Below are 60,948 nucleotides of genomic sequence, written 5' to 3' on the forward strand. Positions count from 1 at the left end.
GCATTCCACATTTATTGTCCCCCGAGGAGTATGCATCTAGAGGAGAATCCAGGTAAGAAGATAACTTTGGAAGCATCACACTAGAAAATTCCTGCACCTAGACTTTCATGACCTCTCCTGCAGGCAAACTTGACCTCCATGTACATGGAGAATCTTTATTGCTCATCAGTCTAAGACCACCAAGTGCAAACCTGCAAGTGGCTCAAAATCAGGTTTACTGACCCACTGCAATGAAGTAACTGCAGGCGGTAAGACCGTGGGGCAATTTCAAGAACACAGGAAAAGGCAGAGTTTATGGGGTTTAGGGGAAAGGGGTCAAGGTGAAACTCTAATGAAGCAGTGTTCCCACAGGCTCAGAGCAATGCAGGGCTGCGTGCAAGGTGGGCCCAGGCACAATTTCTTTGGGAACTCCCGTGTTAAGCAGGTGTGGGTAGCTGTGTCCAGGAACCCCTTAAGTGAGGCATACAACTAGGTGGAGTGGAGGAGGCGGCGTCTCTGTCACAATGACCCGGATCCTCGGCTAGAGTGGGGTGTTTCCTTCTTCCTGACGGTATTTAAAGGGCAAAGTGAGGGCCTGTGATTTAGGGAATAAAATTTCTCTGAGTAAGCAGCGGTGGTCCCTCAGAGGGGTCATTGTAACCCTTCAGGGCTGCAGTGCCCCTGGGGAATGCTGTCATCTCAGTCGGAGGGTCGCAAGAAGGCTGGCACTTTCTCAGTATAAACAAAGTTTTACATTCTTAGCTGGTGTTTTCAGAGCCACTTCGCCCCCGGTTCAGGAGACTGAGCCCACCAGGCGTTGTTGACTGCATTTCTAGCATGTACCCGGTTTTCCTTCCCGTTTGCCAGGCCTTGGCCGCACCCCAACACCCAGGGAACTCCGGGCTGTGGTATCCGGTAACTCTGACTGGGCGAGGGACGCCGGGCCCAGAAATCTGCAAAGCTGCGATGGCAGAGACCCCCTCATGACCCTGGGGGGCAGAGAGAGGCAAGCAGGACAGAGGTTCCGACTCCCGAGTCCTCCTGCTCCTTCACTCGCGTCCCCCCAGGCTGGGCTTGGCTATCTTGGGGACAGACCCCCGCTATTGGTTGGCCTGGGCAGGTCACTTCATCTTCCACACCTACAAAAAGGCACGCCCCTGCCAACGTCCAAGGACTTAAATCCTTTGCCTGCTGCCCTGCCCTACCTCTCCGGAGGCCCCGTCCCCGGAGACCGTCCCCCGTCTCTCGGAGGCCCCGCCCCCGAAGACCGGCCCTTCCCCCCCGCGGCCCCGCCCCTCCTCTCAGGAGTTCCCGCCCCGACGCAACGCGCAGGCGCGGCCCGTGCCAGCCGTGCGGCGCCGCAGTGACGGGCGCCAGAGCCGCCGCAGCATCCTCGGTGTTGGCGTTGTCTTCCCTGCTCTGCCTCTCGTCTTCCTCCTCCTCTGACCGCGCGATGGCGAAGCCGCTGACTGACAGCGAGAAGCGGAAGCAAATCAGTGTGCGCGGCATTGCGGGGCTGGGAGACGTGGCCGAGGTGCGGAAGAGCTTCAATCGGCACCTGCACTTCACACTGGTCAAGGACCGCAATGTGGCCACGCCCCGCGACTACTTCTTCGCGCTGGCTCACACGGTGCGCGACCACCTGGTGGGCCGCTGGATCCGCACGCAGCAGCACTACTACGAGCGCGACCCCAAGGTGAGGCGGCCCGAGGGAGGCCGGGGTCGCCTGCCCAGGGTCACTGCGCTCGTCCTGCCGTGCCTGCTGCCCCACCCCGGAAAAGGGCAGCCCTTGTGCCGGGCCTCTCGAGACACGGGCCCCTGGGAAGAGACAGCAGAGCGATGCACCTCTCCCAGAAAGACGCACGTAGGGCCTGTGTTTGCGGAGTGTCTTTAAATTGAGCACGGCCACCCTCTGTGTGCACCCGCAGCCCATCGGTGGTCCACGCCGGTGAGAATAGCTTTGGCTGGGGTCACGTCTCCCCCACCGCCTTCCCCTGGGGCGGTCAGCCAGCTTTACACAGACCTGGCCCAGTACTTACCACCCTACCACCCCGGGCGCAAAGCGGATCCGGGCTGTCCTCTACGGCAGACAGTGTAGGGTATTGTCTACACTCGGGGCCCCGGGGCGCCTAGCCTCCTCTTCCTCTGTTTAGGCCCCAGTCCACAGTCCTTTTGCGCAAGGAGCTCGGTCTTGCAGGGGTCTCCTGTTCCCCGCCGTCTCCTGAGCCCTGGAGTCCTGGCGGAATTTTCCAGCCTGTTTCTAGCCGTGTGCTTCTGTGATGACTGCAGTCGGTGCTTCCTCCTCCCCTGACTCCGCCCCCCACCTTTTGGGGATTTTTTTTGCAGCAGAGTGTGAGAGAAAAGGAGACTGGAACCGGGCCTGGGCAGTTTTGTGTTGGAAGGGGGTGAGCTCAGTCATCTGCAGGGGATTGTGGGCTTTTTTTTTTGGCTAGGCATTGATCGGAAGAAAATCATTGAGGATGCCTGCTAAAGCAGGGGTCAGGAGCTCAGAAGAAGCCCTCAAAGAAGTCTCTGTCTTTGGGGTTTCCACACCTCTCTTGAAGAACATTGTTGGGTTAAAGTTCATGGAGATTAAGTAATCACGGAGGTTGTTACTTTTCATATTTTGCAGAAATCTATGCTTATGGCAGAAAAATACTAAATACACAAAAGAAAAGTCACTGATGTGACTCCATTACTCTCAACCATATTAAAATGAAGGTGTATGTCCTTTCAGATCATTTTCTATTCTTAAATATAGGTACACATTTTAAAAAGTATATTGCGTATACAACTTTGTGATTTTTCTGTTTCATTCATTGACATTTGTAACTTTTTCAACAGCTTTCCAAGTTAGTAAGTATCATTGGTAGTTGGATAGGCCTGTCATAGTCTTGGCCATCCACCTGCTGCCAGTTTGTTTGGGTGTTTTTACTTGCTCTTGACCACAGAGAATTTTGTCCTTTCTATACTAAGGTAGAATGACTCCTGAAGAAAGGATACACTTGCAGGCCTGAAGCCAGTTTGCAAAGATTTGTTTTGCAGTATCCATATAGGCACTGTATAGTTGCTTTGTTGATATTATTTTAGAGTATTTTCATGAGGCATTAAAAAATGTTTAATAGTTGTTAAGAGTGAGATCATTGCTTTTCCATACTTACTGTGGAGCACTCTTTTTTCTAAAATAGAGATGGTAACAAGGACAGAGTTGTTAGAATACCAGCGAGGCTGCTTCACATTTAGTATGCAAGACAACATAGAAGTGGCACCAAGTGGCTAAAACAGGTTTTTAGAACAAGGGCTTAGGATGTCTTTGCCAGGGAAATTGGCCAAGAGGCTGTGGCTCCCCCAGAATTCCCTGCTGATGGCAGAGCTCTGATTTGCAACATCAGTGTTGTTGTCAGTGTAAGTAGACGACAAGGGTACAGCTTTGCATGCACATTCAAGGACATTTCCCTGGACCAGAACACACCTCAACACCTTGGGATTCCTCTTAGAGTGTTTATGTATAATTAGATCCTGAAAAGGACAGTGATGGGCTCAGGGATTATGGAAATGACCTTTCCTGAACAGAATTAATACCTCTAACAAAACTGCTTTCCTGATCGTCATTGAGAGGTCTGAGTTTTGATTGCCTGCTGTGGTGGCTACAGGCGGAAAATTTTCTGTCTAGAGAAAATTTCTTTACAAACCACACAGCCTGTAAGTGGAAAGTTGTTTGCCTGTTCTGGGTAGGAAGGCCATTTTAAAATGGAAAATTGGAATTTAAGTGTTTCAGTCTGGCTAATTCGTGTTGAAAAATAAGCTTCTCTCCTTTTTCTGCAGAAGTGTTATTTTGCTTGTAATGGACCAGAAACAAGCCCCACAAGGGTCCGAGCCTGACAGGAGGTAGGCTCCCAATAAAAATCCTGCAGAGCTTCACCCCAGCTTGGGGATGACCTCAGGGATTTGTCCCACTGCATTCTGACTGGGGGAGCCAGATGATCTATATTTAATACATTAGCGTGCTTTTACTTAATTTTTTGTCTTTCAAACAATTATGGAAGTTCGTATGATTATTGGAAGAAAAATTGGAAAACAGAAAAGCCAGAAGGAAAAAATTAACTGTAATCACAACACCTAGTAAAAACATGATAAATGCTATAAACATTTGTATTCTACATCTTTTTTTCTACCTTGGTAGAAACGCTGTTTTTATTACAAAAATAGTATCATGCTGTACCTCTTGTTTCAGAACCCCTTTTGGCCTTCTGTTTTTGGTAATAGCAGAAACAAATGAAACTCAAATGCTCAGGGAAAGATTTTTCAGGCAACCGGCCTGGCAAATCAAGTAAAAAACAAAAAAAAAAAAACAAAAAAAACCCTAAAATTGAGAGGTTGGTGTTTGGCAGGAGGTAGCACTTAGTTCTAAAGATGGTTCAAGGATTCTCTGAAGTGATGGCAAGGTCAGGAGTCTGGGATAAAACTCCAGAGCTGGAACTCCACTCTGAATTCAGGAATAGAAAAGAGATGGATGGAAAGAAAAAAAAAAAAAGAGAGAAGAGATGGATAGTGAGGGATGGCTCATATGAGTCCAAGCTCCTTTTAGTCCTAGCTTTACTATGCAGTTTATAAGACCTTGGACTTGGCTGGATTTCTTAACCTTTCTTGGCCTCAGTATTTTCATCTTAAAAATGACAGGGGTGGAGGGAGGTAGTTCATTTCTGAGGTTCCTTGCCATTCTAAAAAGTTGTGGCTTTGTGTTTGCTTATAAAATGTTTCCATTTTATGCTGACATTCCATCTCTATCCAAAAAGAATTGAAGAATGCCTAAGCAAGGCATGACACAGAAGGTTCAGATTAATTGAAGACCTCAAAGAGAAAGTTGGGGCCAGGGAATAAGGGTAGGGAAACAGGTTGCATTCAAGGACGATGTCAGGACACAAAGTGCAGACATAAGTTCTGGCAACCAGAGCAAATGGCAGCTCATGTCTACTTATGGGAGTCATGGGATCTCTGTGATAACTTCTAGAATGGGCAGGTGTGAGATATCTTCTGTGGGACTTTAAAGTGGATAATACACAATGTGGACAGCTGGCCTACTGCATCCCTATAATGGATGGGATAGTCTGTTTACTATGGCTCTTTCCCGTAAACTCATGGCATAGCCACAATAGTAGATTAAGGAAAATAATAGTGCACCACTACCACCATGAGGCCCAAACTGCAGTCTTAAATATTTCAAATAAGATAATCATAATGAATACAATTAATCTTACTGTTTGGCTGGACCCTGGAGTTAAAGGAAGAAGATCTAGAGCAGTGTTTTTGCAGCCTTGTCTGCCCACAGCCCCGACTTACAAGATTTTGTTTTAATTAGTGGTGAGACCAGCCACCGGAGTCTTTTTAACACACCGAGTTTTGATATGTTTCCACTTGTGAAGTTGACCTTGTATCCCATGGGCAAACTTCCCTGACACCAGATAGCTCAATTATTTTCCCTGGCTAGAAGCTTGACAAGGGACAGATGTTTTGTGTTGCTGATTAACCTGACAGCTCCACGAGTGGAAGGTAAGGTTAAACCATCACTTTATGAGATTAAGGAGCCTCTCAGAGTGTGAGCCATGATTTTTCATAGTAGACAGTTTGGCCTCTCAAGGGCTGTGATGGTTTATTTACTGCATCAACTTGGCTGGGCCACAGTGCCCAGATATTTGATCAAATACTATTCTAGATGTTTCTGTGAAGGTGTTTTTTAGACGAGATTAACATTTAAATTAGTGGACTTTGAGTGAAGCAGATCACCCTCCACAATGTGGGTGGGCCTCCAGTCAGTTAAGACCTTAATAGAACAAAGACTGATTACCCCACCCCCCACATCATCCCTCCTCAGCGGGAAGGGATTATGCCAGCAGACTGCTTTGGGACTCCAAACGCAACTCTTCCTTGTATCTCCAGCTTGCCAGCCTGAAAATCATGAGATTTTAGTCTCAGACCTCCACAACTGTGTGAGCCAGTTCCTTAAAATAAATCTGTATATACATATCCTGTTGATTCTGTTTCTCTGGAGATCTCTAATACCCAGGTGCCATGGAGGCTGCAGGGACCCTTTGTATTTTTATGAAATAATCATAACTGACCTTGCATTTGAATCCTAGCCTTTTTTTTTTTTTTCTCCCAATGTTTATCTATTTTTGAGAGAGAGATAAAGTGTGAGTGGGTGAGGGGCAGAGAGAGAGGCTGACACAGAATCTGAAGCACAACCTCCAGGCTTCAAGCTATCAGTGCAGAGCCTGATGCAGGACTTGAACTCATGAACTGTGAGATCATGACCTGAGCTGAAGTCGTATGCTTAACTGACTCAACCTCCAGGTGCCCCCCAGCCCTTTTTAAATGAGTTTTTACAAAATTGTATTTTATATGACTTCAGACTTTTAAATGTTGCAGGAATAATACAATAAATTCCCATTCTTCATGCAGATTCCCCAAGCATTAAACATTTTAACACATTTGTCCCTTTCTATACATATTAATACATTTTTCTCTGAACCGTTTGAAAGTAAATTGCAGACTTGATGCTCCTTTACCCTTAAAAATTTGAGTGTGTACTTCCAAAAATCAGGGAGACTCTCTTAGACAAACACTGTGAACAATTAAACCCAGGACATGCACATTGACATGGTGCTGTCACCTGCAGATCTCATATAGCTCTGCCAGTTGCCCGACTAATAAGAAATACAGATAAGAAAATTTAGAGAACTTTATGTCTTTTCGGATTATACCTAATTTTTCATTAAACAGACCAGAGCTTTAAGCCATTTAGAAACCTGCACATTCTGAGACATGAAACAAGTAATCAACAGATAATAGCTGGCTTGTCTTCTACCTTATACAGAATGGTGTTCTTAGGACATGGTAAAGGGAAGAGGCATGAACACAAAGTTAGCAAGGTAATCAGACCACAGAAGAGTTTGGTTAACTCCTTTGACAGGATCTCTGGGATTAGGAATTATATGTGATTTCAGTTCTAGCTGAGTGTCTTCTTGGCCATGAAACATCATTTAAAATGAAAGGTGAAAGAAGCTCAGGGTGAAAATGCTTACTAGTGCCACACTAGTTATAAATATACTTTGACACAGTCCAGGTCACTTAACATAAATTGATTAGGCTCTGGCTTCTCTGGCAGTGTGATAAGACTTCTGTGATTGGCTCGGGGATGGGAGCGAGGAGACATTTTGTAGAGCTTAACAGCATGGAAGGCAGGAGGCAGAGGATTATAAAAAAAGTTATATCATGGAGTGCAAAATAAATTTGTTCCCTGCAGAGCTGACTGATCTCTGTGATCCCTATAAGTTCTCAAACTCTATTATTTTATTATATTTTACATTTTCCAAATTGACTTTGAGCAAACAGGCCTGTGTTCTAGTCCTAGGTACCAGTACCTAAAGTAAAAAAGGAAATCCGTGATCCATGGAATTTCTGCCAGTTACTCACCAGAAGCCAAATTTCCCTGTCACTTAATTCTAAAAGAACATGCTTGAGTGTGGCTCCATAGGTTGGGAGTATAAGAGATGTGGTAGAAAGTGTTCAGCATCCTTACGGCAAACATAGTAGTGGTTTCATAAAGCTGTTGTCGGTGCGACCCTCCAAAAAGCCCCTCAGACACAGCAGAATGGGTGTGAAGCAGGATGACCAGTGAAGACAAGGAGGAGCCTCAGCTGTCTAGCAGGTGAGAAGGCTGATGCCCCCTAGCAGTACCCTCACTAGGCTGGCAAGGGCAGGGCTGCCCTGGTGCCTTTGGCGAGGCTGGGGAGCTCACCAGAACTGGCCTTATGTTGGGCCAGTGGTCTCTGTTCCTGTGTCCTGTCCAGGCCAGCTCTGTCTGGCAGGGAGCTGGTAGTCTGTGGGCGTCACTGTGCCTGCTCAGTCACAGCGAGATGGCTGGCACGTTAAGACATAACACAGAATCTGATAGGGGGAGTGTTGCTGCCTTTTCCTGGGCACAGGATGACACGTCACTGGCCAGATCCACCTGTAGAAACAGGTTCTTCTCTTGATGAAAACAGTTGCATCAGTCTGTGTTTTGTTGCCCTGAGTGCTGGAGTTCTTTCTTTCCTTTTCCTGCAGAGTGTTCACTTTCTGTTAAACAAAGACTCTAAATAGCCTTTTTGGAGAGGGAAGAGAAATTGGAGGTTTCTGAAAGTCCAGTTCTGTTCATGAATCTCCATTGTATAAAGAGCAAAATGAGGCTCTACCTGTTGCTTTTAAGCTCCAGCTCCACAATTTGAGTTCCTTAACTCCTAAGATGTCTTAGGAGAAGACTACTATGTTGTGTATTTGCGTTGGTCATCTTTTCATCTCTTCATTTTGAGGAAGGGGCTTCTTTTGTGCTTTTCTGTGATGCTTTTGGTGTAGACTTTGCATGTAGTAAACCCAATTAAAAAAATTTAAGGCTGCCTCTAAGCCTCTTAACATGTGTAACAGTCATATTGCAAGAAGGGACCATACAAGAAAGGTCAGCAGCCCGGTTCACACCCCAGGCCACAGGCCCCCAGAACTGCTGTAGAGGGTTTAAGGGGTCCTTGTTGCTCTCATGCTGAAGGAGGGGAGTTCAGGTTCTTTGGCCAGAGTTCCTTGATTTGGGAGACCCTGTCCACAGTTGCACAGATGGTGGTGGGAGAGGCCGGGGGTGGGGTGAGAGGGATGGAAAGAGACTGGGCAAAGCCTGGGTTGGCCTTGGGCCTGCAGTAGCAGCAGAGTTTGGGGACACTGAGGAACTGGCCCTTTGCTGGTGAGCCCCCTGTGCTTTTTCTTGCACCAATCCTGTGCCCTCAGTTGGTTCAGTCCAGAATTGCCACCCTGTTAATTAGGTTCCATCACTCTCCCTGAAAATCTGGCCCAGCAAGGGGACCAACATTGCCTGAGTCCACAGCTAGCCCTGTGTTAAACCCCAAACTAGACATGGTATTTCTCAGAGAGGTGAAGGGATCCAGGCCACCCTGCTGGCCAGGCCAGGAACCAGGATTGGACCCCAGCGTGCATGGTTCAAAAGTGTGTGCATCTCCTTGGGCGGCCCCTCTGGCAAGCCTTCTTCAGTTTAGTTTTACTCTGAACCATCTTAAGGAAACTGAGGAAAACAAATTCAACACATTTGAGGAAACTATAAAAATTCTTGGAACAAATCACACAGATAGCAACAACAGACAAAGGCCAGAGTGCAGGGCTCTGGCTGGGTGGGTGTGCAGCAGTGCCTAACCTAGAGCCGGCCATGGCCAGTCTTTGGGTGGGTGCTGTCCAAGGGAGCCCTGATGCCGCCACTTCTGCTCCCCTCGTATGCAGAGGTGCATTGGGAGGCTGCCTGGAACTATTAGCAGAATTAAATAAGCTGCTGAGCCCTTGACATCTGTGCTCAACTTGGAAGGAAAATTAAAGACTGGAAGATCTTTTTTTTTTTTTTTTAAATATCATTTTGTAACTTATTTATTTATTTATTTATTTATTTATTTATTTATGAGAGACAGAGTGTGTGTGAGTGAGGGAGGGGCAGAGAGGGAGAGAGAGAGAATACCATGAGGGGCAGAGAGAGAGAGAGAGAGAGAGAGAGAGGAATGGAGAGTGCTGAACCCAAAGTGAGGTTTGCACTCACCCAATGCAGGACTCAAATTCATGAACTGTGAGATTGTGACCTGAGTCGAAGTCAGATGCTTAACCAGCTGAGCCACCCAGGTGCCCCAAGACTGAAAGATCTTAAGACAAGGTCCAACATTTTATGCCTTACACAAACAAAGATAGTCAAGCTCTTTTCATAGTGCTAGTTAAAAATTAGAAACTTTAGCAGAGATCAAACTACAGCTTTAAAAATACATAGTTCCAGTTAAAGGCAACATGAAAACATTGTGATCATATTCCTGAGTTTCCAACTTGTCATAAAACCTCTCCAGGGAGAACCCCAGAAGTAGGTATGTGGGGGAGAAGTGAGCCTTCTTGTGTACATAGGAAAAGGGCATGATTGTGCTTGGAACCTTCACTCACACTCTTCTCATACAGCTGGATTTTGTTGGGCTCAGTGTGTTCTCAGTGGTTACTAAGCCCTGTGTGGAGGGAGGGGCAGCATAGCGCTATGGAAACCCCATATGACAATAACTCAGTTCAAGTGCAGAGTAAATAGCGTCCGGGAAGAAGCAATGGGCCATGAGCAGTAGTGACAGCAGCTGTACTCAGAGTGGCTGTAGATTCACTCACTGCGCTGCCATGTTTGTGATTTAAAGGGCATTGGAATCTGGGCAGTAACTGAGAAGCCATACATTCAAATGATTGAAAAAGAAAAGTCTGTCAAAGTTTGAACTTGCCATGGATTTTATTAGTATGTATGTATGTTCTTTGTATGTATGTATGCATAGATTTATGTATAGAAAGTTTTATTCAGTTATATACTGAAAAACATGTTTTTATTTTTTTTAAGTTTATTTATTTTGAGAGAGAGAGAGAGAGAGTCCTCCAAGCAGTGTCCCAAGATGGGGGGCTCCAACTCACAAACTGTGAGATCATGACCAGACCTGAAGTCTGATGCTTAAATGACTGAGCCACTCAGGCACCCTAAAAATGTTTTTAATGTTTTATTCAGTTTCTTTTCTCAGGGACGCTAATTTTGCTGATGTTAGCTATTCTTTGTCTTCCATATGGATATTTTCCTCTCCAATCCTTTTCATGCTTTTCCCCCATTTTGTCTGCTTTTCCAGCCAGGTTTTTATTTCCATCTTTCCCTTTGTTTTGCATTCAGTGGTGCCTCCATTTCTGTAGTAGTTTTGTCTCTTTTTTATTTTACTTTCCTGTGCCTGGTGCGGTTCTTTTGTTACTTTATTGGTGTTTCTTGATGTCTCAGATTAGTCTGTATTAACAAATTGTATTTGCTCCATGGTAAATGCTAGTGTTCTTTACCCCTTTTGTTTCCTGTTCTTTTTTCCTGTTTTAGATTTCAGGATGTAGATCCTGAGTTCCATCTCCTTGAGTAGAAGGAATTCTTCCTGAACCAGCTGTTTGCAGCTGGATAATGGGGCAAGGGCCTGGTGTGTGCAGCCTGGAGTGAGCAGCTCTTCCTTGGGTCCCAGATTTATGAGTGTGTGCATGTGTCTGTGTGTGTACACACATGTGAGTGTGTGCATGTGAGTGCACATGTGCAAATTAATGAATTGTGTACAGGTGTGATTGCATGTGTGTGAGTGCATGTAAGCGCACACATGTATGGCTGTGCACACAAGTATGTGCATCTGTAGGTGTGCATGTGTGTGTGTGTGCATGCGTGCATATGAGTGTAAAGTACTTTATCCTTTCCTCGACTTCAGAAAAGCAGAGACCAGCAGTGAACAATCACCCTGTCCCCACCCTGCAGCTTGGTGGTGAAGATGTACAAGGGTCAGTTTTCCAATTTAGTTCTACCTGTCCTGACTTTCCATCAGTGAGTTTTCGGGAGAAGTGGGCAGAGGCATTTTTGTTCCACCATCTTTACAACTGCAAGTATTCTACTTAATGTACAACATTTATAAAATTTTGTGCATTATTTTTACTATTTTATATTTTTTGGTAACAGCTTTAAGATAAAATTCAAATAGTATGCAATTCACCCATTAGAAGTGCACAATTCATTGGCTTTGGTATAGTCAACAGAGTTGGGCCATGGTCACCACGGTCAATTTTAGAACATTTTCATTACTCCAGAAAGAAACACCACAGCTTTTAGCTGTCACCCACTGTAAACTTCCTATACCCCTCCCTACTTATTAGGGAACCATAAATCTACTCTCTGTTTCTTTAAGTTTGCCTATATTTTATAAATGGAATGATACAATATATGGTCCTTTGTGACTGGCTCCTTTCATCTAGTGTAACGCTTTGTAGGTTCTTGTTTGTTGTAGCATGTATTGGTACTTGATTCCTTTTTATGGCTGAATAATATTCCATGATATGAATATACCACATTTTCTTTATTCATTCACCAATTGATGAGCATTTGAGTAGTTTCTGTCCTCTGACATACAAGTTTTTGCATAGACATAGGTTTTGTTTCTTCTGGATACATGCCTTGGAGGAGAACTGCTGGACCACATGCTAATCCCTTTTAACTTTTTGAGGACCTACCAGACTGATTTCCAAAGCCACTGCACAATTTTACAGCCCACCCTTCATACCCCATGTATGAAGACTCTGATTTTTTTCAAATTTTTTCTAACATTTGTTTTCATCTGATAACTTTTTGATTATAGCCATCCTATAGTGGGTGGGAATTGATATTTCACTGTGGTTTTGATTTGCATTTCCCTGATGAGGGTGATGTTGGGCATCTTTTCATGTGCCTGTTGGCATTGTGTATTTTCTTTACCAAAATGTCTGTTCAGATCCTTTGCTCAACCACCTTGTCTTTTTTTTTTTTTTTAATGTTTATTTATTTTTGAGAGAGAGAAAGAGTGCAAGTGGGGGAGGAGCAGAGAGAGAGGGGACACAGAATTGCAAGCAGACTCCAGGCTCTGAGCTGTCAGCACAGAGCCCAATGTGGGGCTCCAACTCACAAACCATGAGATTGTGACCTGAGCTGAAGTTGGAAGCTTAACCGACTGAGCCACCCAGGCGCCCCCCCCCCCCCCCCGCCGCCCAACTTGTCTTTTTATTATTAAGTTGTACGTGTGTTCTACATACAGCTTCTCTCATCAATTATATGATTAGCAAATATTCTCTCCCATTCTATGGGTTATCTTTTAATTTTCTCCATCTTATCAAAAGTTTTTAACTTCAATGAAGTCTAATTTATGTTTTTTTCTTACTTGTGCTTTTGATGTCATACAAAAGAAACCATTGCCTAATCCAAGGTCATGAAGATTTACTTCTGTTTTCTTCTTAAAGTTGTATGGTTTTGACTCTTGCATTTAGATCTTTGATGTTCTTTGAATTAATGTTTGTATGTGGTGTGAGGTAGAGGTCCAGCTTTATTCTTTTGCATGTGGATATCCAGTTGTCCCAGCACCATTTGTTAAAGAGATTGTTCTTCTGACTAAATGATCTGGGCACGCTTGTTGAATACCAGTTGACCATAAATTTGAGGGTTGATTTTTGTACCCTATATTTCATTGCTCTGTGTGTCCATACTTCTGCCAGTACCACACAGTCTTGCTGACTATAGTTTTGTAATAAGGTTTGAGATTAGGAAGTGTGAGTCTTCCAACTTTGTCCTTCTTTTTCAAGATTGTTTTGACTCGTCCAGATCCCTCACATTTCCGTCTGATGGATCCACCTAATCCACCTAATGAATTAGTTTGTCAATCTGAAAGGAAGCAGCTGGAATTCTGACTGGGATTGTGTTGAATATGTTGATCCATTTTGGAAGTTTTGCCATCTTAACACTGTTAAGCCTTGCAATCCACTGACATGGGATGTCTCTCCATTATCTTAGTTCCTTTGCCTGTATATTTTGCAAATGTGGAACCCCTTTCTTCCTGGCTCATCCTCTATGGCTGTTTTATGGTCCTGAGGAGTAAAATGTGAAGTAATGGTATAAATGCAGCTATAAAAGCCCAGAGAGCAACACTGCTGAAACAGCAGGTGGATGGCCCATGGCCACAGAGTTTTTTCAAAAGGTTTCTAGTCAGCTGCTGGTCAGAAATCTAAAGGTAGTATAAAAAAGACACTTTAAGAGAGTCACTGCATGGAACGTGGGTCTCAAAGCCACTCAGGCAGGTCACCCTATGTGGGCATTCCAGTAAAGCCCTGACAAGCCCTCTCTGCAGTCTGTGGAAAGTGAATTCTCTCTCTGCATTCTGCAACGGTAGGGAAATTGATTTTTTTAATTGTATTTTGAACATTTTAACCTGCAGGAAAGATAAAACCATAGTACAGTCAGTACTTCTCCATGGACTCACATCTGAATCCAAGACACACATTCTCATCATTATGCATATGTACACACTCACGACACACCCTTTTTCAAGGCTTGGTTTTGTTTTTTTAACTTTTCCTTTAGGAGCAACATTAGATTTGCAGGGGGCTACAAACATAGTGTGGAGTACCATGTAGCCCTCCCTCAGTTTCCCCTAATATTAGTATCTTGCATGACCACAACACAGTTATCAAAGTAAGCTAGCACTGGCTCAGCACTTTCTTCACATTTTTGACCAGTTTTTCCTCTAATATTGTCTGTCCCTGGACCAAATCCAGGGCTCTCTAGTTATTATGTCTCCTTAATCTCCTCCCATTGGCGATGGTGGTTGGTCTTTCCTCATCTTTCACAACGTTGGATAATCTGATGAATACTGGCCAGGGAGTTCATAAAACAACCCTTAGTTGGTGCCCATCCAAGGTTTTCTCCAAATTAGTGTGGGTTATCGAGCTTAGAAAGAATACCTCAAGCCATGGAGCCCCCTTCTCATCACAGCGCATCATCACAACCCATCACTGGTGATGTTAACCTTGTCACCAGGGGAATGTGGTGTCAGCAGGTTCTTCCCCTGTGAAGTTACAGGTTCCCTCCCAGACTCACCTCAGCCAACTCACCCTCAAGGGGGAGGGGATTTAGCACCACCTGCTGGAGTGAAGAATATCAGAGAATTTTTTGACATTTGTTAAAACCACATGGTAATGAGTATATACTTTGGGGGAGATATTAGAGGCTGTGCAGATAGTAAAGCTGTGCCAGCTGGCTTCAGAGTTCAGCTGTGGCCGTTGTCTGCAGCAATTACACTGCGCTGTTCTCATGCTGATTTTCTGTTTCGCTCGTTCCATCTGCATGCATTCATTGGAATTTATCTGTGAGGAATATTTCTCCCTTCTTCCCCATTTATTTTTCCAGACCTTACTTTTGATGGCAGGAAGCAGCATGGAGTCCTGTATAAAAGCAAGACTCTGAGGGCCAGATTGTGGCTCTGCCACTGCCACCCAGTGGCCCCACTGGGTGGTTTGTGAGGAGTAAATGGTACCATGCATGGGAAGGGCTTAGAACCCAACTCAGCTCCCAGTGAGTGTGGGTGGTCATCCTCTTTGTTTACATAGAAAGTCACATATTCCAATCCCCCAGAGCCAGCCAATAGGCAGCAGAAACTTTCCTGACTTGTGTCCGTCCGTTCATCCATCCATCCATCCATCCATCCATCCAGTTGTGTTGACTGTGTGGTGTTTGCCGAGTACCTAACATGGGTGTTAAAAGCTGTTAATACTTGAAAATATCCCCCCCCCCCGCACGCCGCCCCCCCCCCCCCCAAGTTGTTTTATCCTGTGTTAGAGATTTGAAGATGTCACTTGCTCAAGGGCTCATGGTGGGGAAGAGGCCAAGCTAAGTTCAGAGCTGGCTCTATCCATTCTGGGAGCCTTGTTCCCTACCACTGCCCTGCCCTGCCTCCTCCCATCTAGGGAGGCCAGCTTATATCCAGAAGGGCAATGAGCAGTTTTGCTATAGAAGGGTCCCGGGCAGGCTGCCTTTGGAAAGCTGAGTTTGGCCAAGACTCAGCAAAGGGAGTGAGCCCATTTAGGGGGGATTGTGGGTAGCCTAAATGAGACCCCTAAGTAGGTGCCCTTACGAATCTGCCCAACACCCTAATCTTCCTCATGTGTCAGGATGGAAAAGAAATCTAAGATTCTTTCTTTTGTCTCCTCAGCGCATCTATTATCTTTCCCTGGAATTCTACATGGGCCGCACACTGCAGAACACAATGGTGAACCTGGGTCTTCAGAATGCTTGTGATGAAGCCATTTATCAGGTACAGTGCTTTGGGTCTGGGCTGGTGGGTAGCCTCTTGCAGCACACTGAGTTTTAATCCAGGCCCCACAGAGGTGAGCATTGATGTTGAGATTTGCTGCCATCTGGGGCTGGTAGTGACTTATGACATAGTCTGTCCTACATGGGGGAGAATAGGTTGGTGGGTGACACTCTTTCTCAAGGGGAAAAAGTAAGGATTGGATGGGAAACTAATACATGGGAGGGCAAACATGGCTTTTCATTGTGGTGCTAAGGTTTCAAGGCTTCTAGGAGCCATTGTACTCCTCACACCCGCCCCAGGGGCAGATTTACCCCAGGGCAGAAGTGCTTGGTATTGTCCATTTCATTCTTGCCTTACTGAACTAGTAACCCACCTCTGGGCCCCTCTCCCACCCCAGGCAACTTTTTGTGCTCATCTTATTCTCTAGGTATAAAATTGCCCCTTCTCCCCAGTCGGAATAAAAACTGTCTTTGCTTAAGGGGTCTTAATTAACACTTATTCACTTGGAGGCTAACTCCGTACACAGTTCATTTGTGGTTTTAGAGCAGAGCTGGAATCCATCCTGTCTGTTTTCTGCTCTCTACCCACCTCCCTGGACACCCATCTTCCTCCTATACTGGACACTCAGTGTACAATTTCTAGGGTGTGAATAAGTAGCACTTCTGCCCTTCTGCACGTACATAGCAGGGTCTTCACCAGAGTCTTCCCTCCCCCAGCACCTTCCACTGCCTTTGCTTTGGTTCAGTTTAGGGTGGGAGGCACTCTGGGGGCCCTGTTGGTAGCAGCATGGTGGGGACCTCACATGGGTCTCAGGCATGGTACAATAAAAATTTGGAAAAAGATTGGACTCCCCAAAATGGAAATTGTAAGCTCAAAATTATCTAAGAAGAGACTGGAAGGAAAGATGATGTTGGAGTAGGAGGACCCTAGGCTTGCCTCGTCCCACAAACACAACTAGAAAACTATCAAACCACCCTAAGTACTCCAGAAATCGTCCTGAAGAATGACACAACAAACTCCACAACTAAAGGGAGAAAAGAGGCCACATCGAAGAAGGTAGGAAGTACGGAGACATAGTTTGGGAAAGAAATGGATCAGATTGTGCCCACTGTGGTGGGGGAGGGAGCCACTGTTGCAGAGAAGGGCAAGAGATAGACTAGCACACAGGGGAGTGCATGGGATAGATAAATCTCCATAGCAGTTGACTTGGAAAGTGAGAGAGGTTCAATTTCATGACTTCTTGTGACCAGTGGGGCTTAAAGGCTGGAGGGTTTTTGTTTGTTTGTTTGTTTTGTTTTTTTAATTGATTTTCTTGAGTGGTGGAGCAAAGAAGAGGGAGAGAGATAATCCCAAGCAGGCTCTGCACTGTCAGTGTAGAGCCCGACATAGAGCCTGACACAGAGCTTGAACTCATGAACTGTGAGATCATGACTTGAGCCAAACCAAGAATAGGATGCTTAACTAACTGAGCCACCCAGGCACCCCTTAAAGGCTGGAATTTTAAAGTTCAACAGGCTGGGCTGGGATAGAACCCAGAGGCATTGGATTGCTCTTGGAGAAAAGGCAGACAAATACCTTTAGACATACTGTGTGGAAACAACAATCTGGAGAGGACCTGGAACACACAGTGGGAAGGGTGTTTGCTCATTTTGGAGTGTGTTCTAGAGAGGCAGCATTTACAGAGACCCCTCTGAGAACAAAGGAACTGGCAGGCACCGCTTCTCTCCCCTACCCATCAGTATAAGCACAGGGCCACTTGCGGGAACCAGCATAGTGCCATCACTCCCTAAGTAACTTGCTTTCACAAAGTCATGCCCCCAGCACCCTGGTGGAACTGCCCCTCCCAGTCATGCTTGCCTCAGTCCCGGGGTGGCAGGTCCCTTCCCCCCAGAAGACTGGCTCAAACCCCTACTTACACCATGTCTCCCATTGTGAGAGTTTTGAGGGGCCTTGGTTTCAACAGTGGTGGAGACAGGTCTCATTTCACAAGCTGACCAGAGCACACCTAGTCAAAAGTTGCCACATTCAGGCCAGGGATTAAACATTGCCTGCAACAGACAAAGACGGCTTCTGCAGATGATTGGCCTAAAGGATAAAGCAGCCAGAACACAATAGTTGAGCACACACAGCACACATTGGAGACACTCCCTGAAGCATCAGGTTTTGGGGAATAGGGGACACTACACTGCAGGACACTACAGGACCTCTTTTTCATAAAGCCATTACTCTCAAGAATAGGACGTGTAGCTGACTTTCCCAACATACAGAAATAGGCATAGAGACTTAAAATGAGAAGACAGAGAAATTTATCCCAAATGAAAGAACAAGATAAGGCCACAGCTGGAGATCTAAGCAAGAGAGACATAAATAACATACCTGATAGAGAATTTAAAGTCCAGATACTTGTTGGACTTCAGAAAAGAATGGAAGGCATTGGTGAGATGATCAACACTGAGATAAGAAAGATAAAGCGTTCAATAGGAGAAATGAGAAACACACTTGATGGAATGGACAGCAGGCTGGAAAATGCAGAGGAAGGAATTAATGACTTAGAACAAATGACTCCATCAAACAATAACATTATAGGGATCCCAGAAGAGATAGACAAGGGGGCAGCAAATTTAGTTGAGGAAGTAATGGCTGAAAACTTCCCTAATCTGGGGAAGGAAACAATGTCCAGATCCAGGAAGCCCAGAGTACCCCCAACAGACTCAACAAAAGCAATCCATACCTAAAACATAGGGAAGAGAGGAGTAAACAATTGGTTGACACTTAAACAACCATCAACTTAATATAGACTGCTACATGCAGAAGATGGTATATATAAACCTAATGGTAACCACAAATCAAAAACCACTAACAAATATGCAAAGAATAAAGAGCAAGAAATCCAAATACATCACTAAAGAAAACCAACAAGCCATGAAAGAAAGAGAAGGGTCAGAGAAAAACTTCAGAAACAACCAGAAAATAAGTAATAACATGGCAATGAATACATATCTATCAGTAATGATTTTGAATGTAAATGGACTAAATGTTCCAATCAAAAGACATAGGGTGTCAGAATGGATTTAAAAAAAAAAAAAAAAAAGACCAGTCTATATGCTGCCTATAAGAGACTCATTTTAAACCTAAACACACCTACAGATTGAAAGTGAGGGATGGAGAAACATTTATCATGCAAATAGATGTCAGAAGAAGCTGGAGAAGCAATATTTATTTCAGACAAAATAGATTTCAAAACAAAGAATGTGACAAGAGACCAAGAAGGGCACTATATAATAATAAAGGGGGCAATCCAATAAGAATATATAATTTAAATATTTATGTACCCAACATGGAGGAACCCAAATACATAAAATTGTTATAATAAACACAAAGGAACTGTTTGGTAATAATACAGTAATAGTGGAGGACTTTAATACCCCTGTTACATTGATGGATAGATCATCCAAACAGAAATTCAATAAGGAAACTATGGCTTTCAATGACACATAGGACCAGGTGGATTTAACAGATATATTTAGAATATTCCATATTAAAACAGCAGAATGCACATTCTTTTCAGGTGCACATAGAACATTCTCCAGAATAGATCACATATTAAGCTACAAAACAAGCCTCAACAAATTCAAAAGGATTGAAGTCATACCATGCATCTTTTTGTAGTGTTGATACCACACTATGAAACTAAAAATCATAAGAAAAAAAATCTGGAAACCACAAATACTTTGAGGGTAGATAACATGCTGCTGAACAATGAGTGGGTTAACAAAGAAATCAAATAAGAAATCCAAAAGTACATGGAAATAAAAGTACATGAAAATTAAAACACAATGTCTAAAACTTTTAGGATATAGCAAAAGTGGTTCTAAGAGGAGGTTTATAACAATATAGGCCTACCTCAAGAAGCAAGAAAAATCAAAAACAAAAACAAAACAAAACAAAACAAAAACCTAACCTTGCACCTAAAACAGCTAGAAAAAGAAGAACAAACAAAATCCAAAACCGGCACAAGGAAGGAAATAATAAAGATTAGAACAGAAATAAATTATATAGAAACTAAAAAACCAGAACAGATAAATGAAACCAGCAGCTTATTCTTTGAAAAGATCAACAAAATAGATAAACATCTAGCCAGACTCATCAAAAAATAAGAGAAAGGATTCAAATAAATAAAATTTCAAATTAAAGAGGAGAAATAACAACCAATGCCACAGATATACAAACAATTGTAAGAGAATATTATGAAACACTATATGCCCACAAACTGGACAACCTAGAAGAAATGGATAAATTCCTACAAACATATAATCCACCAAAACTAAAGCAGGAAGAAATAGAAATTTTGAATAGATCGATTACCAGCAAAGAAATCAAATCAGTAATCAAAAAACTCCCAACAAACAAAAGCTCAGGACCATATACCTTCACAGGCAAATTCTACCTAACATTTAAAGAAGAGTTAATACCTATTCTTCTCAAACTTTTCCAAAAAATAGAGAGGAAGGACAACTTCCATATTTACTCTATGAGGCCAGCATTACCCTGATACCCAAACTAAATAAAGACACCACATAAAAAGAGAACTATAGGCCAGTATCCCTGATGAACACAGATGCAAAAATCATCAAAAAAAATACTAGCAGAGTCCAATACTACATTAAAAAAAAATCATTCACCACGGTCAAGTGGTATTCCCAGAACACAAGTTCAAAACGCACAGATCAGTCAACGTGAGATATCACATCAGTAGAGAAAGCATTAAAAACCATATGATCCTTTCAGTAGATGCAGAAAAAGCATTTTTCAAAGAACAACATATGATCACGATAAAAACAAAGTACAGGGGTGCCTGGGTGGCTCAGTCGGTTAAGAGCCTGACTTAGGCTCAGGTCATGATCTCATGGCTTGTGAGTTTGAGCCCCACATTGAGCCCTGAACAATGCTGTGTCCCCTCACTCTCTCTACCCCTCCCCCACTCGCACTGTCTCTCTCTGTCTCCCAAAAATAAAAACCGTTAAAAAAAATTTTTTTAATTAAAAAAAACAAAGCACAACATCTGATCATGATAAAAACCCTCAGCAAAGTAAGGTTAGAGGGAACATACTTCAACATAATAAAGGCCATATATGAAAATCCGCAGTGAACGTCATCTTCAATGGGGAAAAACTGAAAGCTTCCTCCCTGCCACCCCCAAGACCAGGAACAAGACAAGGATGTCCACTGTCATCACTTTTATTCAACATGGTAATGGAAGTCCTAGTCACAGCTGTTAGCAAAACGAAATAAAAGGCATCCAGATTGGTAAGGAAGAAGTAAAACTTTTACTATTTGCAGATGACATGATACTCTATATAGAAAACCTTAAAGACTCCACCAAAAAACTACTAGACCTGATAAATGAATTCAGGAAAGTCACAAGACACAAAATCAAGCGTACAGAAATCTGTTGCATTTCTATGCACTAATAATGAAACAGCAGAAAGAGAAATTAGAAAAACAATCCCATTTACAATTGCCTCCAAAATAATAAGATACCTAGGAATAAATCTAACCAAAGAGGTGAAAGACTTGTACTCTGAAAACTATAAAACACTTTTTTTTAATTTTTTTTACATTTTTATTAATTTTTGAGAGACAGAGACAGAGCACAAGTTGGGGAGGGGCAGAGAGAGAATGAGACACAGAATCCAAAGCAGGCTCCAGGCTCCGAGCTGTCAGCACAGAACCCGACGTGGGGCTTGAACCCACAAACTATGAGATCATGACCTGAGCCAAAGTTGGATGCTCAATTGACTGAGCCGCCCAGGCACCCCAGGAAAATCACAAGACACAAAATCAGTGTACAGAAATCTGTTGCATTTCTATGCACTAATAATGAAACAGCAGAAAGAGAAATTAGGAAAACAATCCCATTTACAATTGCTCCCAAAATAATAAGATACCTAGGAATAAATCTAACCAAATAGGTGAAAGACTTGTACTCTGAAAACTAGAAAACACTTTTTTTGATGAAAGAAATTGAAGATGACACAAAGAAATGGAAAGGCATTCTGTGTTCATGGATTGGAAGAGCAGATATTGTTAAAATGTTTATACTACCCAAAGCAATCTACACATTTAATGCAAACCCTATCAAAATACTGACAACATTTTTCACAGAGCTAGAACAAACAATCCTAAAATTTATATGAACTACTAAAGACCCCGAATTGCCAAAGCAACTTTGAAAAAGAAAAGCAAAGCTGGAGGCATCACAATTCTGGACTTCAAACCATGTTACAAAGCTGTAGTGATCAAAACAGTATGGTACTGGCACAAAAATAGAAACATAGATTAATAGAACAGAATAGAAACCCCATAAATGAATGCACAACTATATGGTTGATTAATCTTTGACAAGGCAGGAAAGAATATCAAATGAGAAAAAGACAGTCTCAACAAATGGTGTTGGGAAAATTGGTCTACTATATACAAAAGAATGAAATGGACCACTTTCTTACACCATACACAAAAATAAATTCAAAATAGATTAAAGACCTAGATGTGTGGCCTGAAACCACAAAAATCCTAGAAGAGAGTTCTAGGCAGTAAAGTTTTTAATATTGGTCGTAGCAACATTTTTCTAGATAGGTCTCCTGAGGCAAGGGAAATAAAAGCAAAAATAAACCATTGGGACTACATCAAAATAAAAAAGCTTCTGCACAGTGAAGGAAGCAATCAACAAAACTATAAGGCAATCTATAGAATGGGAGAAGATATTTGCAAATGACCTATCCTGTAAAGGGTTAGTATCCAAAATATATAAAGATCTTCTACAACTAAACACCCCCCCAAAATAATCCAATTTAGAAATGCACACAGAAGAAATGAACAGACATTTCTCCAAAGATATCAGATGGTTAACAGACATATGAAAAGATGCTCAACATTACTCATTATCAGGGAAATGCAAATCAAAACTATATGAGATATCACCTCACACCTGTCAGAAAGGCTAAAATAAAAAATACAAGAAACAACAGGTATTGGTGAGGATACTAAGAAAAAGGACCCTCTTGCACTGTTGGTGGGAATGCAAACTGGTGCAGCCTCTCTTGAAAACAGTGTGGAACTTCCTCAAAAAATTAAAAATAGAACTATGCTATGATCCAGCAATCACATTACTGGGTATTTACCCCAAAAATACAAAACCACTAATTCAAAGGGATATATGTACCTCTATGTGTATAGCAACATTATTTATAATAACCAAATTATGGAAGCAGCCTAAGTGTCCATCAATAGATGAATGGATAAAGAAGAGGTGAAATTGTATATATACAATGGAATATTATTCAGCCATAAAAAATAATCTTGCCATTTGCAACAACATGTGTGGAGCTAGAGATTATTGATGCTTGGTAAAATAAGTCAGTCAGAGAAATACAAATACCATATGATTTCACTCATATGTGGAATTTAAGAAACAAGCAAAAGGGAAAAGAGAGAGAGAGAAGCCAAGAAACAGAGTCTTACCTGTAGAGAACAAACTGGTTTCCAGAGGGGAGGTGGGTTGGGAGATGGGTGAAATAGGTTGATGAGGATTAAGGAGTGCAGTTGTTGTGATGAGCACCAGGTGATATATGGAATTGTTGAATGACTATATTGTACACCTGAAACTATTACACCATATGTTAATTATACTGGAATTAGAATGAAAAAAATTATCTAAAAAAAGAGGTTATCCTTCAAATTTGTCATTTGAATTCTGTTTACTGAATATGAACATCAGAATGCGTATGTAAGGACCACGAAACATGTAAAGTCTAGGTCTTCAGTGGAATTTATTGTTATAGGAAGTGTTTTAGTTTTCAAAACATTCTCTTTATATATATTCTTACAGATAGTAAAGATTTGAGGGAATGTTTATGCCATAATTATGCCATCTCTATAATCAATTACACAAATAACATGTTAATTATAGGGAGTTGTAAAATGAAGGGTAGCATATATCTTTTTAAATGTTGTACATCTTTTTCTTAAAAGTGGTATTTCTAAGTTTTAATTAATCTTGTATTTGAAAGGTTTTCATGATGATCAAAGCTTTACTGTCTCTAGGTACATGGTTGTTGGGCCCTTCTATTCATAAAGTGGGGTGCCACATGCTTTGGGAATCAGATGATGATGCAGGGCTTGGGTGGGCCTCCTCCCCCATACCCCTCCCCTATTTATAATATAATATGAAAAGTGAAACACACCACCAGTGTATCATACAGGGCTGGAAATTAGTTCCAGGGAGCAGATTACACTAAAAACTAGAACTTCAACAGAAGCAGCTCCCTCCTGACTGCCATCAAGGGCACATTTAAATATTTTTTTTATCATAGAAAATCTAAAATATGTACAAATATTGAGTGACTGCTATGAAGAACTCCTTCCACATACCTATCACTGGGTTCCACCTGTCATCAAGACCTACTCATGACTTCTCATTTCCCTCACATCCCTTGCTACTCCCAGATTATTTAAGCTAATATCAAACAGCATATTTCACTTATTGCCATTTCAACAGGTGTCTGTAAAGATAGGGTCATACCGCTATGACCCCTAAGATATTGACCATCATTTTCAGGCAGTTGACAAACTTGTTGACTGCCTTATAATTTTTTTGATAATTTTTTTAATATGAAATTTGTCAAATTGGTTTCCATATAACACCCAGTGCTCAACCCAACAGGTGCCCTCCTCAGTGCCCATCACCCACTTTCCCCTCCATCCTATCCCCCATCAACCCTCAGTTTATTCTCAGTTTTTAAGAGTCTCTTATGGTTTGCCTCCCTCCCTCTCTAATTTTTTTTTCCCCTTCCCACCCCGCCATGGTCTTCTGTTAAGTTTCTCAGGATCCACATAAGAGTGAAAACATATGGTATCTGTCTTTCTCTGTATGACTTATTTCACTTAGCATAATGCCTTATAATTTTTTAAGCAGTATATTCAGAAACTTAGCTGCATTTGTTTGATATGTCTCTTAAGTCTCTATTAATCTATAGGCTTCTCTTTTTTTATTCTTCTGCCTTCCAGTTTATTTGTTGAAATGATTTGTCCTATAGAGTGTCCTGCAGTCTCTATTGGACTGATGGTGTTCCCAGCTTGTGTTTAACCTGCTGCTTTGTCCCAAGGATTTTACTCTCACCAGTTCTACTCAACATAATACTGACAGGTCTAGCTGGGGTATTTACAAAAGAAAACAAAATAAGAGGCATCTAGATTGGAAAGGAAGAAGGAAAGGTATCTCTTTGAGCAGATGAAACAAAAATATATTAGTACAGCTGAATGAGTTCGGCAAATTTATAGATATAAGATCAATATGCAGAAATCAACCGAATTTTTATGTAACTGCAATGAATGATCTGAAAATGAAATTAAGAAAATTATTCCACTTAAAATAGCATCAAAAATAATGAAATACTTAGGAATTAATTTCCAAAAGAGATGCAGAGTTATGTTCTAAAAATTATAAAACATTGCTGAAAGAAATAAAAGGAGACCTAAAAATGAAAAGACATTTCATGTCCATCCATGACTTGGAATCTTAAGATGGCAGTACTCCCCAAATTGATCTACAGACTTATTGCAATCCCCCACTAAAGTTCCAGTTGTCTTCTTTGCAGAGATTGACAAACTGATCCTAAAATCCAGATGGAAATGCACAGACCAGAAATCAGTATGTATGTATGTATGTATGTATGTATGTATGTATGAATGAATGAATGTATGTATGTATGTATGTATGTATGTATTTATAGAGAGCAGGTGAGTGGGGAAGGGGCAGAAGGAGAATCCCAAGCAGGCTCACACTCAGCACAGAGCCCAAAGCAGGGCTTGATCTCATGATTGTGAGATCTCTGGGCCAAAATCAAGAGTCAGACACTTAACTGACAGAGCCATCCAGGTGCCCCCAGACCAGAAATCATTAAAACATGCTTGAAAAAGAACAGTGTGGAGCCTGCTTGGGATTCTCTCTTTCCCTCTCTCTGTGCCCCTCCCACGCATGCTCTATTTCTCAAAATAAATAAATAAACTTTTTTTTTTTGAAAGAAGAACAAAGTGTGAAGGACTCACACTTCCAAATTTCAAAACTCACTATGAAGCTACAGTGATCAAGACAGTGTGGTACTGGCGTAAGGATAGACATATAGAACAATGGAATAGAATTGAGAGTCCAGAAATAAACCCTCACATTTATAGCCAACTGATTTTCCCCCAATTATTTTGAAATTGTGGTAAAATACACATAATATAAATTGCATTCATACTGTGCCATGATTACCACCATCCATCTCTAGAACTCTTTCCATCTTACAAAACTGAACCTCTATATCCATTAAACACTAACTCCCCATTCTCTCCTTCAAGCTGCTGACAACTACCATTCTACTTTCTGTTTCTATGAATTTGATATTCTAGGTACTTCATATAAGCGAAATCATACAATATTTGTCTTTTTATGACTGGCTTAATATCTTCAAGATTCATCCATGTTGGAGCATATGTCAGAATCTCCTTTTTAAGGATCTACAAATAATATTCCATTGTATGTATGTACTACATTTTGTTCATCCATTCATTGGTCTATAGACACTTGGATTGCTTTGCCTTTTAGCTACTGTGAATAATACTTTTATGAACATGAATGTACGAATATCTCTTCAAGACCCTACTTTCAATTCTTTTTGGTATATACCTAGAAGTGGAATTTCTGGATCATATGGTAATTCTATGTTTAACTTTTTGAGGGACCATCATACTGTTTCCCACAGTGGTGAAACCATTTTACTTTCCCACCAGCAGTGCACAAGAGTTCCAGTTCTTTCACATCCTCACCAACACTTGAACACTTGTTATTTTCCTTTTTTTTTTTTTTTTTTTTTGATAGTAGCCATTCTAATATATGGGAGATAGTATCTCTTGTGGTTTTAATTAACGTTATTTCCCTACTGTGTTGTATGTAAGTGATGAATCACTAAATTGTACTCCTGAAACCAATATTGTGCTGTATGTTAACTAACTAAAATTTAAAGAAAAAGAAAAAAACCCATTATTTCCCTAATGATGAGTGATGTTGAGCATCTTTTCATGTGCTTATTGGCTGGCCATCTAAATATCTTCTCTGGAGAAATGTCTGTTTAAGTCCTTTGCCCATTTCTGAATTGAGTTGTTTGTTTTTTATTGTTGAGTTTTGGGAATTCTCTATTCTGGATATTAATCCCCTGTCAGATATGTGATTAGCATTGCTAATATTTTTTCTCAGGTTGTCTTTTCACTTTGTTGACAGTGTCCTTTGATGCAGAAAAGTTTTAACTTTCATGAAGTCCAGTTTTTTTTGTTTTGTTTTTTTTTTGTTTTTGTCACCTGTGCTTTTGGTGGCCTATATAGTCAAATTGCTTTTTTTTTTTTTTAAGAAAGTGTACCAAAATAACTCAATAGAGAAAAAATATTATTTTTGATAAATACTGCTAGAACAGTTGGATGTCCACATCCAAATGAATGAAGCTGGATCCCTACCTGATACTCCATATAAAAATTAAGTCAAAATGGATCAAAGACCTAAATGTAAGAGCTAAAACCATAACACCCTTAGAAGTATATAGGCAAATCTTCATGATTTAGCAATAGATTCTTAGAAATGACATCAAAAGCACAACCAATAAAAAGAAAAATAGATAAATTGGATGAGAGTTAAAACTTGTGTCATCAAAGGACATTATGAAGAAAGTGAAAAGTCAAAATGGGAGAAAATATTTGTAAATCATAAATCTGATCAGGGTCTAGTATTCAGAATGTATTAACAACTCTTACAACTCAATAACAAAGAGACAGATAACCCAATTTAAAAATAGGCAAAGGACTTGAACAGACATTTTCCCAAAGAAGGTATACAAATGGTCAAAAAGCATGTGAAAAGATAATCAGCATTAGTAGTCGTCAGGAAATGTAAATAAAAACCATGAGATACCACTTTGCACCCACTAGAGTGGCTGTGCTTGTAAAGACAGAGAACAAGTGTTGGCTAGGACATGGAGAAACTGGAACCTTCATATACTGCTGGGAGACAGTAAAATGGTAGAATCACTTTGGAAAATAGTTTGGAAGTTACTCAAAAAGTTAAGCATAGAATTTACCATGTAACCTAACAATTTCACTCCCAGGTTTATTTCCAAGAAAAATGAAAACATATGTCTACCCATAAAATTGTACTTGAATGTTCATAGCAGCATTATTCATAATAACCAGTGGAACCGGCCTAAATATCCATTTATGTGATAAATGCATACACAAAATGTGGAGTAGTCATCCAGTGGAAAGGTACTCAGTGATAAACAGTACTGATACATGCTCCAACATGGATCAACCCTGAAAACATTATTCTAATTGAAAGAAGCCAGATACAAAAGGCCATATGTGGTTTGTTTCCATTTAAATGAAATGACCAGAATAGGCAAATCTATAGAGACAGAAAGTAGAAAAGTGATTGCCAAGGTCTGGAATAGGGAAACTGGGAGTGATTGCCAGTGAATATCGGGTTTGTTTTTGGAATGGTGAAGTTCTGGAATTAGTGGTGGTTGCATAACTTTGTAAATATGCTGAAAACCATTGAATTATTCTCTTCAAATGGTGAATTTTATAGGGTATGTGAATTATATCTCAATTAAAAAGGTTAAAGATGCTTTATCATGCTTTTTCTGTCTTCGGTTCTGAAACCCACTTGAGCAAGATTTTACTTTCTGTCAATTAGCTACTATTTGTGCCTCTTTTGAATACTTTCAAACTCATGGCAAAATTTGCCTTACTAGACTGAGATGTACCTACAACATTCAAGGGTAAAAACATAAAAGAACAAAACATCTTTCCTCCCACATAGCCTGCCTTTATGTGGTATGCTGGTCTCTGACTTTAGTAGGTGTTTTGTGAATAAGAGGTTTCACAGTCAGATAAATCTGGAAAATGTAGTTAAATGTGTTGCTTAATTTGGAGCCAGTGTATATTACTGGGTAAATTCTGCCTCCCCTGCATATCCAAAATATCTTTGGTGGAACACACTCCTTGAAATTGCTGTGGGAATTAAGTCAATATTTTGAAATCTTACTCTGAATCAGATCACAGTTTGTGTTAATGCTGTTCAATTTACTTAATAGACACTAAACTGTTTCTTTATGACTTTGATGTTTTTATGTCCTTACAACTTTGCTTCTACCCTTTGTAATTTATCAGATCCTATAGTCCGGAGACCCCAGGGGCCCCAAGACCTTTCAGTGGGTCTGCTAGATCGGAACTGTTTATTCTTACTCTGTCACAGGTATATGGTGAAGCTTTCCAGAGATATCCGTGTGATACCTCAACAGATTGAATGCTAAGAGAGACAGTTATTAAAGAAAGATATTTGTAGAAATGTAAAACACTGCTACTCTTCTCAGTAAATTGTTTTCATTTTAAAACTGTATATTTGATTAAACTATGTTGTTTATGTTAATGTTAATGGGTTTATTATTTTAAAATGAATTCATATAGGCTTAAAAAACATTGATCTGTTTTAAATTTTTAACTTGATAAATATTGATAGATATAATTTCAATAAAGAATAGCTCTTGGGGGGTCTTCCTGAAACCAAAAAGTTTAAAAACCACTCATCAAGATAATTAATGAGAGCCATTTGTGAAGTTTAACACACTAAAGCCAGATTAATGGAACAATTATCCATCTATCATAACTGATAGGCAAAGCCTTCAGGTATGCATTCTGGAAAGGTTTCAAGTCAGGTGAAGAAGTTGTGACTTTGTTACTTTCTTTCTGATTTTTAACATTGTATACATATTTCACAAGATTGCACAAATGTAGTTGGGATGCCACAGGAAAGGTAGTTTTAGGTGTTGGTTTAAAAAGATGTCACATAGGACATCCGAAGAAGATGGCAGAGTAGGAGGAGCCTAGGCTCACGTCATCCCAAAGACACACCTACCTAATAACCACATCAGCATAAATAACCCAGAAAACGACCTGAAGACTGGCAGAACAGATTCTTCACAGCTAGAGAAGAGGCCACATCCAAGAGGCAAATAATAAATCTAAGCAGTTAAATAATTAGTAAATAAATAAATAAGTTACATAAATATCATTAAACCATATACAATTAAAGAATTATTGAAACCACTGATTTTGGTGTTAGGCTACATGTTATAATCTGTTCACTATACGTAGGTTAATAACCTGGCAATATCTTTGGATGTTAAACATGTCTCATTTGGATTATTTATTCTTTATTTTTTTTAAGTTTATTTAATTTGAGAGGTGGGGGAGGGTCAGAGAGCAAGGGAGAGAGAGAGAATCCCAAGCAGTCTCCATGCTGTCAGCTCGGAGCCAGACACAGGGCTTGAACTCATGAACTGTGAGATCATGACCTGAGCCGAAACCAAGAATGGGAGGCTTAACCAGCTGAACTACCCAGGCTCCCCTGATTATTAATTCTCAAGTAGTTTGGCAGCTTTTAAGATACCTGGAAACTTTCATTTTCATAAATACCAGATTTTAACATTGGATTTTCAAGTCTAAAAGCAGACTTTTTTAACCTTTGATTGATAGAAACTCACAAGATTTAATATCTTTCCTCCTGTTGTGTGAGGAAGATAGACACTAAGTAATACTAAAACGTTGCCCTTGTTTTTATTCACAGCTAGGGCTGGACTTGGAAGAACTGGAGGAAATAGAAGAGGACGCCGGCCTTGGCAATGGAGGCCTGGGGAGGCTGGCAGGTAAACCCGGCACCTGGCTGGTGCACAGTCTCTCCTGGTGTAATGCCCTGGCCACTGCTCACATGGCGAGGCAGAGGTCAGCCGTGCTCTGAACAGCAGTCTGTCAGTGTAGATTGGCCCCTCTGAGTGGATGGGAGAGTGTGTTTCATCCACATCGAAAAAAATGCAAAATATTATGTTTTTCCTTTATACAAGGGATACTTCCTAATTATCATGAAAACCAGGGTTGCTGGTTTTTGGGTAGCTGGCCCTGGGAGGGGGTTTCCAGTATACTGACCACTTTCCGCAGTCAGTAATTGGGAGAAAGATGGATAGACACATATGTGCACACATATACACATACATATATGCATGTGTGCACACACATACATTCACATACACATGTACACACATACACACACACAATGATTTATGAATGTAGGTATGCTATTCCTGCTTTAGTGTAGTAAACAGATTGCCTGGAAATAGCAGAGTCATTCCTTTCAGGATATTGCTCCCTTGGGCCATTCTGTTTGACAGTATATCCAGCCTTGTTTTTCCTGTTTGAGGTGTTTGTTTTGTTTTTTTGGGGTTTTTTTAGTAGCTTTTTTAGGGCAGAGGGAGCTGAATGAAGAACTTAGAAGTGGAGGGGCACCTGACTGTCTAAGTCAGAAGAGCAAGCCACTCTTAATCTCAGGGTTGTGAGTTTGAGTCCCACGTTGGGTGTAGAGATTACTAAAAAAAAAAGTAAGTAAACTTAAAAAAAAAAACCAGAACTTAGAAGTGGAAATAGCTGTCACAGTGAGATTTGATTTTGCTGTGTGCTTCAAGGCTCTTGGGCACAATGTTTCTGGAACAGAAATAAGTTTTGTGCTGCCCTTGTGTGTGGGGGATATGGGAGGGTGGGCTCAGGCCCCTACCACTTTGCATTACTGCCCCTCTGGGGAGTTGTCATTTTCTAAAGGGATCAAACACCCTAAAGTTTATCTGAGCTTGTGCATGTGCCTTTGTTTTCAAATGTTAAGTTAAATTCTTCAGAAATTATAAATGCAGCATATATTTCTCCCAAACAAAACAATACATGGATTTATATAAAGAAACAGTTTGCAAGGCCTGCCCCACCTCCACCTGTTGATGTGAAAAGCTTGTGTGTCACCTACTGCTCTCAGATGCAGGGGTCTGTCTTAGTTTATGGCAGTGAAATCATCCCAGACAATAAGCTGTAGCTTACTTTCCACACAGACCCGATCATGGCATCACAGCCAGAGGGCAGCGCGTAGCCCTGAGGGAGCTCCTGGGTCATCAGTCCCCTGCGGCTCCCTTTACCCTCAATAGCATTCTGTTGATTATAGCCATCTTCCCAGTCAGTAAAAACAGCACCTGTTTCTCCAAGCTCCAGGAGGCTCCAGACCCTTCTGTCTCCTTCACAGCTCAGGTAGCTGCCTAAACTCCCCTCCTACCCTAAGGCTGGTGACTGTCAGGCAGGACAGTCCCATCCCTGCTGTAACACAATCTGCTCCCTTCAGGGGTTCAGGGCATCTGCAGGCCTTCCATAGTCTGGTTCCTGTTGCCTTCCTAGTCACCTTTCCTGCCACTTGTGCGGTGCCACTGGCCTTGCCCATGGACTGGTGTGACCTCCTCTGGGGCCCTGTTTCCATGGACTCCTCTTACCTGTGCAGATGTGGGTAGCCCCCAGCCTGCTGTAACTTGATGTGTCCTGTGGCCCTCCTGAGAGAATGCTTTCTTCAGAACAAGATTCCAGATCTTACATTTGTGGATCCTCTTATTCCTAACCCTCAGCACAGGGTCTAGTAACAGGGGTCTGGGCATACTTGGTGAATTGAGCAAGTATTTTATTTACTGATGTTTCTTGTGGACTTTTTTTCCTTTTTAATCCAGAAGTTTAATCAGACTGCCTTCTGGATCTTTATTTAAAACACTGGTCTTTTTCAAGACATTTTCATTGGAACAAAGGCTTATTAGGTTGATGTGCTGATCCAGCCACGTTCCGGGGGCCTTGGGTATTTGAGTTCTTTTATGGTAAAATGTCCATTCCCAGCCCCCTCCCCGTGCCTCCTTCACTAGCATGTAGAGCTAGTTCGTGGTGTTATCCCACTGTCCAAACAGCATGGACAAGTAGAAGGTGCAGGGGTGGGGAGGCCTTCAGCCTGTATGAGGTCTCTAAGACAAAGCTAGCAGTGAGGGGACTTTGTGTTGAAAGGTGTGCCAAGTTAGATGAGACTCTCTGGGGTTCTTCACTTCTGCCCTTCCCATCTCCCCACAGCCCCCACACTAACACCCTCTTGGCCCAGACCATGGCTCTCAAAGTGAAGGGATTGAGGGAGGGCTCAGTTTTACTTTCATGAAATCTGAAGCTGACAGGTTACCACTGAATCGCTGTCTGGCATCCAGAGGCCAGTGTCCCAGTACCTACTTAACATGGGTGTCTGGGCCTTGCTTCCAGTGGGCCTCAAAACTGCTAATTATCTTTGATTCCAAGAAGTTCTTTGTGTTTGGAATTTTCAGCCTGCTTCCTTGACTCAATGGCCACGTTGGGCCTGGCAGCATATGGCTATGGAATCCGCTATGAGTTTGGGATTTTTAACCAGAAGATTGTCAATGGCTGGCAGGTGGGTGAAACTCGGTTCTTTCACTTGTTTCCACCTCTCATGTGCAGAAGAAAACAAACAGGTACTTTCAGTTCAGTTTTTTATATGCTAAATTCCTTCCTGGAGAGATTGTCTGCCTGTCCTGGGCAAGGCAGAGGTGGGATAGGTCGGGGGTATCCTGTGAGCTTCGTGCTTCCCTTAGAGCTCTATGTGGGCTGCCAGAGGCCCATCTTCTGTGTGAGCTCATCACATACAGGTTCTGTGTGAGCCTGGGAAGCCTGCTGGGTGGGACCCAGGGCCTAACTGGCCTTATAGGTATTGCCAGGTGCTGCCTGCTGGTTCCCTGTTGTACCTCAGCATGGAACAGAGGTGGCCCTCTCTGGTTTACCCTCAGTGGGACAATTGACCTGGAGTAGTTAGAAGAAGAGTTATTGTAGGTTTTGTTCCCACCTTCTGCCTTCACTCCCCGACACCACTGAGGGGACTGTGTCCTGTGCCAGCCTCTGCAAAGCAAAGTGCCTTGAGGAAGAGTGGGCTTAGATCCTGAAATATCAAACCATAGCTAAGTGAGGTGGCCAAGAACACATTGGTGGAAAGAATATAACCTCACAGTGCAACCTCAATGTCCTACACTGGGCAAGAGGGTCATTTCCCCTCATTCAAAACTTTAAAATGGGGGTACCTGTGTGGCTCAGTTTGTTAAGCATCCAGCTCTTGGTTTTGGCTCAGGTCATGATCTCACAGTTTGTGAGTTCAAGCCCCAAGTGGGGCTCTGTGCCGACAGCGCAGAGCCTGCTTGGGATTCTCTCTCTCCCTCTCTCTGCCCCTCCCCTGCCCATGCATTCATGTGCATGCTGTCTCTCTCTCTCTCTCAAAATAAATAAATAAACTTAAAAAAAAAAAAGACTTTAAAATCGAAGGTATGGCTATTCCACTTGATTAGAAAATAGTTTATGTGATATAATTTGGCTCCTAAAAATGACAGACAAAGCAGGGCTGTGGTTGGGATTAAAGGTTTGTAACAGGAGAATAGTATAGAATATAAACAGATGGATGCCTGGGGTGATGGAAAGCTCCTGTATCTTGATGAGGCTGGGTCACAGGTACGTGCAATTGACAGAACTCCTCAAGAGTATCCTTAAGGTTTACACATTTTGCTATCTATATATTAACCTAAAAAATAAACACAGGGTGAACTGTACTTAATGAGGTGCATGCTGAAGTGTTCGTGGAGAAGTGTACAGATGTCTGCAACTGACTTTGAAATGCATCAAGAAATTAATGGGTCGATGGATGGAGGATATGTGATAAATCAAGTATAGCAACATGTTAACAATTATGGAACCTAAGTGGAAGGTGCGTGGGTGTTCACTGCCAATTCTTTTAACACTTCTTTATGTTTGAAAGCACTCATAATAAAAAGTTGGCAAAGAAAAGTGTGGCTAACAGTAAAAGAAAACTTAAAACAGATTTGTATCTGTTGCTTAATTTGTAGAAGTACTCTCTCCAGCCTTAAAGAGAACTCCACTCTTCCTCCTGGTACATTACAGGTAGTTTCATGCACAGTTCCTTATGTGTGTGTGTCTGTCAGAGGCACCCCAGCCCTTGTACCCCTGTGTCCTTTAACCCATTCCAGCTCCTTACAGTCGATGCAATGTGCTTTCATAAGACAGAAACTCTGAGGCCCCTCCTTACCTACTTGGTGTTATGGTTAAAGGCAGAAAGGTTTTTTGTGTTGTTTTTTTGTTTGACCACAGACATTTCTTTCTTCTGGTGTTCTATTTCTGTATATTATTGCCATCTTGCAAAACAATTTAAAGACAGTTGTGGGATGATAGGTGAATCATAAACTCACCCTCCTCTCACCCTGTTTTCATGAGAGCCAGTCAGTTTTTAATGGAGTTTAGCTGTAGCATAATTAAATGTGGGCAGTGGTCAGACAGCAGTGTTGTTGGCCATGGGGCAGGGAGAGGGGTCTGGAGAGGACACCCTCCTGCCTCTTGTACTTGAGGAGATGCTGCTTCTGCAAACTGCTCATGGAATTACGTTACAGGAGATGACCAGGCTTTGGTGTTGGAGAATTTCACTAATGTACAGACATGGCACCAGATCAAAAGGCAGGACTGGTCCCATGATGAATAGCTACCTGCACCAGACAGAAAAGCCCAGCCAGAAGTACTATGGAGAGACACATATTGAGGCAATAACCTCAGCTGTGTCACCTCCCTAAAACTGCAACCAAATATTCTTCTTTTACTTCTGTGTAGGAACCATTAAGAAAAAAACCCAGAGCACCTGGCTGGCTCAGTTGGTAGAGTGTGCGACTCTTTGATCTTGGGATCATGAGCTCAAGCCCCACATTGGGTACAGGGCTTACTTAAAAAAAAAAAAAAAAAGACAAACGAATAAAAATTTTTGAAAACCCTCAAAGTAACATACAGACACACCTTATTCTGTTGCACTTGGGTTTATTGCGCTTCACACATAATGCATATTTTACAAATTGAAAGTTGTGGCAACTCTGCATCAAGCAAGTTTGTTGGCCCCATATTTTCAACAGTATTTGCTCACTTTGTCATTTTGGTAATTCTCACAATGTTGCAGACTTTATTATATTGTTCTGGTGATCTGTGATCAGTGATTAAAACTTGCTGAAAGCTCAGATGATGGTTAGCATTTTTTAGCAATATTTTTAAATTAGGTATGTACATTGTTTTTTTAATAATTAATTAATTAAATTTGGGGGGGAGAGAGCATGTACAAATGAGTGGGAGAGGGAGAGAGAGAATCCCAAGCAGGCTGCATGCCCAGCGCAGAGCCCCCACATGGGGCTTGATCTCACAACTGTGAGATCATGACCTGAGCCACGATCAAGAGTCAGATGCTCAACTTGACTGAACCACCCAGGTGCCCCTGGGCACATTGTTTTTTAAGACATAATGCTGTTGCACACTTAATAGACTACAGTATAGCATAAACAAAACTTTCATATGCACTGGGAAACCAAAAAATTCATTTGACTCTCTTTTGCTAAATTGGCTTTATTGTGGCAGTCTGGAGCCAAATCTGCAATATCTCTGAGTTATGCCTATACCTGGGGTTATTTGTTAAATTTGAAGAAGAAAGACTCACTTATTTAATTTATATTTATAATTCTTTATACATTGCCTGCCAAATTTGTTTATTCCGAATGCTTCTACTCAAGGATTGTTAGACTCTGTGGGGCTACTTTTAGTTTTATTGGTGGGATTCTTTTTTGTGTATTTACTGATTTTGGATACCACTAAGTGCAGTTTTTGGAAAATTGGCTGCTTCAAGGAAGGCCTAGCACAAAAGCAATGTCTTCTAGTTGTGTGTGTCCAGGCATTCGTGCTACAAAGGCAGCCTGGCCCCTGGCACCTGTGAATTTGTGGTGTCATTTTCAAAGTGGTGGACTTCTAGTGATTCTTTTTTTTTTTTTTTTTTTACTATAACAGCTTTATTTAGTTATCAAGTGTTTTTTTTAGTATATTTACAAAGTTGGGCAGCCATCACCACTATCTATTTCCAGAACGTTTTCATCACCCCAAAAAGAAATCCAGCATGGATTTGCCGTCACACACTAGCACCTGACAACCATTAATCTATCTGGTGTCTCTGTGCATTTGGCTGTTCTAGACATTTCCTATGAATGGAGCCATACACTACATGGGCCTCTTCGACTCAGCGTCTTTGCAGGGTTTATCCATGTTGTAGTACGCAGCAGAACTTTATCCTTTTTTATTGCTGAATTCAGGTTGTTCTTAATGTCTTTTTACTTTAATGCATTCTTCTGAATTTTATCTGAGTTTGTTTCTTTAACAGGACGACATGTTAATTTTTAAACACAAGGCCTTGACTGGAACTGGACATCTTTGCCTTGTAAATAGGCTATAGTTTATTTCAGTGCTGGATGGCGTCGGTATCTCAACAGCATGGTCATTGTGGGCAGTGGAAAGGGGTGGCCCTGCGCCTATGACTGTCTCCCCACTGCCACCCAAGAGAGCTGACCTTACCACCGGCCCCTTTCCAGGTGGAGGAGGCAGATGACTGGCTGCGCTATGGCAACCCCTGGGAGAAAGCCCGGCCCGAATACATGCTTCCTGTGCACTTCTACGGGAGAGTGGAGCACACCCCTGAGGGTGTCAGGTGGCTGGACACTCAGGTATCCACCCTGGGCATCCCCAGGGAAGTGTGGGGCTGAGTGAGGTGGCTGCCACATTTTGTCATCACTCCTCATTCCCTTTGGGAGTGGGAGGTGTGCTGTTTCCCCAGAGGACCTGACCCAAGGTGACTGACTGGGAGGTTTTGTTCTCATACACTCAATTCTTACACATTGTCAGGGCTGCCCAGACAGTGGAAAACACTCAGAGTGAAGCCGCTGTCTTTGCAGTTTAATAGGGGCTTGTGTTGGGGTTCAGACCAGCAGTGATTGAATGGCTAGCAGGACAGTGTTGTGACAGGGGCAGGGTGTTAATCTCTGGAGGGACATGGATAGTCCCCAGCATCTCTAGACAGCAGGTGCTTGATGCATACATTCACCACAGTCACCACACACCACAGACCTCAGTAGTGTCTCCTGGGTGCCGCCCACCATTACTGAGCTATCAGAGTCCTGGGCATGTGGTGGTCTGGATGGATGTCCCAGCACAGGGCACAGGCACTGATGAGGGAACCAGGGCAAGAACATGGAGAGTCCAGTCCAGGCTCTGGGATGGTGGACAGTGCACATCTGAGTGGTTTCAGCTAAGGGACTGAGGGAGGTAGCAGGAGAGCTTTTGTGAGGGGGTAGCTGTAATGAGCAAGGCTCAGCCATCTAGATGTGGGGCAATGAGCCCAGGAGACTGGAGAAGTCCTAAGCATGCAAAAGTGAGTCATCCAGATTTTCTGCAGCATAAGTTTTAAGGAGTGCATGGGCTAGGGTTGGCTGGAGCCATGTTATGGAGGCCTAAAATGCCATAATAAGTTGTATTTAATTCAAAAGAGGAGAGAATAAGATCAGTTATCTGATTGCATGTGGTTGTAGAAGATGAGCATGTCATGTATGTAGGGAGGCATAGAGACCGTTGGGGCATTTCTGTCAGCCCTGGGCTGTTAGGGATGCTTTGTAGGGCTTGTCACTGGCTTGGATAGGGCCTTGGGGGGCAGGGGAGCAGGGAGCAGGGGTGAGGGTAGAGGGGAAGGGAAAAGTGATTCTAAGGCTCTAGTGATGCTATCAACACAGTCCTTTTGGCTGTCAGAGCCGCTTTCATCTCGTAAAGCCACATAGTTGAACTTGTATGAGCCCCCGTGAGCATACCTGAATGTGAGAAACCTCATCAGAGGATCTGAGGGTTGGAAGTGACCTTGAGGCTGGTGTGTGTCTTCCTGTGCTTGACAAGAGTAAAGCAGATACTTGTGGACAGACTGGAATCGGGGGTGGGAGGAGCGTGGCAGGTTCTGTGGGTAGAGAGCAGGCCCTGCATTTTCTGTTGTGAGTGGAGTGTGGGCTGGTTTGGTTTCTCTGAGGGTTAGAGGTCAAGTCTCCCAACAGGAGGAGCCTTTTGCAGGCATTGGAAAATGGAAGTCAGAAATAGAAGTCCTCTGTGGAGAAGTTAGTTTGGGTCGTGAAACTACACAAGTGGGTCGAGTGAGAAGAGGAAGGAGGGCAGAGAGAGGACAAGGACACTGGAGTCATGACTGCTAACAGAGTGTGAGTGAGGTTGACACAGTGGCACCTTGAAGATCTGAGTGGGAAGAATTCTTAAATCAATGCCAGTGTGGAAGGAGGAGAAGCTAGAGAAGACAGAATGACCTCAGGAGTGTGGTCAGGGCCTTACTGCAGAGCCATCACAGGTGGTCTTAGTTGGGGAGGCCTGCAGGCTTGGCACAGGGCAGGTTGCAGGGATTTGGGGCACAAGGAGAAAAGCCAGAGGGCAAGCAGTTTGGCTACCAACGGGGAGCAGAATGCTGCTGCTGGGGTGAGAAGGCCTGGGACTGGGGACTGTGTTGCTAGCTGACTGGATCTGACCATCTCTCGGCCAGGTGGTGCTGGCCATGCCGTACGACACCCCTGTGCCGGGCTACAGGAACAACACCGTCAACACCATGAGGCTGTGGTCTGCCAAGGCACCCAATGACTTCAAGCTCCATGACTGTGCGTTCTGCCCCTCTTATTTCTGTTGGATGGCTTCTCCCAAACTCGCCCCGTGAAGCTCTTGTCTTGTCTGCACTATCACTGCTGTGCAAAGCACAGGACTCTCAATGTGGAGGGCAGAGGGCAGGGTCCTCAGAGCACCAGGGCTTCCCAGGGAGAGCCCACCAGCAAAGCCACTGCTCGTGGAACCCTGTGCCCTCAGGAAAGACCAAGGGGCCTAGGGCTCTGCAGGATGTGTGGGGGATACAGGTTGGGCCTGGGGCAGAGTGAAACCATGGCTCTGGGGGCACCTTCTGTGCAGGAACGTCCCTCACACAGTTCAGGGAAGTGAGGGAGGACCTTCAGGGAAAGGGCACATGAGGAGTCAAGGGAAGGGATGTGGGTTCTGACCTCACTGTTTCTGCCCCTAGTTAATGTGGGAGGCTACATCGAGGCGGTCCTGGACAGGAACCTGGCCGAGAACATCTCCAGAGTCCTGTATCCAAATGATAATGTGAGTATCTCATGTGGTTGCTTCTCTTCTGCTAGGAAAGTGTGCTAGGGGCTGGGGCTGTCTAGAAGGACCTATTTGCTGGCCTCCCATTCATCAGGTGAGACCACGTAAGTAGCTACCAGCAGCCCTGTGTGGCTCCTCGGAGTGAGGGCACCACATGCTTGACAAAGCCCCACAAGTCCACGTGTGCCTGTTAGCATCTCCCCTTTGCTCTCTCCCTAAGAGGATACAGCAGGAGGTTCTTGGCCTTGCCTCACATGTCTATACTGCTGTGTACCTGGCTGCCCCTGAGGCTGGCTCTGAGCTGACTCTGTGCAAGACCGTATGCAGAGCAACATGTGGGAGATGTGAGAACTTGTCAGACCTCACGTACAGTCAGTTTCTGCTCTTCTGGCATGTGATGCCACTTCCCCAGGAGTTGGATGAGCTATTTCTCAAATGGGAATAGCAGTCCCCGCTTTTCAGTGATGCCTTGAGACATACGCCAGTCATGGTTCGAAAAGCTTTAATTATGTGCCACCACCCACTAGATGAAGTAACAATCACAGTCCCCAGTGATTGCTACTGAGTTTAGTGTCTGGTGGCTTTGTTGTTGCCAGACAAGAGCCCTTAGAATTTGCCTTTGTTAGTGGGTTGTGTGTTCTTTGTTTTATCAGAGTAACAGGTGCACATTAGTAGCAAAGGGAATTGGTGTTGAAAGGCTCACAACCAAACATACCCCATTTCCCCTTCCCCTGCCAAGATTTTAAGCAGATTCTAAAGCTTCAGGTACAAGGCATTTTTAGGACACTGACACTTTGGAGCTTGTGCTTCTGAGTGGCTCTGGCTGTTAAGGAACGAGACCTGCATGCCTGGTGTCCTCACACAGGGCACCGTGACCATTTGCTGGCTGCTTCCCTATCTGAAGATCACACACAGGTCAGGCCATCTAGACCTTCTGCTTGTGCCCCTGAGCTGCAGGTTACCTGACCTTGGGCCCTGGGATGGTGGTGATGGAGGTGTCAGCACCATGCTGACACTCAAGGGCTCTCATCCTCTCATGCACACATGAGTCTCTATGGTCCCTGGAGCAGGGCCTCCCAGCCTCTTGCCCTTCTTGAGCCCTGGGGTGGGGATGGGGGGGTCCCTGAGGACCTGTGGTGGCCCTGGTGGCTGTTGTTGGTGCCAGCGCTGTCCTGTGTCCACAGTTCTTCGAGGGGAAGGAACTGCGCCTGAAGCAGGAGTACTTTGTGGTGGCTGCTACCCTCCAGGACATCATTCGCCGCTTTAAGTCCTCCAAGTTTGGCTGCCGGGACCCAGTGAGAACCTGTTTTGAGACATTCCCAGACAAGGTGGGTGTTGATGGGTCTTGTGCAGAAGGACAGGACATTCCCAGGCTTGATTTCTATCTCAAGGCTGGGCGTGGGTGAGGAGAGAACAGCAGCCCCCCTCATTTCCTTGTCATCAGGGGCCAGGCCCCCTCCTCTCTGACCAGGGCCACACTAGGTGTCCTTAGGAGCAGCAAGGGACACTGTAAAAGGTTCCCGTGGCAAAGTGTGATGCATTTGATGGGCTGGGTTTAGTGATTTTAAACAAAGCCAACATATCCTCGGTGAGAGGAACATTCTGGGTCAGGGGGAGCTGTGGAAAGCAGAAGAGCCTCCGTGGGGTGCCAAGGGTCCTACTGCAGAGCCAGCCCATGGGGTCTTCCCAACCCCTCCCTGTGGCCCCTCTTGCCCTGTTGTCCTCCCTGCTCCTTGGCTGGTTTTCAGGCTAGATTCAGCATCTGTGCATGATTTCAGCTCCCTGCTGTCAGCCCTATGGATCAGGCTCCTCAGGGGTGGGCGGCTGTGAACCCTGATTCTGCACACACTGACCACCGTGGCACCCATGAAGATGCAGGCAAGGGGATTGAGGGGGATCACCCTGTGTAAACTGCAGGTTGCCATCCAGCTGAATGACACCCACCCAGCCCTTGCCATCCCTGAGCTCATGCGGATACTGGTGGATGTGGAGAAAGTAGACTGGGACAAGGTAAGCACTGAAGACAAGGGCACAGGGCTGGGCACATGGGGTGACTGTGTTCCCACACTGATGGGCATGTGGAGTGACACTGTCCCTGTCACAACTGGGTATATAAGGTGATAGTGTTCCCTGCAGACCTGGGCACACAGGGGTGACAGTGTCCCCTCACCTTCCAGCCTGTCCCAACAACAGTGGTGAGTACTGAGCTGGCCCTAGGATGTTGAGGAAGGCCTATCCCCTGTGGCCTGGGGAGTACAGAGGGACATTGTCCTTGAGAAGCAGGGCCATGAGGAGGCGGATGTTCCAAGAGCAGGTCTGGGGTTTCTCCCAAGGGACTAGGACACCATAGGTGGAGCAGTGGCACAAAGGCACAGAAGAGCAGTTTTCTGGAAGACTGGGAAAAAATTCTGACACGTCTTAGAGCTTCTCATGTACATTTTCTCATCTTAGAATTGTGGCAAGAACCGCAGAAGTATTAAGTGTAAAGAAACACATTGTTTAAATTTTTTATAAGTTCTTCTGACTCAACTTATTTGGTCCTGGATGCTTGTAAAGCAAGATTTTCCTGATCTAGTTTAAATCAACTATAAGACTTTAGAACAATTTTCATGTCATTTTGTAGAACCCAGAGCCCCCTCTGGTTTGGGGTGCACTCCTGGGCGGGGCTGGGCAGTGCCCCCATGGTCCCATCTGCCCCTGGCCAGTGGAGGGAGGCCACACAGTTTCCCAGTGTTTCCAACTGGGTGTGAGATCAGTTTGGTGGAAATAAAGTAGAAAATTGTTTGATGCTCTGTTTTGTTCACAAAAAATGGTTCACAGAAGAAAAGTGAGTGATGCCAGGTGATGAGGTAAGCATCACTCATTTATGTGTGTGTACTATGTTAGGAAGTAGAATGTTCGTGGTCACGTTGGGAAGGCAAAGGGCATGGGCTCACTTGTAGGTTTTGAGAAGGTTCTAGATAGCCCCAGAGGGCAGAGATATGTAGCCACCTGGGCCCCTTTCAAGTGGGATCCGAACATCTACCTTTGATGGACTTTTCCCTGAGCATCTGGTAGAAAAGTAGATTGTTTCTAAACAAAACAATTTGGAATATTCTGGAATGTTCTAGGCCTGGGAAATCACAAAGAAGACATGTGCATACACCAACCACACTGTGTTACCTGAGGCCTTGGAGCGCTGGCCTGTGTCCATGTTTGAGAAGCTCCTGCCACGGCACCTGGAGATCATCTACGCCATCAACCAGAGGCACCTTGATGTGAGCAGGGTGGGGGTGGGTATGGGTGGGAGCTTTAGGGATGCTGCCCCCGAGATGACCACCCCTCCTGTCGTGATTGGGGATGGAGGTGGTGGGCTGCACCTGCACCTGGAAGAGGTGGAGGTTCCTCCTGTCCTCTATGTGGAATTGTCTGGCCTGCGACGTGTATCTTCTTGCATGGAATAGCCCTCTGTCCAGCAGAGGGCTTTGGGGTCCAGGGGCTGTTGCTGGGTAAATCTCTTCCCCAGACCTAGACCCCTGCTGTGTATGTGGGAGTCGTGGATTTAGGTCTTTTTGAAATGTTCTCATTCCCACGTGGGGCTCAAATGTAAGAGTCTGTTCCTGGAATGCCAGAGGCCTTGGTCCTGAGACACCATAGCAGCATTTGGATGATTTGGAAATAAAGCAGCATTTGTCTTTCCTCTGTTACCCATGGAGAGAAGAGTGCTACAGGGAAAGGGGAACTTAGAATCCAGGTGTGCTTGTTCAGTTGTTTAACCTTTTGGTGAAAAAGTAGCCGTTCCCAATTGGTCAGACCTTGCCTAGGCCAACAGGGCAGCACTCTCGTCTTTTCCTTCTAAGTCACATGGCACATCTTAGCACCACGGTCCTCCTGTCACCTCCCACAGAATAGCTCTGTCGAGTCCTCCGGCCAGTCACGCCTTTCCCTGGGCTGCAGCAGTGTGGAGGAGCTTCCTGCTATGCCCGGGGCTCTCAGAGGTGCATCCAGGGAGTTTGAATGCATATCTGGGGTGCAGCAACCTTGGGATTTTCTTGGAGGAGGCAGAACATCCCATGGGGGCCCCTGGGCTTCCTGTTCACCACTTGCTCACCTTCTGCTCTCTGACTTGGCTACAGCACGTGGCTTCCCTGTTCCCTGGGGATGTGGACCGCCTGCGGAGGATGTCTGTGATCGAGGAAGGGGACTGCAAGCGGATTAACATGGCCCACCTGTGTGTGATCGGGTCCCACGCTGTCAACGGCGTGGCGAGGATTCACTCAGAGATCGTGAAGCAGTCAGTGTGAGTGGAGCCAGCATTTGCGCTGACCTGGGTGTACCTTCTTCTTGACCCTAGACTCGCCTCTGGGCACTGTTGGCAGCCATACACACAGTGGCTGGGGCATGTTGCCCAGGCTCCACACTTGCTCTCCTGCCCTCACAGGTACTGTCTGAACTGCCCAGGGCATGTTATTCAGTGGCTGAGGACACCGTGGGCAATGTTAGGGCATTGAGCCTTTGAGTTATCACCAGTGCCACCTCCTCTTTTCTGTGTCCTCTGTCTGTCCAGACAGATGCTCTGTCTTGGAGCCATCTGCTGCTGGCCAGGTGCCAGGAGTGCCCTGCTCAAGAGTGTCCCAGGTTAGGGCAGGAGGAGTCAGGGCTCGTCAGCAAGAGGAAGGAAGAATTCTTAGATCAGATCTCCCAGTGTTTTCCCTCCCTCTTTTGGTGGGACATGATTTTGAAACTCCTTCCTGCCATCCTTGACCCAGATGTATGTAGAGTACCTCCGTGAGCACCAGGTAGACCCCAGACCAGGTCTGTCTGTGTGGAGGCTTCTGTGTTCCTGGTACCAGCCCAAGGGCTTCATGTGTTATAGTCTTTAGATCCTCACAGCAAGCCTCTCAGAGAGGTGTGTCTCCATTTTACAGATGAGGAAACTAAACCCTGGTTCTCAAGCTCTATGATAGCCCGTACCCTCTTCAATGTCACATTCACTGTGGAAGATGGCCAGGTTCCATTACCTGTGTGGTTATTGCTATGTGACTAAATGTGCAGTGCTTTGAAAAGCATGTGCTCCATGCTTACTGTTCTCAAAAGAGGGCAGCAAGGCTGACTGCTCTGTGCTCCTTAGAAAACAACAAAAAAAAACTGAGCTTAGTGATCTTCCAGTGGGATTTCTGAATGTTCTCTTGCTCACCTTGTTTGTTGTGACATTTGTCTGTTTCCTGTGTTTTAGCTTTAAGGATTTTTATGAGCTCGAGCCAGAGAAGTTCCAGAATAAGACAAATGGCATCACACCCCGAAGGTGGCTGCTCCTGTGTAATCCGGGGCTAGCCGACACCATTGTGGAGGTGAGACCAGCTGCCTTTGAGTCCCCGGAGAGCTGTGAGCACAGTTAACACCTCATCTGTTGCCCAAGGCCCTCAGGCCCATCACCAGTGTGTTGACCAGTGGTGGCTCCTGGCCAGGGACCCCAGGTGGGGTCCTGCTGCCACCCAGATGTGGGAGTGCTAGGCTGGGCTGGGCAGTCAGTCAATGGCCCCAGAGGCCTGTGCAGGAGTTCAGAAGTGAGGTCCTGGGCTTCAAGAGGGGCTGGGGTGGGATCACCTGGTTGAGCAGCAGCCACAGGCCCACTGAAGAGGTTTTGGGAGGCAGAGATGCGGTGGTTACTGATTGTTCATGTGCTTGTGCACACCAGGTGACAGCTAGCCTTGAGAATGCAGTAGGTGGCTGTAGGGTGGTGCCCGCTGAGAGTCTGTGGTGGGGACATTGCCTGCCTGGGCTGCGTGTGTCAGGGAAGGCATCCCTGGAAAAGGGAGGGCAAGACAGATCCAAAGGGCTAAAAGGAGGGAGTTGGGAGCAGTGAATCTCTGTTCCAAGGCCCTGTGGTGGAGGGACGTGGCCCACCCAGGAGCTGGAAGGCCAGTGAGGCTCAGTGCCTGGCGAGGCGGGCAGAGGGAGGACAGGCCTCGGAAGTGGCCAGGGCATTTGCAGGCTAGGAGTTTTCCTCTTGATCCTACATTAGCAGCAGGGAGACTTAGCGGGGTACTTGATGAGAGGTACATTTGGACTGACCACGCTGCTGTAGTGCAGAGAGTTCAGGGCCAGGAAGTGACTGGAAGGTGCTCTATTATTTCACAGACTTGGCAGGTGCAGAGCCTTGGGGATGGATGGCAGACAGGGCCCAGGCCAGGAGGAGCCGCTGGGCCACGGTTGGCCCCCAGGTTTGGGGCCTTTCTGTAAAGGGGACAAGGGAAGCTCGTGGGATTGTTGTGGATGTTTGAGCTTGACCAGATTGGGACATAATGTCAGGAGCAAGCCCAGGGACTGAGAGGGAGGCTGGGGTGGGGCTGCCTGTGGTGGTCAAGGCCACAGTGTGGGGGTATTTCCCCAGAGCTGGGCTGTGAGAGAAAAGCTGGCCTGGAGCCAAGCCAGAGCAGATCCAGGGAGGAAAGCAGAGGTGGGGATGACAAAATGGAGGACAGTCTTCAGGAGGACAGGTCCTACAATAGGCAGAAGGCATGTATCCCCCTTTTTTTTTTTAATTAAAGAAAAAATTTTTTTAATGTTTTATTTATTTTTGAGAGAGACAGAGTCTGAGTAGGGGAGGGGCAGAAAGAGGGAGACACAGAATCAGAAGCAGGCTCCAGGCTCTGAGCTGTCAGCACAGAGCCCAATGCCAGGCTCAAACTCACAAACTGCAAGATCATGACCCGAGCTGAAGGTGGCCTCTTAACTGACTGAGCCACCCAGGCACCCCAAGCATGTGTCCCTTTATGATTCTCCAGAAAATCGGGGAGGGTTTCCTGACTGACTTGAGCCAACTGAAGAAGCTGCTGCCATTGGTCAACGATGAGGCACTCATCAGGGACGTGGCCAAGGTCAAGCAGGTAGGCCCAGCATGGGGCGGCATTCCTGCGTGTTCCAGGTATCTGGTCCAGTGACTGCCAAGTCCATCCATCCCACTCAGCCCTCAGGTCATGGAGTAGGCAGGCAGATGGGTGCAGACGCCAGAGCAGCCTGGGCATGCCATGGCCCCAAGTTCTGCAGGAAGAGCTCATTCCTGGGAGGTGCTCCAAAAGTCTATCTGGTCCTGGCGTCTATGCACGGGTGTGCTGCTTGGCTGCATGAGAGCCTCTCCCCAGGGCAGCCAGCCTCACAGCCAGACAGGCCGGGGCCACTGGAGCCCTCTAAACCTGACAGGTGGCAGCCTTGATGGAGAACTCAGTCCCTCATGAGCCTGTGTCTCTGCTGGGCTGCCGCATGGTCTTAGGGCCCTGAAATAGTCCTTCATCCTGAGTCTCCTCCCCACTGACTGTCCCATTTGTGTCCTTTATACCACACTCATGACTCCCTTTTATTCTGCTTTTCTTATCCTTTCGCAGGTTTGCCTTTTGGTCTAGTTTTCTGTTTATTTCTGCGACTCTTGGAGTGTGCCCACCTTCAGCACCCCATTCCCCCATCCTCCCTTCCTCAAAATGTCTCCACCCTCAGCTGTGGCCTCTAAGAGTCCCCACCTTGCTGTGTGGCTTGTGGAGGGACAGAGATGTCCCCTTGGCTCTGAGTGGAAAGCTGGAGCCTAGTCAGACCTTGGGGACTTGTGGGGTTCGACCATCTTTGTCCTTTCTCCCCAGGAAAACAAGCTGAAGTTCTCTGCATTCCTGGAGAAGGAATACAAGGTGAAAATCAACCCCTCCTCCATGTTTGACGTGCATGTGAAGAGGATCCATGAGTACAAGCGGCAGCTGCTGAACTGCCTGCACATCATCACGCTGTACAACCGTGAGTGTCCCTGGGGGCCACAGGGCCCTGGCTGCAGCCCTGCACAGTTCTAGTGGGTCCTCTGTGGCGTCATGGGACTCAAAGGCTGGGCTATATGTTTACTTTAGTTTTTAGTTCAAATTTAGTTGTTTGTCATTAGACTTGTCTTATTTGGAAAGATTTTACTTATTAGAGACACTTAAAGTGCACTTAAAACAATGAAATAGAATGTGTTAAATTTATACACGTACCTTAAATTGTTCAGGCAGCATTCAATTATGAGAGCAAACATGAATCAAAGACCCCCAAAAGTAAATATGAATATTTTTTAGATTTATAAATATAACAAAGCCTTAAGGAAAAACTTATATTTTAAAATTTTGTAATTTAATGCTGTGACTATTCATTTTGAAAACCAAAGGAACCACAAATATTCTTTTCAAGATGCAAAGCTCCTTTCAAGAACATCCTCCCATGCGCCAGCTACCCCCCACCCCCTGCAGTCCTAGTCTCTGCACGGTCTTGTGTACTTCCCAGGACCTGCCACTTCTGGGCCTGCTTTCCGTGGCGTCCCGTGAGTGCAGCTATTCTACCAGGCAGGTAGCTGGGGGCCTGTGCTCATTTCCACCTCACCATCTCCCTTCCCTGTGCACGCACGGTTTCTCCCTGGTCCAGCAGACAGCCTTGATGCTCTGCTGTGCCATCCCAGTCCCCAGCCTGATTTCTGTCACCACCAGCCGTCCTGCCCTGCCTTCCTGCTTTGATTTCCCTTTGGTTCACTACAGCCTTTCTGTGGACCACGATCTGAATTATTGCTTGTTTAGAACATGGAGGACGGTTTGCAGTTGACGTTGCTGGCTTTACTTTCTTTCCTTAAGCATCTTTCAGGTCTGTCCTGCACTGTCTGGAGGATGGGGCATTGGTGTGTTGTGCTGTCCTGAGTACCTGTGCTAAATTTACTGGGCTGTGTCTTGGTGCTGAGCATTGTGGGTCAGTTTTCCCTGATGCTCAGGGCATTCTGAATGCATCTATTGTGGTCTTGTATTATTTCTAAGAAGTTTTCTTGAAATGAATTTAAAACATTTGTTAGGTGCAGCTATTCTGGTTTTCTTCTTCCAGGATTCCAGCGAGGTGCGTGCTAGTTTCCTTCCACCTATCATCTTCTTGTCTCTTCATTGCTCTCTGAACTTTTCTAAAGGTCTTTCCTTCTCTATGTTATCTGCTTTTCTTGTTTCCATCCTTTGTGTGTGCTGTGCTTTCTGTGTCTTGCCTCTCTCTTGGCTTCTTGTCACTCCCGTGTCCTGCCAGTTCTCATTTTGTGCACTTTCATGTCCTGTCCTCCCCCTGAGGTCTTGGTTTCAGCTCCGTGGACTCTTCCAAGCTGACGTCCATCACAGGTTGGAGATTTGGGTATTCTCACTGGGATGTCGGTTTCATTTCTTGTCTGTAGCAAAGCCACGTATTGTGTTTGTTCAAATTTGCCTGAGCTGCACCTCCCAGGGCTACCAAAGGGGCTTTGTGGCACCCCAAGGCAGCTGCGGGCACCTCTCTGTGCAGCCGTGGACTCCTGTTTCTCCAAGCCCATGCTGGTTCAGGAGGCCACCTGCCCTGGCTCCCCTGATTTCTGCCCTGGGGGCCTCTGCCCCAGGATGCCAGACCTTCCTCTTGGGTTTCCTAGAGGAGAGGGGCTGGTGAGGTCTGCCCTCCTGGCCCCCATCCTCCTTCCTGTGCCCCAGACACCAGCGCTGCTGACGGCTCCTCTGAGGAGGCTGGGTCCTGAGACCTCTGTGCTCAAAGCCGTATTCCCCACCCACCCTGTAAACTGGCAGAACTTGTTCAGTGGCCTGGACTTTGTGTCTCTTTCCTCTTTCTGAGTTTTGGTGGAAGTGTAGTTTCTGTTTTATTTTTTCCTATTCTCTCTGTTGTTCTGTCTGATTTCTGGAAACAGGAGGATATCAGAACTAAGGCACAGCCATGTTCTTGGCAGAACCTGGAGTTAGTTCAGCCCTGATTCTCACTGCTCTGGCTGGTTCTTGGCCTCTGGGGAAGGCAGTGTAGGGCTGCCTCACCCCTCTGTGAAGACATCCTCCAATACCTCCCATATACACTGATACTGAAAGCCAGGGGCCTGGTGAGAACACCCTCAGTCTGCTGGAGCTGCAGGGGAGCTGACTGTTGTAACTTGACCCTCTGGCTGCCCCTGTGTGGGAGAGCTTTGGGATAGCCTCTTACCTCTTATCACAGTGAAGGTAGGGGGGCGGGGAACTTGGGGTCTCGCCTGACATCCCTTGAGGGCTGACAGTGCCATTACCATGATCTCAAGGTCCCCTCTTTGTCATATACCCATCATGTGCAAAGGCCTTGACAGCTGGTGACTGATTGGACTCAAGCCAGGCACCTGCTTTGGGCTGTTCTGGAAACAGAGGTGCATCTTTTCCTGTGAGCCTTTTGGAAGAGTCTGTTTCTGGCCTCCTTCCTCACCATGGGATATAAATGCAGAATCTAGGGGGCTTGTCCCCCTTTTGTAAGTGGGAATTCTTAATAGGCACATGGGGGCCCAGTGGCTGTGCATGTCCCCTGGTTTGGGGTTGATCTCTGAGGATTCTGGTCACCATCCTGTGTCCCAAAGCAGGGGCATGTCTGGCTTCAGTGCCTTATCTGAATCTCTTGTTTGTCCTACAGGAATAAAGAAGGACCCAACCAAGGCCTTTGTGCCCAGGACTGTCATGATCGGGGGCAAGGTGAGGTGATGTTCTCTTTGCATCTTGCTTGATATTTAGCCTGAGTGCACAAACCACCATGCTTTTTGTCAGTGCCACTGTGTCCCGACTTGAGTGCCAGCTGCGCAATGGGCTGGAGACTGCAAAGGCTCAGAGGCAGCATACACACGGAATGCCAGAGGCCCCCTGCTTCCCCAGGTGTGCTTGTGGGCTGAGTAGGTTCAGTGTCCATCAGCTCAGCATTAAGAGGGAGCTGGATGGGACCCCAGCACATGAGAGTGGGGGTCCTAGCCCCAAGGGGAGTCCCCAGTGGACTTGTTGGCCCTCCATCCAATGCCTTTCCTTGTACAACCACCACCCTTCCACACCTGTGCCCAGCTCTCAGGTCCCAGCATGCTGCCCACTCACTTCCCTGTACTCGTGTGCTGAGTGGACATAGATTGCTGGCTGCTTCATCAGCCAGATGTATACCCATGGTGAGTGAGCTCAGCCTAGCTTTATTTCATTTTTTATTCACCGTGACACATGCTTTTGGATACTCAGTCACATAGTCCCAGTATGTTGCCATTACTCATTGATGGATGGGTTTTCTCATCATACTCTGTGCTCTAGGGCTGGTGTCCCCAACCTCTGCCACTTTCCCCCAAGAGCCTCATTGTCATCAGAGAACATGAGGACACTGTGGAGCCCAGTTGTTTTATGGGGGCCTACCAGGTGGGGCCAGGCACTGTCTGCCCAGCCAGCAGCTCATGGTCATCTCCCCGAGTGCCTGCCATTTCCTTTGTTAGTATCCCAGTGTGCATTTCTTAGAGATACAGGCTTTCAAACAGTTTTTTAAATGCTAATTATTAAAATTTTTCAACATAGACAAAAGTAGGAAGAATAGTAATAATATCCATACACCTATCCCAGATTCCGCTGGATCATTCCAAATGAGTTCTGGACCTGGAATTGCTTTACCTCTAAGTATTTCACATGTGTTCCCAATGCTGTTTTCCTCCAAAACCACAATAAGTACAGACCCTTTTGAACACCACCACATGATACCATCTTCTCATGTAGATAGTAAAGTTACAGATATCTGGAATAGTTTGTTTGAATCTGGACCCTGGCAGGGCCTAACCGTGTAATTGCTTGCTGTCTGTTAAATCTTGTCATCAGTAGGTTTTTCCCCACGCCTACCTCTCTTCTCTCTCTGCAACTGATTTGTTACAGAGATTGGGCTTTGTGTCTTCCCCAGGTTGGCTTTTCTGAGCACATCTGTCTGGCATGTCCAGTACGCCCCTTAGTTCCCTGTGTTTCCTATAAGTTGGTGGTTCTAAAAGTCCTGCTCCTTTCATGTCCTCATTTCTGAAGAGCTGGCTAGAATTGGAGAACAGGTTTGAGGCTGGCAGGTTTCAGCACAGGCTGGGGCAGCTGTCAGGAGAGGCGCTTGGTAGAGCTGGGTCACGGGTAGACATCACACCCCACGGAGAGCAGGTTCCTCTGTCATGAAGCTGTCTGCCAGACTGCATGCAGGACATGGAGGGGGGGGTGCCACTCAACTGGGTGTGACCTCAGTGATCTAGCATGGGGCCCCGGTTACAGGGAATGATGCCAGACCCTCCGAGGACCCTGTGCTGCCCAGCACATAGGTGTGTTCATGCTGAATTTCCCCTCCCATCTCCAGGCAGCCCCTGGTTACCACATGGCCAAGATGATCATCAAGCTGGTCACATCCATCGGCAATGTCGTCAACCACGATCCAGTTGTGGGCGACAGGCTTAAAGTGATCTTCCTGGAAAACTACCGAGTGTCCTTGGCTGAGAAAGGTAGGCCCATGTTAGATAGGAAGGCCTGCCCCTGCCTGGGCACAGTATGGGTGGTTATTGCTGGTCCCAGACACCAGGCGCCCCAGCCAGAGGGAGACTTTGTTCTAGTAGTAAAAGGCTTTGGGGAAGTTCTCTGCCCTTCACATGCGGAGAATTACCCTCAACCTTTGTCTCTGTACTTTCTCACTTCTTCCTGTGACCTCATTCCTTCTCCTTGTTCTGCCCCCAGTTTTCTTTCCTGCTCCTAGAGCTTGCTCTTGCTGGCAGGATGTGCTTCCAGGGCAGCCTCCTCCCTCCCTTCTCCCACCCCCAGAGGATGCGTCTGCTGTCACCACCTATATACTCTCAAGGGCATTACCTACTTGTGATCTGGGCCGGCACCTGCCTCTTTGGTCCTTTCTGAGAGCAGCCCGAGGCCTGACAACCCAGCCCTTTGGTGAGAGTTCAGGCTGGGGCTGCTCCTTCAAGGATGTGTGCTGTCATCTGGAGAAGTTCCTGCAGCCAAATGTGCCTTGGAGCGTGGCTTTCCTGACCTGGACAGGCCTTTCTAAACTGGCCACTTGAGGAGACCCTGGCAGGAAGGTGATTTGCCCAACCAGGTGATGGGAAACCTGAGCCTGGAATTCTGGCTCTGAGTAGTAGGCACCTCTGCAGCTCACACAGATCAGCTGCTGCCTGCTGTGCTGAGTAACGATGTGCAGGCAGATATGCTCCCCTCTCGTGACAGCTCAGCCAGGTCATTGAACCGTCTCTCTGGTCCCTCTGCTGTCACAGACCATATGCGGTTCAGGGTCAGTAATGTGCTTAGTTCTTCACTGAGCTTCTGGCACATCTTACTGCCCTTTGCACGTGGAACTCCCCCTCCTCACTGTTACATGGGACCAGCTGGCTCCTGGGCATCTTCAGAACTGGTCTTGGGGTACCTGCTCTAGGGCCTCAGAGCTGGGGTCTTAAACTTGCTGCAGCAATGTGTCCACTGTCACATTTGCTCGTGTCCCTCTGCCTTCAGTGTGGAGCTGCATGGGGGCCAGAGATGCCTGTATCTCTTTATCTTGGCTCCTGGGCTTGACCTTGAAGAAGAGCTGGACTTCACTCTTCACAGACCCTGAGTGCCAGCCACTGGGCTGGGGAAGCAGCATCAGCTCCATTGACAAGCTGAGAATGTGGGGGCAGGGATGCCAAGGCAGGGTGGGAAGATGAGGCTTTCCCATCCATCATGTCTTGGAGGCACAGGGAGCCCACCCTTTGGAGACACCTCAGGGCCACTGCATTTGGGTCATCGTTGTGGCTGGTTGGGCCCAGTCTGCACACAGCACAGAGTGACTCGTGTGCATGTGAACACAAGGAAATTGCCCCTGCCTTCCTAGTTCTCTGGTTCTTTAAGAGTCCAGTTTCCTTTTGAAGTGCTCTGAAGAGACTTATGGGCTGACGGCATGAGACAGAAGTGCTGTCAGGATGAAAGAGAATGATGACATCAAAAGCAAGAACCAGGGGACCCCAGAGTATGGTTGGGCCTGGTCCCTGGAAGGTTCTAGAACAAAGGTCCTTTGCTACCTGGGGTCTTCTCTTCAGGAGTCACCATCTTGACCTCAGGCTGCCCTGGATCAGGAAGGGAAGCCCTTAATAGGTGGGCAGGGTGGGCTGCAGGGCTCAGGCCCATCCTGGAGTGGGTGGGAGATGGCACCTGCTCTGGGAACGCCAGCAGTGGGCGTGTGGTGTCTTGCACAGTTCCCATTGCTGCCATGCTGTGAGCGGTCTGTGGTGATGCACCTTCTTGTCCACCTGCTTGCAGTGATCCCCGCCGCAGACCTGTCACAGCAGATCTCCACTGCAGGCACCGAGGCCTCGGGCACCGGCAACATGAAGTTCATGCTCAATGGGGCCCTCACCATTGGCACGATGGATGGCGCCAACGTGGAAATGGCTGAGGAAGCTGGGGCTGAGAACCTCTTCATCTTTGGCATGCGTGTAGAGGACGTCAAGGCCCTGGACCGGAAAGGGTGTGTATTCCTTCCTGTGCCATTGGGGGCACTACAGCATCCCAGACACTGCTTGGAGCACTGGGGGTTGGGGGTGCCAAGAGGGCTCTGGGAGCCAGGCCTGCGCTTGCTGGGGGAGATGCCCGCCTGGCAGGTGGGGGTGGCTGTGGGCATGCTGGCTGAGCCTGCTCCTGGCCTGAGCACCCCACCAGCTGTCCTGGGAGGCTGGCTTGGGTGGGAGCTGGCTACTCTGTGCTTGTCTCCATGGGCCCAGTCCCTGGGGTCCAGAGTGAGTCTTTTCAAAAGGGTAGAAGGTTCTGGTCTCTGGAGGGAAAGCTCTGAGCATTCAGCCAGTGTGGGGATTTGGGGCTGAGCTACTGCTGAGATTCTCTGGCCAGATTCTGTAAAGTAACCCTTGAAATAGTTTCATGTTTACAGACAAGTTGCAAAGATAGCACAGAGTCCTATAGACCCTTCTGCCATCTCCCCTGTTGCTTACATTTTCCTAATTAAAGTCATACGTTATCAAAATTAGGTAACCAGTAGTGGTGCATTGTTATTTATTAACGTCCATACTTAGTGTTTCCCATGAATGTCCTTTTCTGTCCTAGGATCCCTTCCAGGGCACCCCTCTGTGTTTAGATAGCAGGTCTCCTGTCTCCTCTGGTCTGTGACATTTTCTCAGCCTTTCCTCATGTTTCATGACCTTGGACACTCTTGATCATGACTGTGGACACTCTTGAGTCTGGCCCTAGCCTGATTCTGAACAATAATTAAAAAGAAAAGACAGTATTGCCTAATTGTCTAAAAGCCCTCAGGGGAGTTGGTGAGGCCTCAGGCACCAGCCGGGTGAAAACCCAAATGTCACCTAAAAAGTCACAGCTTCAAGATGAGTTAGATGTCTCAGCTTGAGAGTACACTGCCCCATATGCCCTTTCCTACCTGCCCCTTATTTGGGCTTTCTGCTCCATCCCGTGTTCTGAGACTGCATATCTGCTCCATGCTTCCCTCCCCAACTCCCTGATGGCCAAGGACTGTTGTGTCTGGTTGTGTCTGGTTTATGCTTCATTTCCTTCTTCATTGTCCCAGTGGCAGGGGGCAGGGTGGTGGCAGGAAGCAGGGGGCATCGTTAAGGGCAGGGTGCAGCAAGGTGGGGTGGAGATGGCATGCAGCAGGCCAGTTCTCAAGCAGCCTCCTGTAGGAGTGTGATAGTGCCATGCCAGTGATTGTGTGTCTTCCAGCAATCACAAGGAGCCAGTGGGATTCATTCTGCACACCCAGCACATCACTGCAGGGCCCAGCAGCACTTGGGCCTGGAGCCTGGGGCAGTCTCGGACCAGGAAGGTGCCCAGTACAAACAGCCCTGCAGCTCACCCTGAAGGCTGACGCTTGGCCCCACCTCCCCACAGGTACAATGCCAGAGAGTACTACGACCGCCTGCCTGAGCTGAAGCAGGCCGTGGACCAGATCAGCAGTGGTTTCTTTTCTCCCAAGGATCCAGACTGCTTCAGGGACATTGTCAACATGCTGCTGAACCACGACAGGTTTGTCCTTATGTCCTTCCCCACTGGCTGGTCAGATAGATGGGTCCTCCTGGTGGGCTCAAGACTGCACTTTGGGAGTGACCCTGGACCGAGGTGAGGCTGGCTCCCTACCCCAGCCCATGGGCAGAGCCTCAGGCCGCCAACCTTGACATGCTATACCCAGGGCCTGCTGTGGTCTCTGGAGGTGCTTGAATGCTGGGGGACCCTGGTGGTAGGGATTGCTGGTTCATGATCTGGCCCTAGGCCCCCCAGCACTGGCTGACCCACAGAACGGCATGACAAGCAGAAGGTGGTTTCAGATGGGGCTGCCTGGAGACATTTCCTGAGTCCTCTCTTCCCCGGGGAGAACAGGAGTCTGGGCAGGACACACCAGAAACCTCCAGGAAATGGGGGGTGAGGGGCACTGTGCCTCCACAGTCATGGTCCTGCAGTCCCAGCTGAGGCAAATGTTGGCCGGTGGTGACACAGAGTGGTTAAAATGGAATTAACTTGTGACATAAAGTACGATGTAGTTAATGGTTTTTTACAACACAACTATCCCTGATTATAACATCCACATTTACAGACTCACTAATTTACAGCAGGTCAGCAATGCCACTTGCCCTCTTTTGACAGTTCTTTGCTCCACCCTGTTGGTAAGAATCCTTGAATCTGGCAAATGCTGAGAATTGACCTCTGTTCCACTCTCAGTTGCCTTTGGATTGGTTTTGTCTATTGCTCTTCCCATGAGTGCTGTGAGCTGGTGTCAGATCAGATTGCAGCCCCACACATACAGGGCTGGGAGCTGGGCCCTGGCTCAGTCTGTGATCAAGGAAAAATTTAGCCGTTTCATGAATTGTCCCTGTGACTCCATCATAAACAAAAATGCATTTCTGTGTTCATAAATCCTACATTTTTACCCACAACATCCTTTCTCTAGACCACCAATTTTTGGCCCAGTTAGACCTGGGAACAGATGGCTGCGTAGAGCCTCACTGTCATCCTGTGCCCCCTCACCTGGGAGATGGAGTCCGCAGGAAGCCTCTCAGCCTGTGTGGCTCTACCCCACATGCATGGAGAGGGTGCATTGGAAACACCCACTTCTTTAAAGAAACATAGGCTTAAAACAAGGATTTTATAGAATAGTACCCCAGGACAAAAGTATTGCTCATTAGAGCCACCTCTGTGGCCAGGTGGGCTCTGTCATCCTAAAGTGTGAGGACCTGGATGGCTGGGACCTGTTTCCTGACCACCTGCCACGGTGGACCACCCTCTTGTCTCCCATTTCAGGTTCAAGGTGTTTGCAGATTATGAAGCGTATGTGGCATGCCAGGCCCAGGTGGACCAGCTGTACAGGGTATGGTTCTCGGGCCCCAGAGCTGGTGGGGGCGGCCCTGGCAGGATAGCAGCAGGGGACATCTATGAGGTCCAGTCCCGGGAGGTCATAGTTCACCGTTGAGCTGCATCATGGACTCAGGCTGAATGGGGCTGCTTCCACTCAGACTGACTTAGCCATCTCTCTGCTCGCCCCTGGTAAAGGCTAGTGCCCCTGGGACCAGGCCGCTGTCCACACTGGCACGTTTCCACACAGCCTGCGAGCAGCTGCCGCAGAACACAAGTGAGCAGGACAGGAGTTTCCTTCCTGCAGACGGCAGAGGCAATGGGCAATGCCTCAGCCTGTGGTCTGCACTCCCATGTGGCTATGATCAGGAGGGTGCAGGGAGCAGGTGTGGAGCCAGGAAGACTTGTATGTGCACACAGAAAGCCTGTGTTTAAAATGAGAATGGGAATGCTTCCTTGGAAAAGTGTGAGCTTCAATGTTAAGTAGAGTGAGGGACCCATAGCTGTGAGGAGCAGCCTTTTTAGGGCAGGACCACTGCAGCCAGCTCCCTACTCCTTGGTAAAAGTGGACAAGGGAGGTCCTGTTTTCTGTGTGGAGCATGTGCTGGCCAGTGTCCCTGGGGGAGTGGGTGTCTCCATGTGGGGTCTCGAGGGTGTCCCTTGGTGCCCTCTTCTCTCCCCTTTCCTGGGGGTGGGGAGGGGAGGCAGTGGGAGAGGACTCTGGCTACCATGGTGTGACCGCAGAGTTGTGGGTCGGATGGATTATTTCCCAGGTTCTTGGACAAGGCCTGTGGGATTTGTATTTCTGATTTGTTGCTGTTCTGGCCCCCACCCCCTGCCCTTAGGAAAGCTGTCCTTCGGGACCCATGAAAGAATGGGGGGGGGGGGATGGGAAACTGAGTGACTAGGCAGGGCTCTGGGGGGATCCTTTGCTCCTCTGACCCAGACCTCAGCAGAGTGTGCCCTTTCGGGAAGACTCCTCTTGGTGCTGGCTCAGTCTACGGGTGGTTGCCAGGCTCTGGGGGAAGCTGTGGATGGGAGACCACCTGGCCATTTTCCCTGGATCCAGCCAGTGGCAAGTACTCACCTGGTGGTATTTCTTTGTCATGGTGGGCCGTGCCCCAGAGGACATGGTGCATTTTGAGGTCCGGGACCTTCTCAGACTCCTTGCCCTTGTATCTAATCATCTGGTAGCTTTTCTGGTTGGTGGGTCCCCCCATTTGAATGAGCTGTTGATTGCAATTTCCTCTTTGTTCATCAAGCTTCCCAGGGGCTAAGAGCTCATCTGGGAACAGTCCTGAAGTTCTGGAAGTGCAGGTTGTCTTATGTGGTGCCTAGGATTACTCAGCCTCTCCTTCCCTCTGCAGAACCCCAGGGAGTGGACCAAGAAGGTCATCAGGAACATTGCCTGCTCAGGCAAGTTCTCCAGTGACCGGACCATCACAGAGTATGCCCGGGACATCTGGGGCGTGGAGCCCTCTGACCTGCAGATCCCACCCCCCAATCTCCCCAAGGATTAGGAGCCCTGGCAGTGGCCTTGCTTGTTTCAGTGCTGTTTCTGGAGGGCCATGGGGATCGTGGTGGTGGCTTGGGGTGGGAAAGGAAGGAAAGATGTAAAGAATGAGATGTTCCCAGTTTTCTGCAGGAAATTGGGGCTCACAGCACTGACCAGGGCAGCTGGCCCCGCAGCTTTAGCCCACCTGTCCCAAGGAGGTGGGGAAGGTGGAGCCACCTGCTGGGCTCCTCTGAGACCTTGCATGCACCTTGCAGTGAGCTTGTTTTTAGTTTTGAGCTTTTGGATTCTGGGGTCTGGGCAGGTAGCTGTGGCAAAGCCTGGGGAACTATGTGTTTCTGCACTACGTGGGCTACCCAGCTGGTGTGGGTTTCTGACCTCCCTGGCCCAGCTGTGCTCCTGGCTGTGCTGGGAGGGTCCAGTACTCCAAGCCAAGTCTGCAACTGCTATGTAGGTGCTCTGGCCCAAGTTTCCAGACTGATCAGATAAAGGGGCCCTGGATGAGTGAGGGTCACATGGATGAGGACACCTGTGTCCGGCATTTCGGGGGTTTGGGCTAGGACAAGGCTGGCTGATGCAAAGTTAGCTTGGTTTTGCTTTTTCAAGAGAAAAATTAACTTCACAGGAAAATGAAAGTAGCTGAAGCCTTTTCTCATTTTAGCAACTAAAAATTGTACTTCTGAAATTTTGTCCTGGGTTGGCCCAGCCCTGGGGGCCTGGGATGGAGTCACTGCCTTTGCTGGAAAGGCTGATAGCCCAGCCCCTGCTGCAGATCCATGCCCTCCTTGTACCCCTGCCCTGTCCTGGGGGCTGTGTCTCCTGTCTTACACATGAGGCTAGTCTCCTGTCTCCCTCCCTGTCTACGAGTACAACCAAGATGGTCTAGGAAAAGGACTGAGCAGGCCCAGAAGGGAGCCCACTTTTCCACTCTGCCTGGATGGCAGGCTGGTGGCCGTAAGGGTGGGTGAGCCCCTCTCAGCTGCCCAGAGGAGAGAGCCAGGAAGCAGCCTGGCACGCTTCACTGCAGGCTTATTGGAGACACGGGTGGGAAGCACCCTTTCCGAGGCTCTGCCTCCTTGCATGCTGGATCTCAGTGGCACAGGGTTCTGCCCTCACCCCGGGTCCTGACTGCTCACAGAACCAGGCCATGGAGGATTTGCTCACATGCACACTTCACCAGAGCTGCAGAGGTCTGGTGGGGAGGCCCACATTCCAGGGCTGTGGTTGAATCCATGACACCCTCTGCTGCCCCATTTCTTAGGCCACATGTGGACCCATCACTGTGCCACTTGCTGTTACTGCCTTGTGTGAGAAAATGATTAAACCTTCCTGCCTGTGCTTGGTTGACCTGAACTGTTTTATTCTGTGCTGAGAGCAGGGTGGGAGTTGGGTGGTGTGGGCCTCAGATCCTCCGCTGTAACAGCCCGTCACTGTGGGATTAAGGACAGACCACATTCTCCTATCCCAGCTGTGAGTGGGACTTAAGAGTATGTGTGCTGAACTGCCAGCTCACAAAAGAATCGTCTAATCTGCTTCATAAACTTATCTGTGTGTTGGCATTTTGGGTGCAAATTGCATTGGTTCTTTTTGCACCTGTCTTCTGCCACCCACTCCTGGCCCTGGAAAGTGGAATGCTCCAAAAAACCAGAGCATTTCCCCCTAAATTGTGTAGCTGCAGGCTGAATCAAAGTCCAGGAGAGACATGAACTTGGGGTTGTTACACAAAGAACCTGAGAACTGCAGGCCACTGGGGCACCATGGGCCCTGCTGGAGTGGTCTTGGGTCTGGGGACATGCTTAGGTTTTTTTTTGTTTATTTTGAGAGAGAGTATGAGCAGGGGAGGGGCAGAGAGGGAGAGAGAATCCCAAGTAGGCTCCACTATGTCAGCGCAGAGCCCTACTCTGGGCTCGATCCCAGGAATCGTGAGATCATGAACTGAAACTGAAATCAAGAGCCACTCAACCTGAGACACCCAGGCACCCCCTGCATATTTTTTAAGTAGGCTCCTTGCCCAATGTAGGGCTTCAACTCAACGGCCCTGGGATCAAGAGTGGGATGCTCTACCGACTGAGCCAGCCAGGTGCCCCAGGACATGTGTATTAACTGCAAAATTTACAGCTGTGCATGTCTTGATCTTTTTTTTTTTTCTTCAAGGATTGGTTTTGTAACCATCAGTGGTTACATCTGTCCTAGGCCATCATAGGTTTAGTTAATAGAAGCCAGCGGGTGGGGGTGCTTGGACCTGATTAGCTGACCCAATGGCCCAGCAACTGCCCCTCCAGTGCTTACTGCCTCTTTAGTGCTTTCTCCTCTTCACTCCACCTGTCAAAATACCAACACTTGTATTTTACTTCATATCCTATCCCCCAGCCCACCCCATGAAGATCTGAGGCAGCTCACACACACAAAATATTAAACAGGGTGAAGACTGGCTCACCCAGGGTGGGCTGGGTCTGAGACCACGTGCCAGCAGGTCACATCGTGTCACTGATGGAAGTGGGCTGGGAAGGCGGCTCTGTCTCAGGGCCTCCATGATAGAGCCAGTAGAGGGTGCCATGTCTGAGGAAGGGCTGTCAGGTCCAATGGGCACAATACG

At 46.2% G+C, this 60,948-nt stretch overlaps 1 protein-coding gene across 2 annotated transcripts; it reads left to right on the forward strand.

Moving 5' to 3' along the window:
* The first annotated feature begins 1,322 nt into the window (after positions 1–1,322).
* On the forward strand, positions 1,323–59,690 carry PYGB (glycogen phosphorylase B). 2 transcript variants are annotated; one of them, XM_042931798.1, is made up of 20 exons: positions 1,323–1,675; positions 15,594–15,695; positions 30,409–30,487; positions 32,993–33,096; positions 37,127–37,258; positions 39,118–39,229; positions 39,640–39,722; positions 40,910–41,053; positions 41,643–41,735; positions 42,836–42,982; positions 43,841–44,004; positions 44,941–45,055; positions 46,493–46,594; positions 47,339–47,486; positions 50,148–50,206; positions 51,855–51,996; positions 53,789–53,996; positions 55,385–55,519; positions 56,789–56,855; positions 58,207–59,690. In XM_042931798.1, exons 1-20 carry the CDS (start codon positions 1,433–1,435, stop codon positions 58,357–58,359), a joined length of 2,532 nt encoding a protein of 843 aa, XP_042787732.1. In that variant the 5' UTR covers positions 1,323–1,432; the 3' UTR covers positions 58,360–59,690. The 2 variants fall into 2 exon arrangements, with proteins under 2 accessions (XP_042787732.1, XP_042787731.1); XM_042931797.1 differs by lacking the exon at positions 1,323–1,675 and adding an exon at positions 9,921–10,321.
* The last annotated feature ends 1,258 nt before the right edge of the window (positions 59,691–60,948 follow it).

This window comes from Panthera leo, chromosome A3 (assembly GCF_018350215.1).
Source record: "Panthera leo isolate Ple1 chromosome A3, P.leo_Ple1_pat1.1, whole genome shotgun sequence".
Classification (NCBI taxonomy): domain Eukaryota; kingdom Metazoa; phylum Chordata; class Mammalia; order Carnivora; family Felidae; genus Panthera; species Panthera leo.

Coding starts and splice junctions, on each gene's coding strand:
- PYGB (XM_042931798.1), top strand. CDS start 1,433: ATGGCGAAGCCGCTGACTGACAGCGAGAAGCGGAAGCAAATCAGTGTG. Junction 15,696..30,408: donor GTGATGAAGCCATTTATCAG/GTACAGTGCTTT, acceptor TTTTATTCACAG/CTAGGGCTGGACTTGGAAGA. Junction 45,056..46,492: donor TAGCCGACACCATTGTGGAG/GTGAGACCAGCT, acceptor ATGATTCTCCAG/AAAATCGGGGAGGGTTTCCT.